Source organism: Gobius niger (assembly GCF_951799975.1).
Source record: "Gobius niger genome assembly, chromosome: 21".
In the NCBI taxonomy this organism is placed as follows: domain Eukaryota; kingdom Metazoa; phylum Chordata; class Actinopteri; order Gobiiformes; family Gobiidae; genus Gobius; species Gobius niger.
In genome coordinates, this window is record NC_136872.1 from 11,758,200 (window position 1) to 11,828,329 (window position 70,130).

Genomic DNA, 70,130 nt, shown 5'->3' on the forward strand with positions numbered 1-70,130 from the left:
AAATGAGAACAGGCCCAGTCTGTGCCCAGGTTTAATGTGGTTGATCATGTGTCTATTCCACACAAGTACTTCAGCCCGGACAGACTGGTTTGACTTGTACTATCCACATAAAACAAACAGAATCCAACTTCTTGGTTTCCCACACAAAAAAAATAAATGCTTTAACTAATAAAGACTAAACAAACATTATATTGACGTTAGTACTCACTGAGTCTGTTTCTGGAGATGGGAGACAAAGGCAACGTATCATATCGGACTGTTTGATACTGGATAATCTGGAAGAAACACATCAATAAACATATGAATTATTATCAGGACATAAGAGAAACAAAACCGAAAGTAGTTACAACAACAGGGGATAATCAATCAGGCGAGAGATAGCTAACTTTGTAAAGATGGTCAATTCAATGGACTTTTATATAATATGCAATATTTTGGACATACCAGAAAGAAAAGAAAAACGCTGAGTTAACAGAATGTGGCTCAAGTTACCACAGATACATTGGCAATGAAAATTAACAATGAACACATCAACTAAAATGCAAGGGATAAGTTCTCAGTTTAGAAAGGACAAGAAACTTGATAGATTGTTGCTTGTAAACTTTAACATTATAAAGTTGAAGTAGCACCTTTGCCCAGAGGCAATGCACTTTTCTTAACAGGACTATTTTTACCGCTCCAGCTGTCAGTGGGTGTCAGCGCGCATGGGGCACTCGCAGAGAGGGAAACTTGCAGGGTGACTTTGAGTCTCTGCCACAGCAGCCTGGCACAACACACTCGGGATCCCCTATTCAAGGCACCAGACCAAGGGAAAGCCTATATCAAGCCACTCCCAGAAACAAAACTTCCTTCATTGTAACTTCAAATAATTAGTTCACTGCTTACGCAACAAATAAGTTAAGGGAAGTAAACATCGTTTGTGTTGAGCTGAACTGCAACATCATTAAGTATGTTTACAGCCTAGTTAACTTTACTTTGTACAAAACTCATATAACATCGTTAAAAAGGAAACAAATAAGCGATGGCTTTGAGATTAATCAATATTTCTCTTATCGAGTTTACGTAAAGTAGTAGGTACGGATTATGACTGGCCTAATAATTGTAATCCAATAGAGCTTTAGTGAATTACGACTTAAATGTCTGGATCAGGTCACTCTAGACGTTAAGGCTGTCAGACAACAACAACAACGGTGGTAATGCAGGCCTGTACTTCAAATACTGTAATGTGGTTATGCTACTGTGTTGTTATACTTTGTGAATGAACAGTTTAAGTCAATCTGTGTGACGGTTAAGAGAGCATCAAGACGTTCAAACAACAAAGAGCTGAAGACAGAGTGTAAAAAAAAACACTGTGCTCTGTGTGCTAACATAATCCCTCCACTTCAGCCACAACACCAACTGCAGTAGTAACGCCACGGCCTATGGACTGTTCCTGCCACACAATAAACGGAACAACAAAGATTATTACAGCACAGAAAGCCCTCTATAAGCTTTGTGAGATTGATACAGAGTCAAAGCCGAAGTCCAAGTTACATTATCACAAGTGTGTCCAAGTTACATTATCACAACCTCCGTCACCTTATGCCATATTTATAGCAGAGAAACTTTGGAGCAAGTGAATGAGAGGCAGTCAGCCCTTCAAACTGGGGAAAATGCAGTAGAGTAACAAGCAAATGTTTCCTAAAACAATGCTAGCCATGAATTAATAAAGCCTTTTTCTAACTCATGGAGTGCCTCAGACTTTGTTTAGACGTTTCCCAGAATAACTTTAAACTGCATTTATTTGTATTCACTACACAGACAAACTTTGTAGATGTCTGCTTACTTATCAAAAACAAATCCCTCTCCAAGAGAAGCCACTGCATAAAATAAAACAAATACTACTGATAAAACAAGCACATACATGAAAGTAAAGTGTATATTGAGAGAACATGCAGTGATGTGTGTGATTCCACAGTTGTATTTGTTTACCAAACATATACACGATGAGGCATTTCTCTCCTGCTCACCGTTCTTAAGTGCTTCCTGAGGATGTACATGATGAAGCCCCATATTCTTGAAGTAACACCCAGAAAGGTGCGGATGCCAAGTAAACACTGCCGGGTCTTCAGCATGATGAAAAGCACCAAAGACCCCCACAACCACCGAACTCTGAAATCTCGTTAATGCAAAGTTCCTGGTTTCGGTAATTGAGAGGTCGTCTCCACAAACTTGCTCACGACTGACAGTTCAAAGCGGTTTTAGCCACAGTCGCCAAACTAGCAGTTCACTCAGAAGAGGCCAAGCAAACGTGCGAGTCCACCGCTCTGCACACTTGTGGCACGATTAGCATTAAACAATGTGGTTTCGCATGGGAGCTACAAAAGAGAAAGCTGGTCGTGGTTACAACGTTAGTGAATGCAACACGCCTGCTCTTGTATGACTGAGCACGTAGCTCCGACATTAGCTGTGTATAGGCAGCGTTTAGCCTGTAGCTGATCTGCCGCTAGCTCGACAGGGTGACCACCTTGAACCTTGGACAAAAATATCCAAGAAATGCTGCAAGACTCGTCGCTGTCGAGCCCTGCAGCAACGCTCCGTCGCTGTTTGGGGTGTCCAAGTTAAAAGTGTTTATCGAAGTTGCTCAAAGTCTAGCCGGTCCGGATAAAATCATTCTGTAGTCCAGTGGAAATCCGGAATGAACTGCGAGCCGCCATGTCATCCTGCCGTCACTTCCGCAAGAAGACCCTGGGCGCGCGCCGCACGTCCACGTGTGTTGAAAATATTAGGCGTGCACGCGCGCGGTGATTTATGACTTTTCGACTTATTACTTTATGAATTGACAAAGCCTTGTGTTACTTTCTTCTGTCATTGTTAATGTAATCTTACCAAAAATAGGTTGGATGATTTTATAAACATGACCTATTTGTGTCCCCAGATCTGAGGTAGATCTAGATGTTTTTATTGAAAGCAATTGTTGATTTATTCACATTTATACTCACTGTTGTTCATGTTTACTATTTGAGGGCTAAAGCAGAATGTGCCCCACACAAGCACCAGATCCTGTGGGAAAAAGCAGTTTGGAAATGAACATAATAGTGACTCTCCTGCTTCCACACCCACAGCTCCAGAACCTAATTAGAGATAATACAGACCTCGAAATTCATAGAGTAGAAATGTATTGTTTTCTGAAATAGCAATTAATCTCTTGTACACAGACACATACAAAACATAAGACCACAATACAAAACATGCAAACAAAAGGTCGACTGAATTCTGTAGTTCTTGGCTTTCAAATGAAGAATGGCATAACGTGCTGGTTTCCTCATGTGCAGCTTAAGGCAATCCAAGCTCAGATGTACAGGTAGTGCATTTTTTAACCACTAACCAACCATCCTACAATTAAATAGTGATATCTTGGCACACTGGTAACATTATAGACACTTTCATGAAGACTAAAAATTATAATGTGCCCTTAATATATACAGTACAACATTTACAGTAAGTATCTCCATCTTCTGTGATTAGTCCAAACGGGTCTAAACATCAAGATCATCATCTGGATCTTCCTGATCAAAGTCATCATTTGCGTCCGGCTCATACAGAATCCTTCCTATATTGGCACCCGAGTGAAGAATAGCTTTTTTCCTGTAAAAAATATTACAGCTCAGCACTAATCACATACTTACTAAAAAATATTTAAATATTTTCTTGAAGATGCCTTACTTTTCTTTGCTGAACATAAAGGGAAGTGAAAGTTTCTCTTTTGCTTCACGCTCTTTATCTGATAAGCGAAGGTTAAATGTCAGATTTGCAGTCGGATCTACCTGGATAATGAAAAGACACAATTAGGTTTCGACCGTCTCATGGATAGTAAATTCAATATTAAAGTGCAAACCTCGTGTTCTTCCTGCACAGTTTGTTGGGGCGCAGTGTTAGATGACTTAAGTAGCATGACTGTTAAATCTTCTTTAATGCTAAAAGTATGTTCCTGTTGAAAGATGCAAATACGAGTTTATATCCAAATAAAGAGCGGAGAAAATTGATTAATGACAATACAAAGAAGGCTTACATCCTGCAGCACTTTCCCCGACTTTGTACGCTTTGTTATTTTTGCCTGACAATTGTCTCCCATGATGCTCGGTGTAACAGTGATGAGCGAAGTGGCAAGATGACGCACACTTCCAACAGTGCCCTTTTGATGCATATCGGCATGAAGCAAACCTATGATCGCTCTCACAAAGCCGCCTAATGAACACACAGAGAAGAAAAGACAATAACAAATGAGATCGTTTACAGTTTTTCACATTATTTATATGAGTTACCTTTCTTAAGTTGATGAAGTGTAGAACACACAGTGGTAGTATGAACATGTCTCAAAACCCAGGAGAGGGAGTCGATCACAACTATTGGAGGCTTTTGGTGAGGTGTCAGTTTTAATACCCGTGTCAGGTCATTCAAGCTAAAGTCCAGAACTGTGAAAACTGCCTTTTTGGTCCAACCAAGGGGGTCTTCGTAGGCATTATGAATGTGCAACCTAATAATAAATAAGACAAAAGACCAAATTTACATTATAATTGCTCATTACTTATAGGGCTGCACAATATATTGGGTATGGCAATAAGCCACAATACACTCTTCCACAAAATCCCTTAAGTCTCCCATCTGACTGAGATCTACACGTCTGTGCAAGCACAGCCTAAAACAGAAAACGCTTGTAACTTAAAAACAGTGTTGGGTAGAATTATTTTAAATTGGATTTAGTTACTAAATACTTGCCTTAAAATGTATTTTGTAACGTATTCCTTTACTTTGTCTAATCAGAGTACAGTATTCTGAATACTTTGAATACTTTCACATAGTGATATTTATATGTGGCGTATAATTACAAAAATGAAGACTACGATTGTTGGAGCACCTGTTATGAACTCATTTAATTATGAACTCTGTAACTCTCTTGATAAATAGAGCAGCAGATACAGCATCATTTGACGCATGTGCAGTGTTTGTATGAGCTGTGGCATAAGGTGTTTTAAACAGGACAACATTAAACATTCTTTCTTAAAGGAGCTATACCTGATTGTACAAAGAAACATTTCCAATTGCTATTTTCTGGTCCAAACTCATCTCAAACTTTCCTAATGCATTTACAACCTCACGATTTGTCACAGGGACTGAGCTTAAACCAGGTTTCACAACTTTCAGGAGGAAAACTGTCACTTCACTGTAAAATATGCCGACTAGCCTGACATTTTATGACTGTTTAAAAGGCTTTAAAACCAGTATTTTTTGGATAAATATCTGCTTTTACCATATACTAAAGGACAAAACAAATGTTATTCCAATAACAAAAAATTGAAAAATCAAGGATGGGTCCTTTAATGTTGTGCAATATGGAGCTAAAATGTGATGATTGATACTGGGATGTATTCCCTTGATATTTGGAAAGTAATTGTATTCTAAATACTCTCAAATGAAAGTGTTACTTTACCAGAGTATTCTAAACACATGTATTTAGTTACTTCTCAACACATCAAGTTCAGTTTCACTTGTAATTTTCCTTATTGAGTTTTATTTTGGCCTTGTTTTGGCGCTGATAGTGATTATGAAGACTTGTTTAGACGCAATTTGCTGCAAAACAAATTAGTTTTACAACGATTTTTTGTTTGACTGGAACAGTTTTGAAGCGGTTTAATAGAATATAATGGGAGCTTTTTGTTCCCTATCGTGCAGCCCGCAGTACATGTCATCCACAGTATTTTGTGTTGATCACAAGAGTTTTCAGCACCTTTGAACTTCTTGAAATCCTTCTTTTAGCTCCTCTTCACTTGTTTCAAAACAAAATACGTGGACATCTTCGTCTCTACAGAAAAGGAAATAAAGCGCGTGCATCACTTATTAAAACATTTTCTTAATACGACTGATCTTTCACCTTTGTAGCGCAGCATTGATGAAGCTTTTCAGCAGGTGTCTTCCACAATAATTTGCAGTGTCTACAAATTGCAACAAAGCAGGATTATTTTCCTTTTCCCCTCGGCCACACGAACACGTCTAGGTCGGATCTCTCAAATATAAGGGGACCAGGCTACCTTGAATAAGAAGAAATCCTCCAGAATCACCTCCTTGCAACAGCTCAAGTAACATGTTATCGCCTTCACGTTGCACAACAACTAGCAAGTATCTGTGTTGGTGTTTCAGGTTTAGAGCCCGATTCAAAATCAGTTCCACAAATTATCAAATCGAATGGATTAAATGCCGCATAACAAGGCGAAAAGCGGGGAGACAATAATCCCAAAGCACTTTTCTGAGCAGAGCATGCTTCTTCTTTTGCTAGCATGTGTGTGGAGTTTTTAGCATTGCTTAGACTTCATTTCCCAGAGTTCCCTCTTTGTCATTGGGGGATGTAGTTGAAAGCTCCCACATACTCTATGGCTCACATATGAAGCTGCACTACATATCCCAGCATGCTCCGCGAAAAGCACTGCGCTGGCATCCTGGCGAGCCTTCGTTTCCTTCTGCCGCGCAGTGCGCACAGACAACACTGTACGGAATTAAAGTCAAAACTCCGCTCGTTTTGTGTGCGGATAGCGTTGAGTGGGAGAACTGCCGAGGAAGTTTTCTTCTGGGACCGATGTCCACCAACAGTCGTGCAGATCGAGCGTTTTTCATCACCTCAACTATAGTTTATTACCAATGGTTATATAAATGCTGTGACGACGGAGAAGTGCATCACGTTAAGCGGCAGAGGAATTAGTATTTGGTCACCGCTAATGTCTTCACGATGTCGGGGCTCTTGACGGAGCACATCGAGGGAAAATAGTTCAAAAGTGTTTCATCTTCGATCTTGGGTGTATCGCTGGCGTCTGTATTCGTCCGGTAAAGCAGACACTCAGGGGGAATTCGCAAAGAGACAGTCGGTGCTCCCGGCTGGAGCTCGACTCCTGCCAGCTTCTTTATATTCCGGGCCATTTGGGAATGACGACAATGCTTGACATAATGTCGGAACACCAAGGTATGTTAATTTACAAAAGTGAAATGACCGCACTTTTTTTGTTGTAAGGATCACGGTTTATGTTTCCAGAGTATTGCCCGGGGTCTCCTGCGATCTTAGCTAATGCTAAATGCTAACACTGGTGGCGCATGGTACATTTTTAGCCTACCTTAATTTGGTATCAAAGGTAATGCTATTCACAAACTTTCAACATCGACGATGCACGTACATTTGTGTTGAATTTGCTGAGATGTGATGCATATTGTGTCCATTAAAGTTGTCAGATGTGTGTGAGCGCGCCGAGCCTCCACGCTAATGAAGAACAAATAACACTTCAGTGAGGGCTACTTAAGCGCAGCCAATAAAGTCATAGTGAGTTCTTGTCAGCACAACTAAAACCTTGTAATGTGGGTTAAACCTACAATGTTCAATATGCCACTTTCAACACTTGTGTAACTTGAGTAGCCTCGTTTTCTGTAACGCACTTATCATTAGCTTATGACGGTCTGATTGTTAGCACACACTTCAGTATAAGGTTAGCTTTTGCATTAAGCGCGGAAAATGATTTTAATGAACAGGCGGTTTGTTTAAAAATACACGCTTTGCATCGCGGTAAAGCAGATGTAAAGGATGTATTTAACAAAAGATCAACAAATATCCAATAGTATTCACTTTGAATACAATGCTAACTTGTTAGCCTCTGTCAACTTAACAGTAGCACCAGTGCAAATATCACTCTTTGTCAAAACTATTGAAGATATGCATTTACTAGTGTCACTGCAGGCGATGCAAGCGGTTTCTAAAGGCAGGTTGTGGAGATTAAGATAACGTTGAATGCCGCAGCTCTAATACATCTGTTTTTTACTCAAACCCCGGACAATACTCTGATAGCAAATACATTATGGCGGACATTTGCGGTTCAGCTATAACCCTCTATGAAAACTGCTCTTTTAAGTTTCTTTCTTTTTGCAGATTCACTGTTGACGTGCAAAGCCGATTCTTTGGTAAGTCTTTTTTTTTCATTAACCTACCAGTTACTAGTAAGAGCTTGTGTTACTTGTATGAGCAACTGTTGAACCATCTATTATGTCTTTAGCCTCCAGAGAGAAAAAAGAGAACAGTAGAGGACTTCAACAAATTCTGCAGCTTTGTCTTGGCATATGCTGGTTACATCCCAAGTTCAAAAGAGGTAAACTGGCTACATCATTTTACTGAAAGAGTTGTATAATGTTTGTGATGTATAAAAGCATGATGATTCTTTAAATTGTTGTTTCAGGAAAGTTCATGGTCTCCGACGTCGTCCAGTTCTGCACACAGTTCTGGGTTATCTGCAGATGGTGGCGGGGGCAGCAGTTCAATGGGAAATCCATGGGCAGACGGCAGTTCTGACATCCACACTATCCATACCTTTGTCCGCAAGGCACGGGCCAACAAGGGCAAAAACATACGCCGCATGCACTCGGATAGCACTCTGTTGGACAAGATGCGCCTGAAAGACTCCTTGTTCGAGAACCAGGCCAGTTCTAAAGCGGAGCGCAAAAAAGAGAAAAAACTGAAAAAGCTGTCTCTCGGGTCCGCGATAACGGCGGCGGACAGCGGGAGCAGTGAAAGCGAAAAGAGGGCTCGCATAAAACGCAGCAAAAACTCCAAACAGCCGAAAGCCAAGAAGATGAAGAGTTCTGCGCAGAGTCCGACCGACATGGATGTACGAGCGGTGGGCGATGAGCTGAATGTACACCCGGGTTCCACGCCGGGCAGCCTGAGCAAAACGCGGCCGGACGAGTCCCTGAGGGAAGCGGAAGTGAGCTCCAGTGAGGGAGAGACCTGGATTGCAGATGAAGATATTATGGTTGAATCAGGTACTTACCCAAGTTCTGTACGCATCTAAAATACATGATGAAGTTGTATTGTACTGGGGTGACAGTGGCTTTGGAGGTTGAGTGGTTGTCCCTTAACTGCACAGTTGCAAGTAAGCAGGGGATACTGTCATCCTTAGGCAAGACACTTCACAATCCTTACTGTGCATGTGTGTGAATAAGAGGTGGAGGTCCAGATGTACCGCCACATTACCATCACCTTTCATCAGAGTGAATAATATGTATGTGTGTGAGCCCTTCAAGACTATTAACACTCTTTATTTTGTTGTCTCCCTCCAGGTGATGATTCTTGGGACTTGATCACTTGTTATTGCGGGAAACCGTTTGCTGGAAGGCCGATGATCGAATGCAACCAGTGCAGCATTTGGGTGCATTTGTCCTGTGCAAAGATCAAGAAGTCTAATGTTCCAGACATATTTTACTGCCATAAGTGCAGGGACTTGCGGCGATCAGGACACAAAAAAGACACTTAGAAGTGGTGAGGACAGGGGACATGTTTTCTCTGTCCTTGAGTTTTCATTTCTTTGATGCCTACACAGCCAAAACAGCCTGACTTAATGGCAGCGGAATTGTCAGTTTGTAGGATTTATTTTGACAATCGTTCTTATTTATCTTTTACTTTTTAGACCTGTTTTCTTTTGGTACTGTGTATACTGGACAGAAGTCGACTGACAGTGGAGATTAATTTGTTACCGATCAAATCCTACATTTACTAACTTGGTATATCATATGTCCAATGTATTTTTTTTTTCCACAATTTTGTTCTCTTTCACTCACTGTTTGTAATTTCATTATTCATTGGAGATATTGAGAAATCAGTGGGAATTTTCCTTTCACTTATTGTGTCAATTTCTGTTCAGCAGATGGTGACTTGAATCAGTGCAGTTACGATATGGTAGGGATTAGAAAATGATTATCTGGTTTCGATGCTAGACAGGCAGCTAGATTTGCTTTGATTGTATTTTGGAGGGTTAGGTTTGTGTTTTCTTAATTTCTTGGCACTAATGATCACTGAAAGTAATCTCCAGTTTATTGACTAATTCATTTTCAACTGCGATTGCATCTGACACATTTTCCGGCACCAATAAAAATCGACAGTATTGCACTTTTTTATAGCAACTCGATACCATTTCAAAAGCATACACTGGTGGCACTGGGGATTTGATCGAAATCGTTAAAAGGCTTGTAGCCATCTACGGTTTATTAGTGAGCGCTTATATTTTTCCCTTGCTGGATTATTCATCAAGCTTCAATTGCCCTCAATATTCTGTGCAGTTTTGTGTTGCAGTTATTTATTTGTGCTTTTGTTCTTTTGAAAGACATGAGGATGTAAAGTAGCTGAGGAGGCTTAACAGTTTGTGGGAGATTTGACAAAGAATGGCTGTAACAATTGTTTTCTTTCTTGTATCTTTTTGTTTTGTTTTGTGTGAGATAGACCTCTCATCTCACATTGAGAACAAAGTTATAATGTACAGAAAATAATTTGGCGCCATGTTGGTGGCAACATTGTTTATTATTTGATTTTACCATGTATGTTTGTGCTGGGAGAGATTTGAGAAGTCTCTAGTAGCAATTGCACTCTCAACTTGGATCCTCTGTACATACCCTGTTCTTTGACAATTGTACATATGTGAAAGTGAAGATAAACTACCCGAGCAAATTCTATATTTTCTGCAGTCTGATATTGCTTTCTTTTATTGTAGCCTGAGAAATAAATACTGGGAAGATGTATTCTTTGTTTTGTATCTATCAAAATCACACATAGCCACATCAAAGGGAATGCCTTTATTTGGGTGTCATGTTGGCTTTCTCCACTAGAGGGAGATTTACTATCAAAACTTGAGCAGGCACAAAAAGTTTGACACAGCAAACACCTGATATTAGTTCCCATTATATTGGTTGAGCTCTCAATACACTTCTTATCTGCAACAAAAAATACAAGTGAGTTAATAATACAGTCACACTATTGGCTTTCTTCATAAAACTTACCTTTAATTTTGTTGCAAAACCCTCAGATCTTAAATCGCCCAATTGAATCCAGTGGAATGACCTTTTTCCTACACACACAAAGACACAACATGATCTAATCACTTTCCTGTATGTTCTGATTTACGTTTGCATCTCTTTAGCACACTTCTATGCCTTCTTTCTTGCAGTCCAGCTGTGATTGGAGTTGGCAATGTGAACCAAGTGTTGGCCAAAATAAAACATGAATGAAATGTGGGCAAGGGTGGTAAAAGACCTGACCTATTCTGTATCCAGTATGTACCTTCTGCTCAACCAACAATTGGAAAAAAAAAAAAAAAGACAACAACTTGGAAGCACTCACCTCTTCTCGTTCTTTCCACGGATGTACACAAACTGGTTCTGGTGCTGGGTTGAGGACTGTTGTGTTGCAGCAAGGGGAGTCTCAATCTGTGTAGGGCTGTTTCTGACATTTTCAGCAGCATCGCCCACAGATAGATCCCCATCCAAGTTATCTGCTTGATGCAACAAAGGATCTTGCCAGTTGATCTCCTTGGAGAAAAATTGAAAAAGTAATGAGAATTTGCAACCCAGAAGCATGATATTATTGTAAGTAGCATAATGAGCCTACCCTTGTGTTTCTAGTCATCAGGGCAGCAGCATTTAATGAGTCTATTAACCAGTACAAACTCAGCAGTGATAGGACAACTCTGGGGCAAAGCATCTATGAAGAAAAAGAACATTAAGGCCCTGTCTCAAATTTAGATGATGCTTTGGATTTACACTTCAAAAATGTATAATTAAAGCACTAATTTACTGACATATTCAAAGCAGTTTTCTTTGTTACATATAGATAAATTGAATACAAGCAGAAGCATCATAAAGGCAGTCATCTACTCACATTTGCTTCTTCTGTTGATCTCTTCCGAGGATGCTGGCTGCAGGTCTCTGTCTTTTGAACTGGATGTTTGCGCATTTATGTAGTCCATGTATCAGGGGTGGGGGTTTTAATGACAGGGGCTGGCATGGCGGGCTGTTTAGACTATCCAGTATCTGACAAAGTGACACGCCAATCGCTGTGCACTTGCAGCCTGGCATTGTCCTGCTCAACGGGGTCAAAACCTCTCCTACACATTAAAGATTTTAAGCAATGACGACATGCCCGAACACAAACACAATGAGGGACTTACACGCCCTCGTCTGCAGCTCCTGTAGACGTGATGACAAGAGTTTAGATAGTATTAAGATAAGACTGGATGCTGAAGTTACATTGTTTCATGACAGAATCCAGCAGGTGATGAATGAAGTAAATCATGTGTATACTGTAGTTTAGTGGTTACCAAAGTGGGGGTCATGAGTACTGAGCTGGGGGTCCCGATTTTGAGATATAAAAAAGAATAATACTGACGCATAGAATTGTGAATTAAACAAAAATTGAAATTACACACTAACCCAGAACCTCCACTTCAGCTTCAGCCAAATCTTAAAGCTTCTCGACTGGAGTTTACAGCCTATAGACCAAGGGTAACGTCTCATTTGAAAGCTAAGACCTACAAAAAGAATCTAAACTTTTTCCTTGAGTTGGTACCGCGTTGCCATCACTTTTTGTAGTAGCTTTTTTGTAGCTTTTTCATCACTTTTTGTCACCTGTTTTGTTGCATTTTTGTTACTTTTTTCTGTTGCATTTTTGTTACTTTTTCTGTGCTTTTTCAATGTGTTTTTTGTTGCGTTTCCATTCTCGTTTACGTCTTGTTTTCATTGCTATTTTGACACCTTTTTTTTGTTGCTTCATATCATCTATGTCACTTGTTGATTGTTGATCATTTTGAGGGTCCTCCTGGCCAGAGAGGTTTGGTCCCCCTGGTCTATAGAGGGGACCAAATGTCACAACAAAGAGCTTTTGGCATCTACTGTGTAAGTTCTATCTCATGTCTCCCTCTTTATAATGAGATAATGGAAAGTGTATTACTCTTCTGTAATAGGGAGCAGCAGAACCACGGAAGGGGAGAGTCCATCCCTCAGTCAGTTGGACCTGGCAAGGGTTTAGCCTTCGCAATCTTCTCCCAGGACCGAAGGGGCCGTGAGTGGGTGCATGGGCTCTTCCTCTGAGATTACCCTGTCTGAGCGATGTCTCTGTAAACACCAAACACAACCGTTTTTTTTTACACAGTCCATTGATGAGAGATATAGTATAGTTTGAATTGGAGCACTGGCCTATGTATTGATATTGATGCCCCAGTATCAAATCTCTCGTGGTCCATTACCAGACCACACACACCCTGCATGTCTCCACGAAGCAAAACAGAGCGGCGACAGGGATGCAGGGATGAATAGATGGATGGAGAGATTGGGAGAGGATGGGGCGGGGGTCAGGGCGGCTTCAGGCATATGAGCCTTCACACACGTTTTCACTTTTCCTCTTATCCCGCCCTGTGTAATTGTTTCTATTTCAGGAAAGTGAGGCTCGCCAAACAGTGCCAGTGCTGATAGATCGAGCGTGTTTAAATAAACTATGGGAAGACTGGCAGTGGGTCAGCAGGGGTAGAGCCCGGATAGACTGATTAAAACGCATTACAATGAGTGCGAGTGAGTGTATTTTTATGATGCACAAACATGATGACAACAGCATGCACCGTATTAAACATGCTTACTGGGGAGAATGAAAGTGCACACAACGAAATCAGTGTAAGAAAAACTAAATCTGACAACTGCGTTCTGTGTGCACGTGCCCTACAAGACTTCCTTTACTCCCCACCCAAGTTCACTGCCCTATAAGTGCCAGACATTACAGTGGGCACCAAATATAGCCAAGTCGCTGCAGAGATAGGAGCACTCAAGTCTTCAGAGAGACTTTAGAGGAACAGAATCTAGAAGTATAAGCCTCCTCTTAGTTCACATCATTGTGTCAATCAATACAACTTTACAGAATATTCAGTCGTATCATAGTGGTAAAGTAGGTTGGCAAAGCATTTTATTAGCTCTATTTGACTGGGTTTAATTTAATAAAGAAAACAGACATACTTTTGGGAAGATAACAAAAAACCCATAACTCAAACTCTGATAGCACAAAGGAGTGTGATGCAGTGAAAATAAGGCTAAAAATAATCTATAAATTGAGAAATGTTTTTTTTTTTTCCACATTGATCACGTATGTGTTCACATGCCTGACTGTCCAAAAGCCACTTCTTCACAGAATGTCTGTGGAATGAGGTCAGGTTCCTCAGTTCTGTTGGGACCAAGTTCCAGGACTGTGCTGCGCGTACTGAGAAAACAGATTGTCCAAAGGAAGTTTTACAGTCTCCTCTGCTTGATTTGCGATGTGAAGTTGAACTGAGCATGGTCACAGTAGTCTGGTAAAGCTGACTAGACTTTGAAAACACTGAGGAGCAGCACCACCTCGTGACATCAGCAGGTGAGGGTCAACTTGTGTTTGGCAAAATTGTTGAAAAGTAGCTTTATAGCAAATACTGCAAAGTTGATTAATGTGGAAAAATACACAACAATACAGCTTAGGGCTCTTAAAGGTGCACTATGCAACTTTTTATGTGAAAAAAAAAGACTTGATACTTGCATGTATTTGACCTTTTAGTGACTCGGTGGCATTATGGGTGCAGCACGGCACCTTTGCTTTCCCTCACAGTGGCCTTTATGACACTCCAGAATCAGTTGTTTTTGAGTTTCTGGCCCGTTTCTGATGCAAACCCCTAAAAACAATTGCTCCTGGAGCATCATAGAGGCCACTCTAGGGAAAGCAAAGGTGCCTTCCTGGACCCACAACGCCACCGAGTCATTATGAGGTCAAATGCGCGCAAATACTACGATTTGATTAAAAAGTTGCATAGTGCAACTTTAAAGGAAACTGCAGATGTCCAGGATTACACAAGCACGAATTCAATAAAATACAATTCCATGTTAACTAAAATAGTCCTTAAAGGGTTATTTCAAGATAAAGACCTAAAAACATTTAGACAAAAACATGTGCCCTTCAGTGTTAATTTCGTCGACTAAAATATTTAGTCTTAATTTTAGTCAAAGTGATGTTTTTGGCGACTAAAATTGGACTAAAACTAAATTAAAAGTTTTTCATGAGACTAAAACTGTGACTAAAATGTCCAGATATTTTAGTCGACTAAAATAAGACTAAATAAAAATGAAAAGGAGAGACTAAAATCATCCAAACTTCTATTGAGCGTCTGAAAGAGCCTCAGATCATGTAAATTCTCTGCCAAAGGATCAGCTCTGAGCTTTGTTCATGTAAAGCAGCTCCATGAAGCAGAGGAACCAGATTAAACATGATTATAATGAATATTATCAATGCAAAGTCGACTAAATTAGTCTTAAATTTAGTCGACTAAAACTAGACTAAAATTGTAAAGATTTTTTTGACTAAATCTCGACTAAAATTAAATTACATTTTAGTCAAAAGACTAAGACTAAAACTAAATTAAAATATGTTGTCAAAATTAACACTGGTGCCCTTTAATTAACCTCTTACACCACCGACCCAAAAACTGACCTATGTGGATCGTTTATGTAACGTTATGATATATTTTGCACTTTTCTTACTTTTGTGTGGCTTTTTTTTTATCGCGTTGTCGTCACATTTTTTTGTTTATTTTTGTCGCCTTTTTTCAAGAAGCTTTTACATTTGGGTAAAGCCAAACTGGATAAAATGTGCTCGATTCAGGCGGGAGGGTGAGCGTTGATGCTGGTGTGGAGTTGGCGCCCTCTTGCGTTTGTCGCCTGAATTGCCTGTGCGTAATACACAACTGCAGCAGATTGATAAGTCTTTTTTATCTGTGCAGGAAAAAACGGAAGGAAACGCGTTGATAAGCCTTAGCAACAAATACGCTCAATGTCAAAAAAACATTATCCAACGCATGCAGTAAGTTGGTCAATCACTTTTCAGTAACAATAAAAAAAAAGAAAAAGAAAAAAGGAGCCCACGCTTGAAACTCGAGTCGACAGGGGACGTCTTTTTTGAGATCATCCAAGAAAGGGGAGGGAAATTGTTAAAAACGCTCGAGGGGGCGGAGTGAGAGTGCAACAGCGCTGGTGGCGAAGACAGGTTTGCTTTGGTCAAGACGACTCAGATGATCGCCTTTTTGTCTCGTGCTTTGGGATTTAACTCTCATCCCTCACCGAGTCCTTTATCGACATAACCTTTGGAGCATTGAGGAAACACCTGAAGGTAAATTACTTTTCTTGCCTCGCGTTATACTAAAGATCTGAAGCTTTAGAAGAGAAGTCAGTAACGTTGACCCCCCCTGTATAGGCGGTAAGTTCATGTGTGCAAAACGAAGTAGTGAAGTTTATTAGAACCATATGTGGAAGGACCATCGATGCCTTCCCTGCGCCCTGCACCCATCCCGCGTTCTCCAGAGCCAGGCCACACCCACTTTTCCTTCCTAAGGTCTTGACCACTTCATCATTGAAACAAAAAGACACATTTGCAAAACGCCCTGTTGTATCCATGCTGTCACTTGCATGGATCTAGGTCACGTCACATGATCATCACTTGGAAAAGGCAGATCTAAATTGCTTGTTGTAAAAGTGCTTTACTGTGGAATAAACAGGCTGTAAAGTCCCCCCACCCCACCCACTCCAGAATGTTTTACTCACTTGTGACAGCAACATCCACATGACGCTTTATGTTAACCTGTGACTGTTGTTGCCTTTGTACAGACCTGGCTCACTCTTCTTTCATTCTCTTTGTTGCCCCATAGACACCAGTTGCTTGGAGGAGGAAGTCTGACCCTTTACTTCCAAAATCTCATCCAACTTTTTTTTTTTTCCCACCATGTCAGGTCCTGGTAAGTGAATGATACCCTGAGAGTTGATATTGTATTGTTCCACATTTCCTATGGTGCCTTGTTATGCATACCAAACAACCGACACCATTTTGTCATTGTAACTAAAGTTTTTTTTCCACTTATAGCCTATCAGTAGTTTAAGTTTTCAAGTAACACGGTCTAAGCCAAGAACCCACTCGAGGACAAAAGCATAGATGAGACTGAACTTTGTAATGTTCATTGTGTCTACTCGTGTTACAGTGTCACTTTTAGGGTTCATTTTGTCAGACACTAGGGCTAGAGATGTTGAAATCTCTACCTTAACATGTGTCAGCCGTCAAATATGTTAAGGTTTCAACATCTCTAACCCTTTCTGACAAAATGAACCCTCAAAGTGATACCATGGACAAGACTGTCTCTTAAACAAACATTAAAGGCCCTGATTTTCAGGTTGGGTAATTAAATATGTTTTGTCCGCATTCAGCAGACATATATTGTAAAAGCAGACAGCAGTGAGGAAAAAAAACACACACACTGTGCATCTAATTAAAGCAATTGTATTGATCGTGCACTTGAAAGCTAACTGTTATTAGATTACCGTGACATGAAAGCTCCACTTTGCTTCCTGAAAGTTGTGAAACCGGCTTATATAAACTCATCCCTGTGAGGAATTGGAATTTAGAAAAGGGAATCTAGGAATTTAGTATGGACTGTCCCTGAATGCATCATGATTTGAGATCTGTACATGTACAGCTCGAGTAACACTAAATGGCTACCTTGTCCTTGTCCTGCCGTGGGGATTCCCAGAATGCCCCCTGAGCTACTACATACCTGACATGGTGTATCCCAGAACTAGTGAGGTACTGCATACTTTTACTGTAGTCATTTGAACACGCCTCCCTTTTCCTCCCTCTGCATGTGTGTTTGGTATGAAACGTTGAACGGTGAAAGCTGTCGTTGTCTGAACCGTGGGGGGCTTGTGTGCACTGAGCCCCTTTACTGTGTGCACTGAATGTCTATATATATACAGTGTGTCACGTAGACGGCCTGCCAAAAGCATGCCGCGTAAATTAGATTCCTGGTGGCACTAAAATGATTGTTACACAAGCTGCATATTTACGATGTCCTTATTTTGACCCTTTTTCATCATCAAAGTTTTCAGATTGGATTAAAAATGAAATGACTTTGAAACATTGAATAAATGTTAGCTTTTGTTTGGGTTTTGCTTTGGCGTCATGTAACCAAAACCAGTCTGGTCAGTTGTTCTGCTGTGTGTCAGAACAATAGTCTTTCCCTACGTCGGCAAATCCCGTGAAAGACTTGGCTGGTGACATTTTAATATCAGATTCAGAAAAGCAATTACGCAATGTTCCAAAATCCTCCTACTTTGCTATTTTACTGTGTTTGTTTTAATATTTAGCGAGTAATTATGCCACAATTTGCTTTGAAACAACAACTCATCAAACCTGTTGGTCTTAAAAGTACTTCTTGCAACTTCTTCAAATTCTTCTGAGATAAAATCACAGAATGTTCAGCCATTTGTCATTTCTAACCTTGTTGTTGAAAATCTAAAATGCAGGACAAAACTCTTAAAATTCCTTACAAGGTCCCAAATAATAATGACATGCTTAGACAAGTACTTTACATGCAATTTGAAAAGCAAATATTCCTAGAGGAAATGAAATGTTTGAGAATGCTGTGCAAACATGCAAATGAAGAAAAACACAAGTTCCTCTGTTTCCTGAAATTGATGTTTCTGATATGATTAGTGACGCTGACTTGTGAGGTCTGTTCCTGTAGTTCGAGCTAAGGATTAGAGGTGGGTTTTGAGGTCTTCAGTGACAGCTGGGTAACCTGGATGAGCCAAACGTACAATCGCATCCTAATGTGCTGGAACTAGCAACACAGAGCAGACATCTTTCAATGACCGTTTTACTGTACCATAGACTGAACCTCTCAGGAGGAATATGTAGTAAAATGTTATCTCTAATGTCAATGAATTAGCCTTTTTATTTCTATGCGTTAGCCTAGCACTATTCCTCTGATCCACCTTTGTTTCTATGGTAACAGTAACATCTTCAATTTGCCATAGTATCAACTAACAAACGTTTAGCTGAGCTGTTTGTTGTGGGGAAGTTTTCTGGCTCTGTGTTATTTGTTTGGTAAGTTTTGTGTTTGTTACTTTTTAACAGCAGGCAATGACCACTGCAACATAAACTTTCCAGTTAATTAAATGTGCCTTTCCCACTGTCACCTGAACACTTTACCTGTGTGCTCCAGTTTATAGTGTTGATACAGTAACATTATATTTAACCCTAACCATTGTGGAATGATTATGAATGAAATGACATCGAGGAACTGATTGAAAGTGTTGTTACATTTGCAGTGTACCCAAGTGTTCCTGGACAAAGTCCCTACCCAATGCCTGGCCAGTCTGTAGCACCTTACCCAGTCCCTGGGCCTGGATATGGAGATCCCAGCCACGCCCCGCCCCCAGTCGGCTTTAATATGGGCTACAACCAAGGCCCACCTCCAGTCATGTATCAGCCAGGACCTGGGGGACCAGCTCCCGGGCCGGAGTATGGAGGAGGGATCTCACCGGCTCCTGGAGAGCCTGCTGTGGCTGTGGGCGTCCCCCCTGGACTGGAGTACCTCACACAGGTAAGTTATAACTATCAGAGCCGTCTGAAGGTTTGTGGTTTTGGCTTTAGGCTTCAGTCGTTACTGTCATATTCTGGTTTCGGTGATTTGATTGTTGAAATTTTATCTATAAGGTGTATGGCAGTATAGCATAACAAAAATACAAATGCAAGTCAATGCTGTTATGTGAGCCAAGGTTAAATATTAACTCTTGTGTTTTTGTGGAAATTACTGCTCATTTGAGTAAACATTACCAGAGTTTGTTGCTTCTTGTCCATTCTTCGTATCGCCATGATGACTGCTGTTCGTTTGCATTGCAAATAAAGCATGTGGCCTATTTTCCAGTGGAATATATGAAACCTTATTGTATGATAGCAAATAACTTTGATAAAATATTATCCTGTGTTTTCAGATTGACCAAATCCTCATTCACCAAAAAGTGGAGCTTTTAGAAGGTAAAGACTATGATTTGGGAAGTCACAAAAAGAGAACATGGCAATCATATTTTTAGATTTAAAGGTGTCTGTCCCTGTTTTTTCCCATATCTACTTCATTTGTCAACATTTTTCTTTGTTCTCTGTCACCCAGCTTTTATTGGCTTCGAGACCAATAACCAGTATGAGATAAAGAACAGCTTGGGCCAGAAGATCTACAAGGCCAAAGAGAAGAACGACTGCTGCACCAGGAACTGCTGTGGCTCTTTGCGCAGCTTTGACATGAAAATTAAAGACAACCAAGATAGAGAGGTGATCCGCCTCATCCGACCCTTCCGCTGTGTGTCCTGCTGGTGCCCCTGCTGCCTGCAAGAGGTCTGTGCAACAAGTCAAACAACATTATCAATAGCCCACTAATACACGGATCAACAAAGGCAGTGCAAATATTAGTCTGGTTCATTACTAATATGAATCACTCTCTGATACTCTCTCTGAACTATGAGTCACTTAATAATTCAGTATCAAAGTGTGGCTCTAGTCCAGCAATTTTCCTTGAAATTTACATAGCACATACGTATCTTTATTAGCGCACATAGAGCCTCCTGTTTCATCACTCTGGGTCCAACAGGGCTTTAGCCTTTTTCACTCTAATGGGATTTTGCTGATTTTAACCTGCTTTTGAGCTGACTACAAGGCTCTTTTTAAACATCTGATCGCAAAGAAATGTTTGATATGCTCTGGATTTTCTTTAGTAATGCTTTACTGACTAATCTTCATTTTGCTGGGAGAAATGGTGAGCTACAGTATATACAGTATACTGTTATTTCAGCAGGAGATTCAGATACACTATGTTAACGATTATTATGCAAATTGTATTTCAGAGGTAAAATAAATAAATCAAATATACTCCGGTATTGTGCCTCAGGGCTCTTTGAATCACTGACATCAATCTCAGACAGTTGTGTTAATATGTAGTCAGGTAAACCCAGTTAAGGGAAAAGCTACTGAAAAAGGGCGTTCACCATTATTAAGCGGACCACCATTTTCAAGCTATAAGGAAAAGAAAAAGTGTCTCTGCTGATGAAAAACATGAAATAGTTGAAAACCTTCGATATTTCAGGAAAGATCAAGCGTAATCAGCATACTGTTAAGAGATTTGTGGCTGATTCAGAGCACACACGGTTTTGTGCAGATAAAGGCACAATGAGGACGGTTTCTGCCAGACAAATACATCAGATTAAGAGAACAGGTATTTGAAGCTGCTGGTGCCTCTGGAGTCTCCCGCACATCTAGGTGTAGGACCCTCCAGAGGCTTGTAGTTGTGCATAAACCATCTATCCGGCGTCCCCTAAATTGACAAGCAGAAATGGCTGCAGGTGGCCCTGAAATACGTACAGCATGACATGGTGCATGAAGATGATTTTGTTAGAGAAAGCACAGTTCTTCTTTTTGTACCATGGAAGAAAGTGGTCAGCCAGAAACTCACACACATATTTTTCAGTGGTCATTTTCACATCTTCAGGGAGCCTAAATTGGCCGACCACTCTCTCCCCATGAATCCAGGCCAAAACGTGACTCCACCACCTCCTTGCTGACGTCACAGCCTTGTTGGGACATGGTGGCCATTCACCAACCATCCACTGCTCCATCCATGTGACCATCCAGGGTTACACGGCCTCATCAGTGAACAAGACTGTTTGAAAATGAGTCTTGTATGTATTTCTGAGCCCACCTCAGCAGCTTGTCAGCATTCAATTAACAGTTTAGGGGAGGCCGGATAGAAGGTTTATGCACAACTGCAGCCTCTGAAGGGTATTTGTCTGGCAGAAACCGTCCTCGTTGTGCCTTTATCTGCACAAACCCGAGTGTGCTCTGAATCAGCCACAAATCTCTTAACAGTACGATGATTATGCTTAATCTTTCATGAAATATCTAAGGTTTTCATACCATGTCCAAGGCATTCAACTATTTCACGCTTTTCATCAGCAGAGAGATAATTTTTCTTTCCCATATTGCCAGACAATGATGGTCTGCTTAAAAATGTGGAACATCCTTTTTCAGTAGTTTTTCCCTTAACTGGGCTTAACCTGAAAACTAATCATCCCAGGCGTCTGAGATTGATGACAGTGATTCAAAGAGCCCCGAGACACAATATCATCCATGATTTTCATTGAATTTGATTTTTTTCACCTTTTATGGCACTGAAATACAATTTGCATTATAATTCTTAACATAGTGTAAAGTTGCAGTTTTTGCTGCAACTTTATCTGAACAATAACAGGTCAACACTTTGGACCCAGAAGTAGATGGTGTGTATTATTGTGTGTGATGTGACTTAACAAACATATAGAAAAGGGGCATTCAAACCTGTTCACATCACTGTAATATTTACAAGCTGTATCCTTCACATTGTTCGTGCCTTTGCTGCCATAGAGCTGTGCCCATTTGTTTGTCCAGTCCTTTGTCCTTTCGATCATTATTTTGTGGTCCATATTATTCATTCTTTAGCAAAACAAATATTGGGCTTAAATGCTGACACATTTTCCCTTCAATACTTTTCTTACATCGACTTTTGACTGCATTACTTTGAGCAGCCATGGAGTGTTTTCAAGTGCTTTGCCCTATCACCTCACAGAGCACTTTGTCCTCCTTTTAATCTTGCTCGTTACAATGCGTTCCCAAGGGCTGCCTCATCTCCACTCCCCAGTCACTCTACGGTTGTGTTTACTGCACTGACAAGACCCATGTGAGATTCATTTACCTTTGTTATGCCTCGCCACAACGAAGCAGTCAGCCCGTCACTTCACCTCCTCATTCCTGACATACCATGTGACCTGTAACTCGTGGGGATTTATTTATAGTTGTCAGCATCCAGAGGTTTTTGGAATATTTCTAATTCCGGACTGTTTGCCTCAAAAGTCAGATTGAAGGGGTATTTAGGGGTTAATGCTTTTGGTATTTAAAAAACAAGTTCTACCATACCGTTCTAACATCTTGCATTAGTGAGATTCTTTTATTTAGGGCTCAGGCTCTTGCATTCAAATCCCTTGATCTAACTTGTACATAAAGAATTATGCACACGCCACTATTATAGGTTTGGTAAATATTACTTAAACCACCAAACTGTATGTTGTTTACAGATGGAAGTCCAAGCCCCACCTGGCACCACAATAGGCTACGTCAAACAAGACTGGCACCCTTGCCTGCCCAAGTTTTCCATTCAGGGCCCCAACAAGGAGACCGTGCTAAAGCTAGAGGGGCCCTGCTTTGCCTGCAATTGCTGTGGAGACGTGAACTTTGAGGTAGTTATATATACAGTAGTAGTTACAAATGAAATATATTTACAAACAGATATTCAGTTTTTGCTTTTGGCGGCCAGTTGAAAGGAAAAGATGGCGACAACACCATCGGTCGCATCAGTAAGCAATGGAGCGGCCTCTTAAAGGAAGTCTTCACTGACACGGACAACTTTGGTATCCAGTTTCCTTTAGACTTGGATGTAAAGATGAAGGCTGTGCTGATGGGAGCCTGCTTCCTCATTGTAAGTCGATAGTTTAATCAAATACCTCTAAATACTATGCGCGTGATCCACTAAATGTGTTTTTTTCTACTATCCTAACAGGATTTTATGTTCTTCGAGAAGGTTGGTGAGGCAAACCAGCGCAGCACTGTATTTTCATAAAGCCAGCAAAGACGACAACATAAGAGCAAGGACTTGGACTTGGACTTTCCTTCCACTTTTTTCTCTCATAGATTCCCGCCAAAGCAAATCTTTTTCAACAATCACAATGACAATAATCCCATGAACAGGGCTACAATTTTACTGTGCTAAATAATATAACTCGTATCACTGTGGAAATGTTTTATAATTGTGTTAAAACCTGTACCTTTTAATCGATGGATCGTTTTTAATCCATTTTTTCCAGTTTTCTATGGACCCACATCACTTTTACAGCGGGTCTTTGGGCTGTTTTAGATATTATTTTTGCTACAGTAACTATTCAGATTTATATTTCCGACATCTGTGCCTCTGCATTCAGCTTAACTTGCTGTTCTTCCAAAGACATAACTACTATTGTTTTGTGCCTACAGAAACGGATGCAATGTTGTTTGTTTTATGCCATGGATGTTTAAAAGCTTAACCCACATCAGCATTTCATATAATGCTATAATTCCAGTGCCTCTCTGTTATTTTATGCGATATAGTGCAATATTGTCTTGTGATGCTGAACCTGTATTAACCACATGTGTCAAACTAACGTCAAAGCAGGCTCTATATGTACGTTTTTATAAACATGCAAAAGTGAGCAGAGTTTGAGGAAGTTATGTCTAGGAGTGCACTTGCTACTGTGTTCAACAAAAACCTTTTTCTCTTTCTAAAAGTGCACGTCGCCTAATGTAAATGCTCACAGGGGTTTTACCGCATTTTAGTGGTTGCCGTAGAGACTGAACTTCAACCGTCCAAAGAGATGAGTGCTAGAGCCAGTATAAATAGGAAATGAGTGTGAAGTGTAAAAACAGAAGTTGTGGTTTATGGCATTGTTTTGCTGAACTCGCTTGACCTATTGACTGACAGTTTGTTTCAGGAAAATTGAGTGCATTGAAAAAAATAATTCCAGATGAAAGTGGGCCAGTGTTGTGTATTTTATTAACCATACTAACAATTCCAAATGCAGCTGTTTGACTCAGTGAAATGGGTGTGCCACTTGAGCTTTTAAACACAAACTCCAGTCCTCGCTCTTCTGCCTGAATAACATGTATCGCACCATTGCCACTTAAACACTTGTACCTCTGAACCAAACTTAAATCAGCCAAAGTGTGATATTCTTGTTCATATACTTCTGATATATGTTTATAACCAGCATTTACAGTCCGTTCTTTTGTGTCAAACTGTAATGTAACTGTAATAAGATTGTATATGTTATCTAAAGACTCTGTAGTGTAGAAATAAAGGAATAGCTTTGTCAAAAGTCCCATTGTTGTGTGTTTCACTCCTGCAGTGACACTGTTGGAAAACTTTGGGGATTGCCCTGGGAAACCTAAAGCATGAGCAACATCTGGTTTCACTTGGAAAGAGAACCACAGGCTACTCATGCTTCCTTCTTTTACAGTTCATAACTCCGTTCAATGCTAAAATCGAGTCATTTATATGACTACGCAATCAATAACTTCCAGTGTGTTATTTTAATGTATAGTTTATACTTTATTTGTCGGAAAAGTAGGCCAGTCTGTTGGAATCTTTTGAAATGAATGATTATGGCTCCACCTACTGGGGGAAGACAGAAAGGCACAGGGAGAAGCATGTCTGTACTTGTCCAAATGGCTTTTCACTAGCAAGGACCACGCCACAACAAAGTGCAATTAAGATTTTATTTACAAGGTTATAGTGTAGAGTGAAACTGGGCGAGACTGTGGGTGGGGGCTCCGTCTCGTATGAACCCAGCTATTCGGGACCCCCCTTCTAAGCAGGAGAATCATTGCTGAGATGGAACAGACATGAAGGGAGGGAGGGTGGGGTCGACAGTTTCACACAAACTGAGATGACGAGGCTTGGCTTGGCATATAATAGCTCAATAAATATTGACTCCATTTAAGTGTATTCATGTTCCCAATTTTTTTTTTTTATTGAACCCATCTATTACAATATATACAGGTGTAAAAAGTGCTGGATATATCACATTAAAATGTAGAAACAGGTTTTCATTTCAATTCAAACATTTTTACATCTTCATTGTCCCATTTGTACATTCACATTTGTTTTGTTTCCGTCAGACCTCAAGTCTTTATCCTTTTTGTTTATTTGCAAACTCTATTCTGTCTTCCTGGCAGAGTACCCTCTCAGCCCTTGTCGGTGCAGTACTTGTTTCACTCTGGATGATGACAAACTGGTGATCAGATTCAGCATCTTCACCAGGTCTTTTGCATTTGTTCTTGGGTTAATATTCATATTTTAGACCACAGCACGGTGTTCCACCGAGCTCACACCAAGCGGAAAAGAGCGTCGCTCAGCTTGCTCTACTTCCTTCGTCAGCCCCCCTTGTGCAGGAGCACGGGGAGGTGAGTTTGAGACGCAGCTTTTGCGCATGAGCCAATTACGCACAGGTGTCAGATCTTGTTCTGTGGTTGGTGGTTCTCTCAAATTGTTTAAAGGTATAGTAATCTTAGTGTATGTAAACTTCTGACTGTGTAAAAAGTAATAGAAAAAAAATGTGTACAGAATCCCATCTCTCTATTCTTCTGGAATTTGACAAATAGGTCAATTAAAATATATGGTTTCATGTCAGACAGTGAGAAAAAAACGTGTCTTTTTATGAAGTGTATGTAAACATGTGTAAAATGCTATTAAAACCGACAGGCATAACATTGACACCACCTGCCAATAAATCGGGTGATGAAGCCAAATTTTAACCATGTATGCAGCAATAGTTCACCTAATATGTTTAAATGGTCACATTTACATAGCACGTGTCCACATACTTTAGGCACTCAAAGCGCTTTACATCAAGGAACCACTCACCCATTCACATGCGAACACTGGACAGACACAATGACACTCATGTGTAGAGTGGATCCTTCATCTTCTTTTTATGGTTCCATTTATTGTAGGCTGCAGATTTTATTTTTACTAGGCCATCTTATTTTTTATGATGTATTGTATTGTATTGATTTAAAAGTGCATTATATATATAAAAAAGTTGGATTAGATTGATAGTATTCACTATAGATGTAATCAATGTCCCTTTCTGTCATCTAAAGAAACCAATTGTCTGATTTGGAGACCATGCAAACCCCACATTGAAAAGGCCTGGCCTGGTTTATGGCCCCTTTCCTCACCATCAATGAAGAAATAATAGTATTCATTTGAGCAGTACAATGAATGAGCAAAATGTAATTCCAAAACAAAAAACCTATTTGGAAAACATGAATTAAGGAACTTTTAGAAGTGAAAATAATTTCTTCATCTCAACAATGCCCCACTGTCCTGATTCATGATCGGGCGCAGACTTCTCCTCTCTCTTGTGCCACTCACCCAAGATCAATGACTGTCATTCAGTGAAAGGGCCCGTTTTCTAGGTTCTGCAAACTCCCTTGTTGCTTGTACTTCCTTTTGCTTTTCAGATTCAGAAAAACAATGAAAATAGTTACAGTTACATAACGTTGAAAGGTTCCTAACTTGGATGCTATTTTACAATGATTGTTTTGGTTTTACATGTCATGTTTCATAGTCGACTGCTTCATATAATTTAATGAAATCACGGAATATTCAGACGTTTCTAATTTCTAACCTGGTTAAAAATCTAAAATGCAGGACAAAACTCTTAAAATTCCTAACAAGGTCCCAAATAATAATGAGATGCTTAGACATGTACTTAACATGCCATTTGAAAAGCAAATATCCCCTGAGGAAATGAATTGTTACATTGTGCAAAACAAAGACAAACACAAGTTCCTCTGTTTCCTCAAACAGTGAGGTCTGCTCCTGTCGTTGGAGGTAAGGACAGAGGTGGATTATGAGGTCTTCAGTGTGTTGTGACAAGTTTGGTTAAAGTTAAGCCAGGTAACTAAGTTAACGCCATGCCTGCTATGTGACCGGTTTCTTCTTGTACCCCAGACGGGCCATCTCCATCTCACAAAAGATCCTGGGCATGGTCGTTTCGCACCTAAAAGACAATAGGCCCGCATGGCCCATCTTATAAAGCATGACAAAGGATCTCACTTTCCCTCCACCGCCAGTCTGATTTCATTCCCAGGCAAAGCGCCTCTTGGCCGCTTGCATTTACATCTCCAAATGTATCACCATGTCTTTGTTATGTTGTACCGCCTTTCGATGTATGTGTAGATAAAATCAGCTACGAAACCTTGCTCCGCAGATTTACGCACAGATCCTCCTGTGCGCACAATCTCCGCATGCGTAATAAACTTCACATGTTGACTAGACAAACTTCTCTTAAGCTTTATTGAGTAAGCTTTATCCCAGCTGTATTAACTGACAGCTGGGATGAGCCCAACACACAATCGCATCCTAATGAGCTGGAACTAGCAACACAGAGCAGACATCTTTCAATGACCGCTTTACTGTACCACATACTGAACCTCTCAGGAGTAATATTTAGTAAAATGTTATCTCTAATGGCAATGAGTCAGCCTACCATTGTTACTCTGATCCACCTTTGCTCTGTCTCTTCTGTTCTACTTCAATTGTGTGCTTGCCCTTAGGCTGCGCTATTGCATATCTCTCGGAAGCGCCAGCTTCCCGCCCTGAGAGGATCAAAGAACTGACCGCTCCAATCATACCTGGGGTCCCACTCACCCCTGACCCCTATAAAAGGGGGACTCTCCCTTCAATCGTCTCCTTTTTCTCTCAGCTTTGCTCTGAACTGGATTCAACTTCAAGACTTGACGAAGAATGACTCACCGCACTCCTTCGCTTGAAACCCCGTCGCCCTCCGGCGTCAAGCAGCGGGTTTGCGGGTCCTGCACGGCGCCGCTCCTCGCGGGGGATCAGCACGCTAGCTGCTTCCTCTGCCTGGGCCGGCGCCACTCTGCAGATGACGGTTCCTGTGCCGCTTGCATCGCGCTCCCTCGGGAGGAGCGCGAGCGTCGCCGTGCCTTTTTGGCCCCTGCCTCCCAAGAGTTATCCGATCAGGAATCGGATACTTCGAGCGGGGATTTCCCGGCTCCAGCCTCCCCGGTGCGGGAGCGGAGCCCGCCGCCGGTCTCCCCGGCGCGGGAGCGGAGCCCGCCGCCTCCGCCTGTCCCGAGAAGGGACTGGGCTGCGGACGATGAAGATGATCAGCAGCGCTTGTTTGATGAGGACGCACTCTCTCTGTTCTCAGAGGAGATGCAGCCGCGGGAGCGTTACCCCATGGATCGTCTCCCGGGCCTCATCACTTCAGCTGCGGCTCGTATGGAGCTGACGATGCCTCCGCAGCCCCCAGCTCCAGCGTCGGATCTGTTCCGGGACCTGTTTGGCAACACCCGCGGCAGGCAGCGACCGGTGGTCGTGGCCCCTCGCGTGGATTCCCTCCTCCACTACGCTATGCGTGACTGGGGCAGTCCGTACTCTGCCCGCACTCCGGCACTAGCGTACGGTGTGTGCGCCACGGTGGAAGGATGGGGCCAGCCGAAGAGCGTCCCCGCCATCGAGGACGGGATTAGAATGTCCCTTCTCCCGTCCTCTTCTCTCTGGCCCGGCGGTAGAGTGGACCTTCCCTCAGAGCGGGACAGGTTCACAGCTTCCATTCTTAACCGCTGTTACGCTAACGCTGCACAGGTCGTGGCGTTAGCTAACAATATGGCCCTGCTCACCGCCTCTCTGGACAAGCTCATCCGCGGTCGTGACCAGCTGTCCCGCGAAGAGTTCGAGGAGGCGGAGACCACCATGGCGGCCTTCGCCCGCATGTCACAGGCTCTTGCCCTCGACGGTGGCCGGACCATGTGCGCAGCGCAGGTCGGCTGCCGCCATCTTTGGCTGGGCTTGTCCACGCTGAAGGAGGCGGACAAACGCAGTCTCCTGAGCTTGCCGCTCGACCAGTCCTCCCTCTTCGGTCCTGGCATCCAGGCTATGGTGGACCGCCTGGAGACCGCCGCCAAAGCCTCCGCTCAACTGGCCCATCATTTCCGTCCCCAGCGTGACCATGGCTCCGTTTCACGCCGGCGCTCCGAACGAGGAGGAAGAGGCGGCAGATCTCCCCCTCGTCGAGGCCCCGCGTCCTCCTCACGTGCAGCTCCTCGACGCCCCCAGGTTCCGGATCGTCGGCGCAGCGATGATCCCAGCCCGAGACGTGACCGCCGTCCTGCTCCGGGCTTCAGGGGAGGAAGAGGGGGATATAAGAATGTGAATAAAGGCCGTTCGGCCCGTTACTTCATAAAAGAGCCTACTTCGTGTTCCTTCCTTGCTGAAGGCGCCACAAGTCTGCCTATTGCCACTCGGAGTGGGAATAGGGTTACCGTCAGCAGGGCTCAGGGGGCCCCGCTGAACGCTCCTTGCCGCTCAGCTCCGCTGCCTGTCAAGGACGCGTGTGAAACGCGCTCTGACTCTTGCACTCGGGCTGCGGCTGGAGCTATCCCTCGTGTCACCGCGGCTGTCGCTACCGCGAGCGCACTGTCTCACATGAGTGAATGTGGGCATACTGCTGCTCTGACAGCGAGACCCAGCTGTGATGCGCTGTTCCTCGACAGTGATTGGTCGACTGTACGTAAGACAGCGAACGTGGAAGAAAGAGGGGGCTCGAGCACAATAAGGCCTGTGATTGGCTCTCATACGTCTGCTCAGTGCTCGTCTCCGCGCTCCCGCTCTCTGCCGCGGAGGAGCGGGAGAGGAAAAAGGCGGTATGACATTATGTCAGGCACGTTAGCTCCCCATGATGTTGCAGCTCGTCAGCATGCTTCTCTAAAAGCCTCGGGGCAGCGGTGTAAGTCTATGTGTAGACCCTCTTCCCTTACACTCCCCACGCGCTCTCTAATCCCCGCTAAGAAGCGTAGATCTGAGCGCGTTCTTTTCTCGGCCGATGAGTCCGCTCTCTCCCGGGAGCGTCAGCCCTTTCGGGCAGGGCCCCCCACGCTGCGGCTCACCGCCGAGAGCGGAGCCTGTGGGCGGGCCCGTTTACCCGCTCTCACTCAGTGTCGTGGTACGGCCCCTGACAGAGTTTTACCAGGTCTGGAAAGACACAGGGCTCCTCAGAGCGCCCTGGCTGGACAGAGCGCTCAGAAGGGGATACGCTCTACAATTCTCTCGGAGACCTCCAGGCTTTCGCGGTATCCTCAAGACAAGGTTACGCAGCGCAGCCGAGACAGCGGCGCTCACAAGAGAAGTGGTTTCTCTGCTACAGCGCGGCGCCATAGCAGAGGTGGAGCCGCTCAGTGCGAGGATGGGGTTTTACTCCCCGTATTTCCTCGTTCCCAAAAAGAGCGGCGGTGTGCGGCCCATTCTGGACCTACGGGTTCTCAATCACTACATTGTGAAGAGGCCTTTCCGCATGCTCACGGTGCAGCAGCTGCTGCAATGCGTCAGGCCCGGAGACTGGATGACTTCAGTGGACCTAATGGACGCATACTTCCACATCCCCATTGTCCCAGCGCACAGGAAGTTTCTCCGGTTCGCAGTCGGGGACAAATGCTACGAGTATTGCCGCCTCTCATTTGGCTACTCCCTCGCCCCACGCACCTTCTCGAAGTGTGTGGAGGTAGCGTTGGAGCCGCTTCGCCGTCAGGGTCTCAGAATCCTGACTTACATCGACGATTGGCTTATTCTGGCCTCCTCCCCACAGGAGGCCGAAGCCCACACGGCCGCTGTGCTGAGGCACATTTCTCGGCTGGGGCTGGTTGTCAATCGGGAGAAAAGTCGACTGGCTCCGACCCAGGAATTGGTCTATCTGGGTTTGCGCTTGGATTCCAAGGGCATGAGGGCCTCCCTCTCCCTGGAAAGGCAGTCGGTGATTCTGGATCTGGGTCTACGGGTGTTGGATGGTCCGCGGATTGTACCACGGCGAATCCGCTCCCTGCTCGGCATGATGGCATCAGCCCACCCGGTGGTTCAACTGGGTCTGCTGCATATGAGAGGCCTTCAACGCTGGTTTTCACGCCTCGAGTCCCGCCGTGTGAGGGACTTGACGCGGGTGCGGTTGTCCCCCGCCGCAAGGTCCGACGTAGAATTCTGGTTGGACCCCGAGCGCCTCCATCGAGGGGTCCAAATGGGCTACGTGCTCCATTACACGGAGGTGTTCACAGACGCCTCCCTGACCGGCTGGGGCGGAGTACTGGGCCATCTCACGGCGAGCGGTGTTTGGCCCCCGTCTCCGAGACACATCAACCTCCTAGAGATGGAGGCAGTGCAGAAAGTCCTCCTACACTTTGCCACCCATCTGCAGGGTCGCCACGTGTTAGTTCGGTCGGACAACACCACAGTGGTGGCCTACCTGAACAGGCAGGGGGGGACCAGGTCCCCCGCTCTCCACAGGCTGGCAGCGGAGGTGCTCAACTGGGCGAGCATCCGCCTGGCCTCTCTGAAAGCGCGCCACATTCCCGGATCTCGCAATGTCGGCGCGGACAGGATGTCCAGAGGGGGCGCCCTACGGGACGAATGGGGCCTGGCACCGGAGGTCGCGGCGGAGGTGTGGCTCCGGTTCGGCAGACCAGTGGCCGACCTTTTCGCCAATGCAGAGAACGCACAGTGCCCACTCTGGTTCTCGCTCAGGTCAACAGACGGGCCTCCTCTCGGCGTGGATGCCATGGCCCATCGACCATGGCCGTCCGGCCTGCTTTACGCGTTTCCGCCCCTGCGCCTCATTGCGCCTCTTCTTCACAGAGTGAGGACAGAGGGCACATTCATCCTGCTCATAGCCCCAGACAGTCCGAGTGCCAGGTGGTACCCCGACGTGGTATCAATGGCACAAGGGGATCCGTGGCCCCTCCCAGACAGACCGGACGCTCTGACTCAGGCAGGGGGGGCCCTCCTGTCCCGTCCGGTACTGGGGAGCAGACTGATGGTCTGGAGGCTGAACGGGGGAAGTTGCTAAACCTTGGCCTCCCCTCTTCAGTTGTTGCCACAATTCAGGGTGCTCGGGCCCCGTCTACGACCAGGGCTTACAGGGTCCGTTGGCGTCTTTTCTCTGATTGGTGCTCAGAGAGGGACCTGGACCCTACATCCTGTTCTATACAGGATGTACTGAGTTTTCTCCAGGGTCTGCTGGAGAGAGGCAGGGCCGCCGCAACCCTAGGGGTTTTTGCGGCAGCCATCGTTACCGGGCATGTGGGGTTCGGAGTCCACACAGCTCGCAGTCACCCCTTGGTGAAGCGGTTTCTTCAGGGCGTTCGTAGGCTTAGACCGCCCGTGCGCCGGTCGGTTCCGACCTGGGACCTTCAGACAGTACTGGAGGGCCTCTCAGGGCCCCCGTTTGAACCCATTCGCCAGGCAGGGATGGACTGTCTGTCCTACAAGACTGCGATCCTCTTAGCGCTAACGTCGGCTAAGAGGATGGGTGATCTCTGTGCACTCTCTGTGCACTCTTCCTGCATGTCACTCCCTGAGGGTGATGGGTTGATGGAACTCTGGCCCAACCCGGCTTTTCAACCGAAGGTCATTACGTCCGCCTTCAGGTCCAGGGTGATCAGAATTAGGCCCTTCTTCCCCCCTCCACACGCGTCGGCGGAGGATGAGCGGCGAAACCGCCTTTGCCCGATCAGAGCGGTACGCCACTATCTTGAGCGGACTGCCAGCTTCAGACGCTCAGATCAATTGTTTGTGGGCTTTGGGGTCAGGAACAAGGGTGCTCCACTGTCCTCCCAAAGATTGGCCCACTGGATATGCCTTGCCATCCGCGCTGCATATAAGGCACAAGGACTCCCTCCGCCAGCAGTGGTCAGAGCACACTCCACACGTGGGGTTGCAGCTTCTACGGCACTGCTCCATGGCGCTTCGATTGAGGAGGTCTGCATGGCAGCCTCTTGGTCGTCCTCTTCAACGTTTGTGCAGTCATATCTGCAGGACGTTGCTACTGGTTCAGTTGCCCACGCAGTTTTGGGTGATGGACGGTCATGAATTCCCCCCCCTCAACCCTATGGTGGTTTGGGAGGGAATGACCTGGATTGGTTTGGCCTTCTTGGTGCTCTTGCGCTCTTGGTAGAGACGCTTCTGAGCTCCTGTTTTTCCTGCATGGTTGGTTCAGTGCCAGGCGCTCTTGGGAGAGGCGGCCTGGCCGAACTGGACCATATCTTTTCCTCGGGTGCCAGCGCTCTTGGGAGAGGCGGCTTCGGACACCCTTGTTGTCAGGGGTGAGTCTGCACTAGCGCTCTTGGGAGAGGCGGCTCGTGCAGGCGTCCCCTGATTGTCTTTTTCCGGGGTGAGGCGCTCTGGCGTTGTTAACGGCTATCGGCTGCCCCTCACCCTGCCCGTGAGCCCCTGCTACCTAGGGAGCGTTGAGCCGCTCCCTGGGATGCATAGAGTTGCCATGGGCCTGCTCCAATCATGCGAGACCATGCCTGCTGGGAGTACATTGGTCGGCCACGGCTGCGCGTTGCTTTATGCAATAGCGCAGCCTAAGGGCAAGCACACAATTGAAGTAGAAATCTAAGTTACCTATGTAACTATAGTTCTACGAAATGTGTGCGCCGCCCTTAGCTACGGGCCCAGCAGGCACGACCTCTCTTCGATGGCTGAGTTCAAAGGAGACGATTGAAGGGAGAGTCCCCCTTTTATAGGGGTCAGGGGTGAGTGGGACCCCAGGTATGATTGGAGCGGTCAGTTCTTTGATCCTCTCAGGGCGGGAAGCTGGCGCTTCCGAGAGATATGCAATAGCGCAGCCTAAGGGCGGCGCACACATTTCGTAGAACTATAGTTACATAGGTAACTTAGATTTACGCAACATCTTCCATTCGCTGTAGTATTAACTAACAAACTTTTCGCTAAACTTTTTGTTGTGGGGAAGTTTTCTGGCTCTGTGTTACTTGTTTGCTAAGTTTTGTGTTAGTTACTTTTTACCAGTCAAAATCAGGCAATGACCACTGCAATATAAACTTTCTAGTTGTTAATTAAATGTGCCTTTCCCACTGAACACTTTACCTGTGTGCTCCAGTTTAACCTTAACCCATGTCTTCAGGAATGATTATGAATAAAATTACCTTGATGAACTGATTGAAAGTGTTGTTACATTTGCAGTTTACCCTGTTCACAAAGTTCCTGCCCAATGCTTGGCCAATCCGTAGCACCTCACCCAGTCCCTGGACCTGGATATGGAGATGCCAGCCACGCCCAGCCCCCAGCAGGCTTTAACATGGGCTACAACCAAAGTCAACTCCAGTCATGTATCAGCCAGCACCCTTGGAACCACCCGCCGAGTATGGAGAAGGGATCTCGCTGACCCCTGGAGGGCCGGCTGTGGCTGTGGGCGTCCCCCCTGGACTGGAGTACCTCACACAGGTAGGTTATAACTATCAGAGCCGCCTGAAAGTCTGGGGTTTTGGCCTTAGGTTTGAGTAATTACTGTCATATTCTGGCTTCAGTGATTTGATAATATAACATATATTAACATGAATTATCCTGTGTTTTCAGATTGACCAAATCCTAGTTCACCAAAAAATCTAGCTTTTAGAAGGTAAAACTATGATTTGGGCAGTCACAGTTTGGCAAGCATATTTTAAGATTTAAAGGTGCCTATCCTTGGCTTTTCATGTATCAACATTTTTCTGTGTTCAGCTATAACTGGGTTCGAGACCAATAACCAGTATGAGATAAAGAACAGCTTGGGCCAGGAGATCTATAAGGCCGAAGAGGAGAATGACTGCTGCACCAGGAACTTCTGTGGCTCTTTGCGCAGGTTCGACATGACAATTAAAGACAACCAAGACAGAGAGGTGATCCGCCTCATCCGACCCTTCCGCTGTATGTCCTGCTGTTGCCCCTGCTGCCTGCAAGAGGTCTGTGTAACAACATCATCAACAGCCCACTAATACTCAGATCAACCAAGGCAGTGCAAATATTAGTTTGGCTCATTACTAATAATCACTCTCAGATACTCCATGATAGTGAATTTTTGAACTGGCTCATTGTTCAAACTGTAGCTCCATTCTGGGAATGTTCTTCAGAGCAATTTTCCTTTGTACACTCTTGAATTTACATAGCACATACATGTCTTTATTAGCACACACAGAGCCTGTGTTTTTTGTGTTTTTTTTTATTACAACAGAAAGTATACATTGGTAAAAATATGCCAGGGGGTATGCTACAATCCTACGATTATAGCATTTCAAACATATTGTATTTCGAAAAAATATTGACAGTTTTCAAAGCCTTTTTGTTATCTTCCAAAATCTTCATATAAAAGATCGTTTCACTATAGAAATGCCTCATGTTTCATGAACACATTTGTTGAGTGATGATGTTATCGCACTTCATCCACTGCCGGGTCCGACGGCAGTTCAGCCATATTCAGTGGGCGTTACTGATATTAACCTGCTGTAAAGGTGACTCTTTTAAACATTTGATTGCAAAGAAATATTACATTTGCTTAGTAATGCTTGACTATGGAGACCATAAAGTTCCCTAAAGGGAGAAAAAAAAAAGTTGTATGCCGCGGGGCTGAATTATTATTATTTATTTATTTTTCGCACAACGCACACAACATGCACCAGAACCAGGGCACTGACATTGCATGGCAGGACCTAGCCCAATGAAGGCAGAACAGCTGTTTTAGCACGGCACTAATGGTAACAAACTGTATGTTGTTTACAGATGGAAGTCCAAGCCCCACCTGGCACCACAATAGGCTACGTCAAACAAGACTGGCACGTTTACCTGCCCAAGTTTTCCATTCAGGGCCCCAACAAGGAGACCCTGCTAAGGCTAGAGGGGCCCTGCTGTGCCTGCAGTTGCTTTGGAGACGTGAACTTCGAGGTAATGTTTTTATATAGGAGTTACAACTGAAATATATTTAAAACAGATTTTCAGTTTTTGCTTTTGTCGGCCAGTTGAAAGGAAAAGATGGCGACGACTCCATCGGTCGCATCAGTAAGCAGTGGAGCGGCCTCGTAAAGGAAGCTTTCACTGACACGGACAACTTTGGTATCCAGTTTCCTTTAGACTTGGATGTAAAGATGAAGGCTGTGCTGATGGGAGCCTGCTTCCTCATTGTAAGTCGATAGTTTAATCAAATACCTCTAACTACTTTGCGCATGATCCACTAAATGTGTTTTTTTCTTCTATCTTAACAGGATTTTATGTTCTTTGAGGAGACTGGTGGGGGAAACCAGAACAACACTGTATTTTCATAAAGCCAGCAAAGACGACAACATAGGAGCAAGGACTTTCCTTCCTTCCACTTATATTTCTTATAGATTCCCACCAATTTTTACAGTGCTAAATATAACTCGCGTCACTGTAGAAAGTTTTACAAATGTGTTAAAACCTTTACCTTTAATCAATAATCATTTTTAATCACATTACTTTACTGAAGCTCTCTGGGCTGTTCTAGATATTAATTTTGCAACAGTATTTTTATTTCCGACATCTGTGTGTCTGCATTTAGCAGAACATCACTGAACGCCTGTGGAAATCCACTAACCTCGAGGTGCACAGGCTCTGTCTCAGGGATCTTGTGTCGTCATACAATGTGATGGTTGATAATCTGACTATATCCGTCAGCTGGTAACATTGAATAAGAAAAGTGTTGTTTGACACGATTCATTTGTGTGTCCTGCTGCTCCAGTTACCCCTGTGTTTTGTGAAGCTGACAGCAAAGACTTTTTGAGATTTTTATACTAACAAAATAAAGATGATTAAAGGACAAAATCTCCAGCATGTGGTCCTCAATTATAACTGTGACGCTGATATTTCGGCCCTGGTGATCAGATGAAGCCATCCTCTTGTTCATCTGACGTCCTTGCGGCTCTTCCAAAAAGTGTTTGAGGTAATTGCCCAGAAAGAAAATCCCAATTCGAGATTTGTATATTGTCTCAGCTCTTTCTCCTAGACCATTCTGAGCAATGTTCAAGACCAAAGATTGCTCCTGTTTCTTGTTTTTGTTTCTTGAGCAACAAACTCAAGAAAAAACATGAAATAAGGAACTTTTAGAAGTGAAAATAATTTCTTTAGTTGCATTGAGATAAAAAAAGGCATCAACCATTTGGGGGGAAAAAGAAGATAGTAGGTTAATGCATTTGTTAATTGCACAAATTCTGTACTGGCATACTGGCAGATTGATAAAGAGTGTATTTCAAATACACTAATAATAATTAGTGTACAAAAGTGATGTTATATACTTTAAAAGTATTTTTCAAATATTCAATTCAAAGTACATACTTTAAATAAATAAGTACAATTAAAAAAGTATAATTAAAAAGAAACTTTGCTTAAGTATACCTTTAAAACAATGTGTTTCATTTTAATTTACTTATATTAAGTACACTTCATTGAAATACATTTTAAATGTAGTAACAAGTGTACTAACAACATATTGAAGTATACTTAATTTTCACCTGGTGTACCACAGACTGAACCTCTCAGGAGTAATATTTAGTAAAATTATTATCTCTAATGTCAATGAGTCAGCCTATACCATAATTACTCTGATCCACCTTTGCTCTGTCTCTACTGTTACGAAACATCTTCCATTTGCCACAGTATCAACTAACAAACATTTAGCTGAACCTTTTGTTGGGGAAAAGTTAACTGGCTCTGGGTTGCTTGTTTGGTAAGTTTTGTGTTTGTTACTTTGTAGCTGTCAACAGCAGGCAATGACCACTGCAAAAACTATATAAGTAACGTTATATCTAACCCTAACACTTGTCTTAGGAATGATTATAAATGAAATGATGAACTGATTGAAAGTGTTGTTACATTTGCAGTTTACCCAAGTATTCCTGGACAAAGTCCCTGCCCAATGCCTGACCAGTCTGTAGCACCTTAGCCAGTCCCTGGGCCTGGATGTGGAGATTACAGCCACGCCCCGCCCCCAGCAGGCTTTAACATGGGCTACAACCAAAGCCCACCTCCAGTCATGTATCAGCCAGGACCTGTGGGACCAGATGCCAAGTATGGAGAAGGGTTCTCGCTAACCCCTGGAGGGCCGGCTGTGGCTGTGGGCGTCCCCCCTGGACTGGAGTACCTCACACAGGTAAGTTATAACTATCAGAGCCGCCTGAAAGTCTGGGGTTTTGGCTTTAGGCTTCAGTCGTTACTATTCTGGCTTCAGTGATTTGATAATATAATATATATTATAATGAATTATCCTGTGTTTTCAGATTGACCAAATCCTCATTCACCAAAAAATTGAGCTTTTAGAAGGTAAAACTATTTGGGTAATCACATTTTCTCAGCAAATATATTGCAACATTTTTCTGTGTTGTCTGTCCACACCCAGCTTTGATTGGCTTCGAGACCAATAACCGATATGAGATAAAAAACAGCTTGGGCCAGGAGATCTACCGGGCCAAAGAGGAGAATGACTGCTGCACCAGGAACTGCTGTGGCTCTTTGCGCAGCTTTGACATGACAATTAAAGACAACCAAGATAGAGAGGTGATCCGCCTCATCCGACCCTGCCGCTGTATGTCCTGCTGTTGCCCCTGCTGCCTGCAAGAGGTCTGTGTAACAACATCATCAATAGCCCACTAATACACATATCAAGGCAATCGCATGATTATACAATTTGAAATATATTGTATTTCGAACAAATATAGAGTTTCTGCAGCATCGACATGACAATGTTTTGAGTTTTCAAAGCTTTATTGTTATCAGAGAAAGAGAGTAAAGGAGAGTATCACTATATTAATGTGCAAATGATGTCATCGCTCCACTTAAGCATCCAATGGTACATTAGAAAAGGGCAATTTAACCTGCTGTGACACTTCTGATCGCAAAGAAATATTACATTTACTCTAGAATTTCTCTAGCTTTTCTGCTTTTCCCATACACAATGATGGCTTATTTAAAATACAAAAATATCTTAATTTTGCCTGGAGAAATGGTGAGATATATGATTCTAATTAAAAGCAAAACTGTTTTTGGCCTTTAATCTGTTGTTATTTCGGCAGGAGATTCAGATAAAGTTGTGTTTTTTATTGTGTTTATCTATGAAACATTTTGGACCTGGAAGGAGCTTATTGTGTGTGATGTCACACTTTACAAACATGTTGAAAAGGGGCGGTCAAACCTGTTCATATCACATTAGCTACAAGCTGTGTTCTTCATGCTGTTCGTGTATTTGCTGCCGTAGAGCCTTTAAGCACGCATTTGCGTGTTCTTTCAATCTTTATTTTGTGGTCCATATTACTCATTCTTCAGCAAAACATTGATACTTTTCTTACATCAACTTTTGACTGCATTACTTTGAGCAGCCATGGAGTGTGTTCAAGTGCTTTGCCCTATCACCTCACAGAGCACTTTGTCCTCATTTTTATCTTGCTCGTTACAATGCGTTCTCAAGGTCTGCCTCATCTCCACTCCCCAGTCTCTCTTCGGTTGATTTTTACCGCGCTGACAAGACCCATGTGAGATTCATTTACCTTTGTTATGCCTCGCCACAACGAAGCAGTCAGTCCGTCACTTCATCTCCTCATTCTCCTCATTCCCGCCGTACCATGTGACCTGTAACTCATGGGGATTCATTTATAGTTGTCAGCATCCAGAGGTTTTTGGAATATTTCTAATTCTGGACTGTTTGCCTCAAAAGTCAGATTTAGGGCTCAGGCTCTTCAAATCCCTTGAACTATCCTGTACATAAAGAATTATGCACACGCCGCTATTTTAGGTTTGGTAAATATTACTTAAACCATCAAATGTTTTAGCATGACACTAATGGTAACAAACTGTATGTTGTTTACAGATGGAAGTCCAAGCCCCACCTGGCACCACAATAGGCTACATCACACAAGACTGGCACGTTTACCTGCCCAAGTTTTCCATTCAGGGCCCCAACAAGGAGACCCTGCTAAAGCTAGAGGGGCCCTGCTGTGCCTGCAGTTGCTGTGGAGACGTGACCTTCGAGGTAATGTTATATATACAGTAGTAGTAGTAGTAACAGATATTCAGTTTTTGCTTTTGTCGGCCAGTTGAAAGGAAAAGATGGCGACAACTCCATCGGTCGCATCAGTAAGCAGTGGAGCGGCCTCGTAAAGGAAGCTTTCACTGACACGGACAACTTTGGTATCCAGTTTCCTTTAGACTTGGATGTAAAGATGAAGGCTGTGCTGATGGGAGCCTGCTTCCTCATTGTAAGTCGATAGTTTAATCAAATACCTCTAAATACTGTGCGCGTGATCCACTAAATGTGTTTTTTTTTCTTCTATCTTAACAGGATTTTATGTTCTTTGAGGCGGATGGTCAGGGAAACCAGTTCTGCACTGTATTTTCATAAAGCCAGCAAAGACGACAACCTAAGAGCAAGGACTTTTGGGATTTTTCCTTCCACTTTCATTTCTTATAGATTCCCGCCAAAGCAAATCTTTTCTAACAATCACAGCGACAATAATCCCATGAACAGGGCCCCAATTTTGCTGTGCTACATAATATAACTCGTATCACTGTGAAAATGTTTTGTAAATGTAATAAAACCTTTACCTATCTGAGTATATCCGTCAACTGATAACATTGATAAGAAAAATGTTGTGTGACACATTTCACTTGTATGTCCTGCTGCTCCAGTTACCCTGTGTTTTGTGAAGCTGACAGCAATGCCTTTTTGAGATTTTTTTATTAACAAAATACATTTTTATGTGAAAGACACACACTAAGTGACACACAATCATGAAGTGAAATGAAATGTATACATGATTTTGATTTTTGTGTGTGCAAGTGCATAAGTGCAAAAGTACCAGTCGTAGATTGTTATTGAGAGGACTTCTGCATCCTGTGAGTGACGCTGCTCGCAACAACACCTGACCGCGACGCTAGGGGTGACATTGCTGTAGTACCTCCATATAGGGGCGGCAGAACAAGCTAGTTTTCCATAAGAAATCATTGCACTTTACACACTCTCTAAAGCCTGGTGCACATTTTTTGAAAACTTTCTACAGCTTGATATTCCTCCTGTGATAACGCTTGGTTTGTTACAATTAAAGGAACCAGGCAGGTTTTCGTGAGGTACATTTTAGAGAATCTCGTATACTATTGAGGGCCGTACAGGTGCGGGCACATCAACTGAACTACGGGCCCCACACAGGCAAGTTTATTTATACCGAAATGTGTCTACAGAGAAGATCCTGCCCCTTGTACCCTTTTTAGGAACAAGCTGGATGGGAGCTGGGTAGGAGTCTGTAAATCTGTAAATCCTTACCAACTTGGTCATTATGATAAACAGGGAGGAGTGAGTAGAAGCTGTCTATTTTTTACAGTGTATGTTTCAGTGTTAATTTTGACAACATATTTTAATTTAGTCTTAGTCTTTTGTCGAAAATGTAATTCGATTTTTGTCTAGTTTTAGTCCAAAAAATATCTTCAATTTTAGTCTAGTTTTGTCGACTAAAATTGCAAGTAAATTTAGTCGACTAAATTTAAGACGAATTTAGTCGACTTTGCATTTATAATATGTATTATAATCATGTTTAATCTTGTTCCTCTGCTTCATGGAGCTGCTTTACATGAACAAAGCTGAGAGCTTATCATTTGGCAGTGAATTTACATGATCCGAGGCTCTTTCAGACGGTCAATAGAAGTCTAGTTTGTATAGTCTTATTTTAGTCGACTAAAATATCTGGACATTTTAGTCATAGTTTTAGTCTCATGAAAAACTTTAAATTTAGTTTTAGTCCAATTTTAGTCGTCAAAAATAACACTTTGACTAAAATTAAGACTAAATATTTTAGTCGACGAAATTAACACTGGTATGTTCTGGTCTCACCAGGCTAAGGAAGTGTATCTGTTGGAATCCTTTGAAATTAATGGTTACGGCTCCACCTACTGGGGAACACAGAAATGCACAGGGTGAAGCATGTCTGTACATGCTTTTTCATGTTCCAAAAGGAAAGTCATACATTTTGTGAGTAATTCACAGTATGTGCTAACCAAAAAGTGTAATGAAAATAAACTTCAACAAACTACTTGCGTACTTGCAACAAATAAGTACATCACAGTGCGGTCATTTGCAGAGTAGCTAATTTTGTTGAAGAGAGTTGAATTGGCACAAAAAATACTTTTGTATGTGATCCACTGTAGATGGATTATGGATAATTGTGTCTAAAACAAACAATTAATTGCCCTTGTGTTTTGTGATAAATCATTTTATTCAAATCCAACTATTAAAAATATATACAGGTGTAAAAAGGTGCTGGATAAATCATATTAAAATATAATATGACCAATTTTGCTACATATACATGTAGCAAATTGGTCATTTTTACATCTTCATTGTCCCATTTGTACATTCACAGTGGTGAGGCCTGCACCTGTTCCGAGTCAGTGAAGTCAGAGTTGTGTGGAAACAGTCTGGATACTTCAGATCAAGCGTCTTTGCCGAGTTAGCCATCCAAAAAGGAAAAACAAGCCTGCACTATTCACACCCGTCTTTCTGCACTGTTCTGAGGCCGATCGCGGTCGCTGGGGCCCATCCTGTCCTCCCGGGACCATCGGATCAGGTAACGGCTGGCCATCTGCAGGTTCCACTGGTATTTGGTCAGGATCTTCAAACACTCCTCTCTGGAGCACAGGCTGAGCGAGTAGAGCTGCTCAAACTGAAGTACATGAGGAGAAAGCAGAACAAGACTGCATTAGCCTTATGTTGAGAATAGATAATGAGTTTACTACAGTTACTAAAGGGCAGCATTTACAGACACATCTGTAAAGGTTTTATTTTCAGCTGTGCATTTTTGTTATTCTCATTTTGAAGCTTTTACAGGATATTTCACTTAATGTGCAATAGACACACAGTATAATGTGTTTCATGTTAAAATTCAAAATAGAAATGAATGTATTTTTTGGCAATACAATAACTGGAGTTGTATTTGTGTTGCTGCCAGTCAGTCCATGTGCACATTCATCAAGTATTCTGTCCCTCTGGTTTTTGATATTCTATAGTTTTTATTTCTGATGCATTTCTTCGTTTGCCCACAAGGTGTCGGTATTATCCCTTAGTTTTCTGGGGTCTTCTTCGTTTATTGTGTGTGCGCTACACTGCCCCCGGTGGTCTTTTATTGTAAGCAGCAGGCATAAAGTAGTGTGAGAAAAATGTCCGAAGCTGTTGACGTCCTACAGTCTCCTACATCTTTGGGAAGCTATACATGCCATAATCTGTAAGTAGCAATGTGTAACTTCGTTTTTCTTATGTTGTGTTACGTTTTTGATTACTTATAAGGTTATTTCAACTAACAAGAAAACACGTTTTTGTATTAGACAAGCTTTGTTGCTAGCTTTCTTATGTTACACAATAATTGTAACTGTATTTTTGTCGCTGTATTTACAGTTTTACAAAGCCAAAATGAGAGGAAAACTGGTCTTCAGTAAAGAACCTCAGAAGAAACACTGTGTCCTGTTGTTCCTGGAGCCATCTTCTCCTAGGCTATGTTTAAGCTCGCTGCATAGGTTGAGTAACCTCACGCTCAACTGAGGGCAGAAGAGTAAAAAGATTATCTACCTATCAAGCAACCAAGATGTCTCAGCATGAAGCTACACCACCTATCTCCCAGGTGGTCCAGCCGGAGTGCCACTCACGTTCTTCACGACATTCGTCGTGCTGCAGTCAAGCTGCGGCACGAGCCCGAGCAGACGCAGAAGCCGCCCGCACAAGAGCACAGTACGCCAAACGCCAGATCGATATGGAGATTGAGAAGGCACGCATCGAGGCAACACTAAACGCTCTGAAGAAGGAGGGTGAGGCTGAAGCAGCGCTTGCTGCAGCTAATGTCCTGGAAGCGGCAGCTGACGAGGAGCACCACGCCATCGACCTCACTAAGCACGGCATCTCCCCCAAGACGCCTCCTTCCGTCAGACGTGCTCAAGACTATGTGAATGCTCACTTCAACCACAGTTTGCGAGTTAACGAAGAAGAAAAGACTGACGCAGAACAACTGGTCTGTCATTACGACTCTCACCATCAACAACAGAGCAAAACACCAGTTGCTTCCTTTGCGGGTGAGAATCCCACTGATTGTGTAGACAGGAAGCAGTCAAAGTCCCCTCCTACACACATAAAATTGGACATGTCACCCCAGCCCAGACGTTCAGTGACTCCACAGACTGAACTGTCAGACCTAGCAACCTACCTAGCACGCCGCGATCTGCTGACGGCAGGATTCAAGGTTTTCGACAACCGTCCTGAGTCTTACTTGTCCTGGAAGTCCATCTTCTGCAACGCCATAGAAGGCCTCAACCTCAGGCCCGACGAAGAGCTCGACCTCCTCACCAAGTGGCTCGGCGGGGAGTCACTTCAACACGCTCTGAGGATCAGGGCAGTCCATGTGAACAACCCACAAGCAGGCCTCCAACGTTTGTGGCAGCGTCTAGACAAGAGTTATGGCTCTCCAGAGGTAGTCGAAGCGTCACTTTTCCAACGTTTACAGACTTTTCCAAAGATATCCAATAAAGACGCTCACCTACTACAGGAGCTTGCAGATCTTCTGCTAGAGTTACAGTATGCACAAAGCGAAAGTTATCTGCCAGGCCTTAGCTTTCTTGACACCCCAAGGGGGATAAACCCGATAGTTGAAAAGCTCCCTTACGGACTCCAGGAGTCATGGGTGAAACAAGGGACAAAATACAAAAGAGACAATGGTGCAGTTTACCCACCTTTCTCATATTTTGTTCAGTTTGTAAATGACTATGCTGAAATGAAAACAGATCCTAGCTTTATGTTACAAAGTTCAAACATAGTAGCTCCAAGAGTCGACAAGCCACTAGTAAAACCAACCAAATACAGAATTCCGGTTGAAGTGAACAAAACCGAAATCGGTCAAACAAACGGCACATCTCAATCATCTGTTCTCAATCCGGACAAGCAATGTCCTATTCACCACAAGCCCCATTCACTCGCTAAATGCAGGGGATTTAGGTCAAAAACACTGGACGAAAGAAAAGGTATTCTCAAAGAACACGCTATTTGTTATAAGTGTTGTTCTTCCACAAGTCACAGAGCCAAAGACTGTAAAGCCATTGTCCAATGCTCAGAATGTAATAGTGATGCGCACGTGTCTGCCATGCACGCTGGTCCACCTCCATGGACACCTAAAGATACTACCCCTCTGCCTCAGAGTCACGGCGGGGAGTCCGATTCCCCAAGCCCTGTAACCACAAGCAGTTGTACAAAAGTGTGTGGCCAAGGCCTAAAAGGTAAATCCTGCTCTAAGATTTGCTTAGTCAACGTGTATCCCCGCACATCCCCTGAAGAGAAAAGGAGGATGTACGCCATGTTAGACGATCAAAGCAATTCATCCTTAGCCAGGTCTGCCTTCTTTGACATGTTTAATGTGAAAGGTACCGTATTCGCATACACCATGAAAACATGCGCTGGTTTATCAGAGACTGGAGGACGCAGAGCTAGCGACTTTGTTATTGAGGATGTGAATGGAAAAGTGTCCATGTTGCTGCCCATACTAACAGAATGTGATCAGATTCCAGATAACAGGGATGAGATTCCCACCCCTGAGGCTGCGTCGGCTCACCCTCATCTACAGGCAATTGCTTCGGAGATTCCTCCTCTGGACCCATCAGCAGACATTCTTCTCCTCTTGGGCAGAGACATCATCCAGGCTCACAAGGTCCGCAGTCAGGTGAATGGTCCAAACAGTGCGCCTTATGCTCAACACCTTGATTTGGGATGGGTAGTTATAGGGGATGTCTGCCTCTCAGGTGCTCACAAATCCACTGTGAACTCTTTTAAGACAAACATTCTTACCAACGGGCGCCCTACCTTCCTCACCCCCTGTGAAAACAACATCTATATCAAAGGCAAATACACAGAAAGCTGCCCTACACTTGGAAAGACACAAGCTGAATTGGGCAGACACATTTTCCAGCAAACAGCAGATGATGACAAAATGGCACTCTCAGCAGAAGATGCTTTGTTCTTGGACATTATGCACAAAGACTTTGCAAAAGATGATGAGAATAATTGGATAGCTCCGCTCCCATTCCGCACCCCCAGACAGCGTTTGCCCAACAACAGGGACCAGGCCCTCAGTCGTTTAATGTCGCTCCGCAAAACGCTAAAAAGGAAACCTGAAATGAGAGAGCATTATGTTGAGTTTTTGGATAAAATCTTTCAAAAGGGCCATGCTGAACCAGCTCCTGCTCTCACTCCAGAACAAGAATGTTGGTATCTCCCTAGTTTTGGAGTTTACCACCCCCAAAAGCCAGGAAAAATTAGGGTAGTCTTTGATTCGAGTGCACAATGCAACAATGTTTCTCTCAATGATGTGCTACTAAAAGGGCCAGATCTCAATAACACTCTTGTGGGAGTTCTGATGCGTTTCAGGTCTGACCCATATGCAGCCATGGCAGACGTGGAGCAAATGTTTCACAACTTTCTTGTCAGAGAGGACCACCGCAATTATCTTCGCTTCTTGTGGTTCAAAAACCATGATCTGGACGGAGAAGTGCAGGAATTCAGGATGAGAGTACACGTATTTGGGAACTGCCCCTCCCCATCAGTGGCTATCTATGGACTGAAACGGTCTGCAATGGAGGGAGAAAGGGAATACGGCAGTGATGCAAGAGAGTTCATTGAACGTCACTTTTATGTAGATGATGGACTAAAATCATTCTCTTCCACAGACGAGGCCATTAATGTTCTCTGTAGGGCTCAGAAGATGCTGGCTCAGTGCAACATACGCTTGCATAAAATCTCATCCAACTGTCCTATCATCACAAGTGCCTTTCCAAGTGAGGACCTTGCAACGGACATGCAGGGCCTTGACCTCGGGCAGACTTCCCCACCCATGCAGCGCAGCTTAGGCCTGGGCTGGGACCTGTCCACAGACCTGTTCAAGTTTCAGGTAACAGTCAATGATAAGCCCTTCACTAAACGGGGAGTACTGTCAGTCATTAATAGTGTGTACGACCCGCTTGGCTTTGCTGTCCCAGTCATTGTAGAAGGCAGGGCCATACTGAGAGATATTTCCACTAACATTTGTGAATGGGACACCGAACTGCCTAAAGACAAATTACAACAGTGGCAACAATGGAAAGGCTCCCTCAAACATCTACAACAACTTGAAATCCCCAGAATGTACACATCAATACCACTGTCTGCAGCACCAATTAAGGGGATCCATGTCTTTTGTGATGCCTCCACTAAGGCAGTGGGCGCTGTTGCTTACCTCAAACTCACAGATGGGGATGGACACAGTGAAGTAGGATTCATTCTCGGCAAAGCACGGCTCGCCCCTAAACCAGACATCACCATACCCAGACTTGAACTCTGCGGAGCAGTCCTGGCTGTTGAGGTGGCCGAGTTAGTCCTGGAGGAGCTAGACATCTCAGTTGAACAGGTGAGCTTCTACACAGACTCTAAAGTAGTGCTCGGTTACATCTTTAACAAAAAGAGACGCTTTCATGTTTATGTGCACAACAGAGTGGAACGTATTAGGCGCTCTACACAAGCTCACCAGTGGCATTACGTGCCCACTCACTTAAATCCTGCCGATCATGCCACACGGGCATTACCTGCTGAGCAGCTCTCTAACTCCACATGGCTCAGTGGACCCACGTTCCTTACCAAATCAGAAAAAGGGAAATCACAGGCAGAGTCGTTTGATCTTGTAGACCCAGACACTGACAATGAACTGCGACCTGAAGTCACTACTTGTGCCACCATTCTCTCAAAGGATAAACTCAATAGTGCCAGATTTGAAAAGTTTTCAAGTTGGAATGTACTACTTAAAGCTATGTCCAAACTCCAACACATTGCTCAGTCATTTAAGCAGAACACAGAGAGCTCCTGTCATGGCTGGCACAACTGTAATGAACATTTAACTGAAAAGCAACTCAATCAAGCTCAGACCACTATCATTCACACCGTACAAAGAGAAGTCTATGCAGAGGACATAAGACAAGTTGAAAAAGGTGCACCCCTAAAAAACTCATGCCCACTTAGCAAACTGAACCCATTTATCGACACAAATGGAATCCTCAGAGTGGGTGGGAGACTAAAACGAGCACAGTTGACATCAGATGAAACAAATCCCATACTCATCCCTGGAAAGCACCACATTGCCCAACTCATCATAAGGCACTTCCACATGAAAGTATGCCACCAGGGAAGACATTTTACGGAAGGGGCAGTCAGAGCTGCAGGTTTTTGGATTGTGGGAGGTAAAAGAACAATAAGCAGAGTGATATTCAACTGTGTCACATGCCGCAAACTAAGGGGCAGACAACAGGAGCAGATCATGGCTGAGCTACCAGAAGACAGGCTGTCCACAGACCCTCCTTTCACACATGTAGGCCTTGATGTGTTCGGTCCCTGGCCTGTCACAGTCAGAAAAACGCGTGGTGGACAATCAGATGCAAAACGATGGGCAGTCATATTTACATGTATGAGCACACGCGCCATTCACATTGAAATTATAGAATCAATGGACACGTCGTCGTTCATCAACGCACTGCGTCGTTTCTTCGCCATTAGGGGTGCAGTCAAACTTCTTAGATCTGATTGTGGGACAAATTTTGTGAGTGCCTGCAAAGAACTGCAAATAGACAAACAAGGCTGTAACAACAGCAAACTACACAGCTTTCTCAAAGACTCTGGCTGCAAATGGCATTTTAACCCCCCACATGCGTCACATATGGCTGGCTCCTGGGAGCGCATGATTGGGGTCACACGCAAAATCCTTGACGCAATGCTTTTAGAACATAGAAATGCAAAACTTACTCATGAGATATTAGTGACATTAATGGCTGAAGTCACTGCAATAGTAAATGCTCGACCACTGACAGCAGTTTCTACAGATCCGGAAAATCCTGTCATTCTTACCCCTGCCATGTTGCTCACGCAAAAAGTTGCGACCCCGCCAGTCCCACCGGGCCAGTTTGAAAGCAGTGATCTTTTCAGAGCTCAATGGAAGCGTGTACAATACCTCTCCGATGTCTTCTGGAGCCGATGGAAAAAAGAATACATCTCAGGACTTCAGAACCGACGCAAATGGAAAACAGTAAAACCAAATCTACAAACAGGAGATGTTGTTCTGCTAAAGGAGACACTTGAACATAGGAACAACTGGCCACTTGGACTCATCACCAAAACCTTCCCAAGTGCGGACGGACTTGTCAGGAAAATAGAGGTGAAGATTTTCCGCAAGGGTGAACTCAGAGTCTACACCAGACCTATTAGTGAGGTTGTGTTGTTGGTATCTAAGGACAGTACTTAAAATCCAGTACTTTGTTTCGTTGCCTTTATCTGTATTTACATGTTTGATATGGGTGACATTCTACCAATGTCAGGCGGGGAGTATTCTGTCCCTCTGGTTTTTGATATTCTATAGTTTTTATTTCTGATGCATTTCTTCGTTTGCCCACAAGGTGTCGGTATTATCCCTTAGTTTTCTGGGGTCTTCTTCGTTTATTGTGTGTGCGCTACACTGCCCCCGGTGGTCTTTTATTGTAAGCAGCAGGCATAAAGTAGTGTGAGAAAAATGTCCGAAGCTGTTGACGTCCTACAGTCTCCTACATCTTTGGGAAGCTATACATGCCATAATCTGTAAGTAGCAATGTGTAACTTCGTTTTTCTTATGTTGTGTTACGTTTTTGATTACTTATAAGGTTATTTCAACTAACAAGAAAACACGTTTTTGTATTAGACAAGCTTTGTTGCTAGCTTTCTTATGTTACACAATAATTGTAACTGTATTTTTGTCGCTGTATTTACAGTTTTACAAAGCCAAAATGAGAGGAAAACTGGTCTTCAGTAAAGAACCTCAGAAGAAACACTGTGTCCTGTTGTTCCTGGAGCCATCTTCTCCTAGGCTATGTTTAAGCTCGCTGCATAGGTTGAGTAACCTCACGCTCAACTGAGGGCAGAAGATCAAGTGTCAAATTATTAACTCAGAGCTTTACTTTCAGCTGCTGCTGTGCTCTCATTGGATTCCAGTCACATCTCTGCAGGGCATTATGGACCTCTTCTGTGGTCACTCCATGAACAGCTTCCATCACCTGTTTGTAACAAAACGTTCATTATTTTATCCGACAAATAAAATGTAAAATGCACATTGCCATCTTGTACCTGTGAGATGAGCGTGTCCTTGGTGCTGTAGATGTGTGGGGCCTTATCCCTGTCCCGATCCCTGGGCCGCTCCCTCTCTCTGCTGTCACACTCGTCCAGCTGAGGGGTGGAGCGAGCCATGTGGGCCATTTTCGCCAGGTTACCCATGACAGGCTGAGAGGGAGGCTGCTGCGGTGGAGGGGACATAACGCCCGGGGGAGGAGGAGGGTGCCAGGCGGTGCCCTGTGGCATCTGCGGTATAATGGGGCGTCTCTGGGATTTTAACCGCTTGAAATTTGGTGGAGGGGGGCGTGGAGGTGGGATAATGCTGGCCTCGCTGAATCTGCGTGGGTCCTGGTTGGTCACCACGCTCCGAGCGGGCATGACCGGGGGCATGAGTTTGCCGTGCTGATCCACTCGGACCACCCCCGCGGTCTGATCTCTGGGACGGCCTCCACTAAGGACTGACTCTAAACTCACGGATATGCCTGTGGACAGAGAATCTGCGTTTAGAATTCTATAGAAATGGAAATGCAACTACATGAATGTAAAAATGTAACGTAAAACTATTATCGAAGTAATCAAGATTTTTTTTTTGCTGATTCTGCATTATTCAATTTTCTATTGCTCATACCTGCCATTTTCTGTAGATTTGAACCTTCCTTTTCCCTCCCAGGCCCGGATCTCCATCCACCACTGCAGATGACAACACAACTTAGGATTCATTACACTCACATTTACATTCAATGTGAGGGGTAAACTGTTACTTGCCTGTCTGTGCCATCCGGTGTGCCCCAGCTTTGCTCAACTTTGAGGTCTCCATGTCCTCTATGCTGCAGGCTTCCCTTCAAAGGTGGCGAGATGAAGGCGGTGCCAGGGACAGGGACAGGGACTGGGACAGGGATCGGGGCGGAGCTTGCAGCAGCGGATGTGACAGTGGGTGGAGCCACAGGCATGATGAGACCGGAGGGAAACCAGCCCATACTCAGTGTCCGCTGGTTCTGACCTTTCCATTCGTTCATATCCAGACTATAAAAACATGTAGGAAAAAATGTTTGATACATAAAACAATTTAATTTAAAATGCTATTAAAACAGATAGGCAAAACATTGACACCACCTGCCAATAAATAGGGTGATAAAGCCAAACTTTGTATGCAACAATAGTTCACCTAATCAGTTTAAATGGTAAATAAATGGTCACATTTACAGTATATAGTGCCTTTCTACCTGCTTTAGGGACTCACAGCGCTTTACATCAAGAAACCACTCACCCATTCACACACTCATTCACACACCAATGTACGTGAACACAGGAGGCAAGGTGGGTGAAGTGTCTTGCCTAAGGATACAACGACAGAATAGTGCACCTGCAGGATTTGAACCGCCGACCCTCCAATCACAAGACGAGCCACTCTACTATCTGCTAGTTTAGTGTATTTAGTTAAGTGTGCTTTTATGGAATCAACTCTGAAGACAAAATGTTCACATGCTGCTAAATGTATTCCACCCATGTGTAGAATGGATCCTTCATCTTTTTTTCATTGTTCCATTTATTGTACTGATTTTATTTCGATATCTGAATTTTTATGATGTGTACTGCACTTTGGTCAACTGTGTTGATTTTAAAGTGCATGATAAATAAAGCTGGATTGGATTGATAGTATCCGCTATAGATGTAATAAATGTCCTTTATCTACAAGACAATACATTTTCTCACCCAGTCATCTTGACTCATCCTTTAAACAGTGCCTCAGGGCAGCCTTTCAGGAGCAGTGGGCAACTGCAGTGTTTATTGTTATTTTTGGCAGGGACAGTGCATGTTAATGAACAAGTCACACTGGATTGTAGCTAATTTCTGTCGTTCCCAATGCACACTCTGAAACACACTCTCATTCATCCTGACGTATTGTACATGTTTTTAGAGGTAGGGGAAACCGGAGTACCCGGAGGAAACCTATGCAGACACGTGGAGAACATGCACACTCCACACAGAAAGGCCCCGTCCAGGTGGGAATCAAACCCGTGCAACACCAGGGCTGTGACTCACAGTTTGAACCAGGTTACTGGTCACCATTACCATTATTACAGGAGGCTTTAGCTTAATGTGCATGTTTTTGGGTGATGGGGTAATGATGAACGCAGGCCTGGGTTATGTCCCCTCTTCTCACCATGAATGTAGAAATAATAGTATTCATTTGAGCAGTACAATGAATGAGCAAAATTCCAAAACAAAAAACATATTTAAAAACATGAATTAAGGAACTTTTAGAGCTGAAAATAGTTTCTTTAGATGCGCTGACATCAAAAAGGCATCAACGATTTAAGTCCTTTGTGGAATGCAGAGAATCTAAAGATGGTTTAAGCCTCAGTTTCATCTCAACAATGCCCCACTGTCCTGATTCAAGATCGTGCGTAACCTTCTCTCTCGTGTGTCACTCACCCATGATCAATGACCGTCACCAAGTCATTCGGTGAAAGAGCCAGTTTTCTAGGTTCAGCAAACTCCCTTGTTGCTTGTACTTCCATTGGTTTAGACTGTGAATAAACACAACTGTTAATTCATTATCACCAAATGTTGTGTGTATCTTTTTTTTCTCAGACTGACCTCTGCCACCAACGAGCAAAGCTGAGTAAAATTGGGTCGGTCGGCAGGATTGACGGCCCAGCATTTCCTCATAACAACGTACATCTCTTGCGGGCAATCAGCTGGTTTGTCTAACCTCTCTCCCTCTCGTTCCACACGCCACAGAATCTACACCACAGAAAGTAAATATCAAACATAGCCTCAGTCTTAGTCAAACTCCAGAGAAAAGACTTTTGGGTGTGGATGCACATTCCTAACGTGAACATGCTTAACGGCACAAACACTAACACAAGAGTCATAGAGGTGAGAAATGTAACAGCGATCTGGCAAGCGTGTACCTGTCTGCCTGACAGGCCGTACCACGGCTCCTCGCAAAAAGTGAACATCTCCCACAAAGTGACGCCAAACATCCACACATCCGAGGAGTGAGAGAAGGAGCCCACGCGCAAACTCTCTGGAGCGCACCTACGAATATAAACAGAGGTACGTTATGGTAAAAAAAAATAGATCCAAATAAATATTCTAGTATAATATATGTCAAAATGTTACTGTAATAGGATAAAGCATGAAATATTAATGATAAAAAGATCATTATTTTTGAAATTGCAAGTGCATTACGCAGCTTTTTATGTGGATTTTTTTTTTTTGACACTGTATGAGTGGCTGTATGAGTGGGTAGCATGACTTTTTAGAACACGGTGGTCTCCATAATGCTCCAGAATCAGTTGTTTTGTAGGTTTTCTGGTGAGGGGTCCGTCAGCAGTGAAAACCTTCTAAACAATTGATCCTGGAGCGTCCTAGAGACTATGAGATGGAAAGTAAAGGTGCCATGCTGACCACTCACACAGCCGCTGGGTCACTTCAAGGTCAAATACACACTAAAATCAACCTTTATTTTCACATAAAAAGTTGCATGATGCACCTTTAATGAATTAAACTTTGATTCATTTTCATGAGTCATCTAAATCTTTTTTCAGCCCTTGTCAAGAGTACTGGAATCTTTTACTAGACATGTGCGAGAATGAAGAGTTTGTGAATGTTATTGAATTCACTGTCCTTGCGCATGTTATGTCTAAACGTTGTAATCTTTATGACATTTCAAGATGTCCTTCTCACCATGCAAACGGGATCCGCCTGTGTGCCGACATCACGTAATGGTCTGCCTCCTGGTTCAAGCCCCTCATCAGGCCGAAGTCCCCAATTTTAACCATTTCTCTCGACGAAAGCAACACGTTTCTTGCAGCCAGATCCCTGTGGATAAATCTCCGGCTTTCTAGATACTCCATACCATCTGCGATCTGTGTCGCGAACAGCCAAAGTCGCAGAAGAGGGTATTGATATTGGCGAACCCGTAAGGTGTCGTACAGTGAGCCCAAAACAGCTAGCTCAGTAACCTACAGAGAATCAACATTTAGTACACTTTAACAATACAGGACATTCTAAATAGAAAAGGTACAGTACCATTTTCAAAGGCTGCGTGAGAACTACTCCATACAGTCGGATAATATTGGGGTGGTCTAAAGACTGCATAGTGGACACCTCTTGGAGAAAGTCGGATAGTGTGTCTGCCTGAGCAGATCTGCTGGTTTTAAGAGATTTTACTGCCACTGGTAACTGAAAAGAGGAATAAATAATGATTGCCTTTGAAGTTGGATGCGAAGATGAGCATGTGAAAACGTCTCTTACCACTTTCCCAGACAGTGTGTGCCAATGGCCCCTACGCACCACCCCGAAGGAGCCCGAGCCCAGTTTCTCCCCCATTACCAGCTCACTGTCCTGGATAAGAGAGGGCAGCATCCGACTACTGGAGGACTCCGGGTTTGGAGTTGCAGGCCCCTCTCCCTTACGAGCACCAAACACATGAGGCAACAGTCAATTCCATCAGTTGTTGATTGACTTATGCGTATGAATATTCTTTACTATTACAAACTATTTTAACTACCTTAGTCCGAGGGCGTGCATTTGCTTTATGACGTTTTAGGGCGTCCCATAATCGTCTTTGTGCTATATGAAAAGCAAAACTAAAGTGAATACAACCTTATGCATCATTTGGAATCTGGCAAAACAAACCACTCAAAGCTGTGAACATAATGTCTGTAATGTGCCATCATTACTCTCAGACTGTCTATCAACGATGCTGAATCTGTGTCGAGACTGAACTGAAATAACGAGATAAAGAACTGACCAGGTTTGCTGATGCCGATGTGCTCCAGGTCTCCCTCCTTGACGTAGGTGAAGTGCTCGATGCGGGTGATGTTGAGGCCATCCCGGACCCGGAGGTAGAACTTCTCCAACTGCACCTCGGACAGGAGCTGGTACAGCCACTGAGTGTCCTGGTCCATCAGCATGAAGCCAGGCCCTCCCCTTGCCTTTGGGGAACGGACAGGGTTAGGTTGAAGCAACAAGCAAGATTGCAGCATTCTACTTTTGCAGTGCGCTGTCAAATAAAAAGAAAATAACAATTAACAGCTTAACCACGCTTTCTACGTCTGGAGACACAGCCCAATAGCTGCAACACCAAACAAGTATCCCTGTACATCTAATTGAAAAAGGTTCCTCCCCCTCAGCTTTGTTAGGTTTCCACGGCAACCCACAAAAAGCCCTTAGTGTTTTGGCTCCAATGGGGTATCTCACATCATTCATCATTTGGCGCCAACTTCTAATAACTTCACTGACATAACATATACATGATAATTAAAGTTTAAAAGCCAAAAAAAAAAAAAAAACACTTTAAAATTGAACAATGTAGTGTAGGAGTAAAGTAAAATAAAGGTTACAAAGGAATTCCAGCTACAAAAGACATAAGTGGGTGCTCCATCCCAGTGGGTCACAAAGTGGGGGGGTACCAAAGGAAGTGAGTCGGGGGTATCACGAGGAATTCAAAACAACATTACTGTACATCTTAGAGCATGGGTCCTGGGTTGTTTACATTATTATTTTGGGGGTAAAGAACAATTTGGGAACCCCTGCAGCTGCTCTATCCACCACTCAAAAGAAGCGTTGTGCTCCAGGGAAAGTACAGACTGAAACACCTTGCGGTAGAAGGATTCTCTCATTGGTTAAGGCCACCAGTTGAACCGGATTTTGTCCACACAGTATTTATGCAACTGCGAGTGTCACAGAGCAAAAAACGCTGCCGACGACTTCAAAACCACTTGGAAGGTACTTTAAGTAGAATTGTAGTTTGAAATCGAAAGAAAATCTGTCATGTTTGGAAGTTTGTATGTTGTCGTGAATCACATGCCAAAAAACAAGCTTATCAGTCCATGCCTGACTCAAAGAAGACCTTCAGCAATCCCAGTCAGCCGACCTGGGAAAAATTAACACCCAGCACAAGCACATGTCATTGTCAGCGAACCAATCCCACATTCCTAATCACATAATTGAGTTTTTTTCAGACTCAATAAGGAGTGCAATACGGTGCACGTCCAGGCTTGCAATGGTTTTTCAGACAACTCCCAATATCAGGTAGTCTAGTATTCCCAATCCCATATTGAGAAAGCATGAGGGGGACTGATATTATAAACACTGACGGTGGGGGCTGATAGAGACCCTGTGTGTACATTCTGATCAATCTTTAACCCAAGCCAGCTACTGAAAATACTCCCTCAGTCCAAAGGCATGTGGGGCTTTCAATCACTCTGCAGTGCAAATGTGTTGTCTGCATAAAGGCAAGGCTTTTCGATCAACCTACAGCTTCAAACGGGCAGTTCTGTTTGCTCCGGTCAACACTCCCCACAGCTGTAAAGGTTTGTTTATGGTTTCACATGCAATCAAATCACAGGTAGTTCCTTTATGCCACAATAATGCAATTGCGTTTCTTATATCTGCAAACCAAACTAAGACTTTTGAAAATATAGGCTATTAAGTAAAAAGACAAGTCTATATTACTTTACAGTCATAATAAATACTCCCTGTATATAGAGACTTGTTTAGGTGATCTTATCTTAAAATGCAGGATGAAACCAAGCAGCTATTGTGCAACAGTCTACAATACAGTAATTACAGACATATAATATTCTTGCTTACTGTTGAATCATGTTATGTTGGTGTAGACAGAAACAGAAATAAAAAACAGTTGGCCAAATAGAAAAATTGCTTTACATGTGAAAGATCCATACACCTCCATAGAGCTACAAAATAATATGGGCAACAATATAGGCTATAACTTACAATAGGGCACATAGTTTTACACTTTATGGCATTTTACCAGGTTGGCCACACTCATTTACTTCCCCACACATACATTATAGCCCATCCGAGGAGTTTAGAAAGGGAAAATGCTCACTTACCGCCTAATCAAAACAAGGTAGTCCCTTGTCAACTGTCTTCTTCAACTACACAGCAGTAGTGACGAGCCATCCATACTGGCCGCTGCGTAAAGATTGCCACTGGTTTCGACCCAACTCTGATAAATCCTGAGTAATCCCCTTTAAGGAACAAACCGTGTAGCGTAAAAAAAAAAATATTCAAATTAATTCAATTTTCCTCGGTGACAAAGCACATCCGTGAACTACCTGTGTTTTCGATTGACTCGTGCGTCACTCCGCCCTTTTGCAGTTTCAAGAACGTGCGCACTGACCACGCCTCTTCCTGACTGCACCTGAGCCCCCCTCAAAGTTACCCCTCTCAAAGGTGGATCCTCGCATGCGTCCGGAGATAAGCTGCGTTCACAAACTTGAGGAAACGTTCATAGAAAGCAAAATGAGGAGCTTAATCCTTTACAGTCTCCATCCTGATGAGCCAGTCACATTTACCACAAAGGTTTTCTTGAAATTGGCTATTATTTTTATGATAATGATAATCTAGCACAGAAAACATCTACTGTAATAAATTCTCACTGTTAATTAGGCCTACTTCTACAACAATTATTTTACTCTATATTGCACCTAATAACTATTTTAACACAACAAAACAGTCAAGGAGGCGAGATGCAAGAAAACAATCTTTTGCAAAATGTCCAACAATTAATTTCAAACTGCTTTGCATTGAATTATTGGATTGGAAAATCACAGGCAATATTAAACACAAAACAACAACAACAAAATGTGGGTCAAACTCAGTCACTCATTAGTCATCTGATGAATACATAATCCTGCTAATTTAATGTCATATATAGGCTTTAACGAAACTTGCCAAGAGCCATGACTGAGTCAAGTAGAGAAACTGAAATGGCCTGTGACTCCTGTGCCTCACAGTTGTTGTTGCCAGGCAGGTTTGACAACATGATTTCTGCCCTATCACCGGCTGTAAATTTGAATGGAAAGCAAGCAAGCTCAGTGTAGGGCCTGCTGCCTGCTCTTTGCACTTCCTCCTACAGTATCTCTCTCCACTTTGCTCCACCCAGCCTGCCTGAATTACTCAGCAAACACAATGGCTTTGTGTGGAGCACTTGAGCCAAAGCTTGTTCTGACTGGGGACGCCTTACAGATCTTTTTACATGTCTTTCATGTGCCTGAATCAAGGATTCAATAAGATTTTGTCTTTATTCATTGTACATATGAAATATCTGCAATTACAACTTGTATTTGTAGCATTGAAATCCACAGAATGCAAGATTCATATTCTTAATCTACAAAATTAGTGAATGACCATTTATTTTTTAATATTCAGACTTAAAATTTGAAATGTAATTATAGTATTTTTTTATCATATCAAACAAATAGAAGTCTACGCACAATAAAGCATTAAACAATCCATACAGGCAGCACTTCAAACACAATCAATCTGACACAAAGTTTGAGACCTGAACCGGATGATAGTGTGATTCAGCCCGGGCGGATGGTTACACAATGGTATTATTTTCAGTATTTGTCAAACAGCACATTTGAGTGCGTGGGGAGGTGGATGTTTCTTAAGTCTTAAGACTTCTGTGTTACTGTGACTGAAGTGTCAGATTTCTGTGTGGGAAGCTGTGTCTTCTGACTGTGACAGACACGTCGAACTACAGGTGGGCAGATAGGCCATAAATCACTGCATTGTTAAAGCTTCAAATGAGACAAACAGGAGCAGAGAGATGACAAATATATGTCAAATACCTTAATAATTAATGTAAATGTAGCTGCCAGGGGTGGGGCCTGTGCCAAAAGCCATTTTATTTCTGTTGAAAACAGTGGTTTTCCAACTTTCCACTGCAAAACACAAGAAAGTAGCCTATTTGACTCCAAGTATTTCCAAGTAGTTTCCAATTTCCAAACCTGGTCTATAACAGGCTTATAAACGGGGGATAAACTTGGCCAAACTTGGCCTCCTTTTACACAAGGGCACAAAAAGGACAAAGATGAAAAAATAAAAATGACTCTAAATCAAAAACTAACAGCAAGTGCACAAAAGCCTGCGTATATAGGTCCACCACCTGAAGCAGCCTGTGTTCCACTATGGCACCCACACCACAGTTTATGAGAACCACAGGTCTCATACAGGCTCATGTAGGTTTTATAGTCTACACGTATTATACATGTCTTGGTAACATGTTCGTCCATCTTCTTTCACTAAATCTGGGGTCTGGTTGCGGAGGCAGGAGTTGACTTTCCGATCCACGCACACACTTCCTCCAGCTCTCTTCCAGCTGAGAGGCGTAGTCCCTCCAGCGTGTCCTAGGTCATCCCCAGGGCCTCCTCCCTATGGGACGTGCCAAAACAGAGCAGATACCTGAGCCACTTCAACTATTGAGCTCCTCTCCATATGAAGGAGCAGCGGCTCTACTCCTGTCTCGTCCCAGGTAGCACCCTTAAGGGTGCTGTTCCGGCTAATTTCCACATAGACCGATGAGGGCAGCAAATCCAGGTAAAGTAAGTGACGCGCTGACTGTGCACTTCCATACAAATCCGAAGAGTCCAATGTACAAAAATACAGCTGCTTTATTAGGTTCAAAATAGTGTCAAGTTTCAATAATTCATTATAAAATCCAAATCATTACTTCCATAAACAAGGGCTAAAAACACACACAGTGAAGCGGTCAACAAACTGTGTGCTCTTCTGGATTGCCAACACCTGTGTGACTAAGGTGTGGCTCCCCATATGTAGAGCATCACCACAGCACCTCCTAGTGGTGACACATGGCTCCAACACTCCAGCCCCTATAATTGTTCTTAAGCAACAACCGGAAAAAACAATTATACAAATAAGAAATTAAGGAGCCATGTCTCAGTAATACAACAGTTTTCAAACATTAAGTGAATACATGTTCTTACTCCAAGTATAATAACATTCACATTTAGCAGTAAGGTCGCAACATTAAAAGTGAAAGGCGCAACTTACTGCTCCCAAGCTTTGTCACCTGTTCTGTCAATGTGCAGTGCCACATGATGAAATTTACCACAAATTTCACAGGTTGGTACATTATCACAATCTCTCCTCAAGTGCCCAGCACCAAGGCAGCCAAAACATAGCCCCTTGTTCTTTAGAAATTCAAGTTTTTCCTTTTGACCTTTTCTTTTAAACTGCAGACACTCGACAAGCAGATGATCCTCTAAACAGAAAACACAAGTATTTTCATTTTCTGCTGCACCTCTGTCCTGTGCAAGCAGAGGTGAAACTGCGGTACCAAAACAAGTCCCTCTGGCAGTGTTGGGCTGGGACCTGGTCCTACTCACAACTCTAGTCCCACCAGACCCAGAAGATGATTCCTGAATACTGCCAAATAAAGGATCAGACAAAATCTTAACATGTTTCTCCAGGAATCCAACAAGATCTTTAAATGTGGCCCGTTGGTTTGTTGAGTCCATTGTATCATATGCAACACTTCTCCAGCGCTCTCTGAGTTTATATGGTAATTTGGCCAAAACTGCTCTCATATTTGTCGGAACATCCAGGTCCTTTAAATAGTCCAAGTCCATCATAACGTTACAGCATGCACGTAGAAAAAGTGCATAGGACTGCAGAGCATCCACATCCTCTGACTTTATAGTTGGCCAACAGAAGATCTTCTCCATATATGCACAGGCAATTCTGATCTCATCTCCAAAATGCTCCTGTAATAATTGTTTAGCACGTTCAAAGCCGCTCTCTGGTTCCATATGTAAGCAGCTACGCACAAGTTCTTTCGGGAGCCCAGAGGTGAATTGCTCTAAATAATACAAACAGTCCCCTTTTGTGGCCCTTGCCTCTACGCCATGTTTAAATGCTCTGCAGAAAGAAAGATACTGTAAAGGGTCACCATCAAAAATTGGCACATCTCTAGCTGGTAAAGACAGTAGCAATTGCTGCCTCACCAGAGAGGCAGTGATTTCATTTTGCCTCTCAAGTAAACTGCAAATATCTTGACTGTTTTGACTAGAGGGCATCATTTTAGCTTTAGTTTGTGCCAGCCGACTCTCAGGTACAATTGTAGGGAGCGTACTAAAGCTTTGGCGCAAAACAGGAGGAGACCAATTTATTTTTTCATGAAGCTCATTTCTTATTGGTTGGAATTCTTCAGCGTTTGGGTCAAGATCTTTGGTTACTTTCTTAACTTGTTGACTTTCAAAGTAACAGTTCATGACATTAGCAGATACTCTGGACCCATCTTCATAAGCTTCAAAGACTGCTATTTTGGCAGCAGTGGCAGCTAATTTGGCATACATTTCCAATTGCTCTTTTTTCCTTTTTAACTGCAGTTCTTGCTCTTCTATTGTATGTTTTTCCTTTAAAATCCTTGCTTCTTCAAGCAGCGCAGCTCTCTCAGCTTCTGCCTGAATTCTTGCAGAAGACGCTGTACTGCAGTGACTACATGTGCTCTTATTGCTGGACCGGTTACTCACATTAGATGCACTGTCGTCAGCATCAATTTCATCAAGGTTTACAATATTTTTATCATCAGAAACTACTAAATCGGACCCCGCTAAAACTGCTTTGACATCAGAAATGACCATATCATTGAACAACATTTTAGCTTTAAACCATATGTCATGTTTCTCCTTTTCAATATCAGGCAACATTTCCATCAATGCATTCTGAACAGATGTTACATCTTCACATAAAACCAAAAATGTGTCAAAAACACTCTTCATCTCTGAAGGTTGGCTGTTCTTTTCAATAAGCTCTTGTATGCATTTTCTCAAATTGGCCGCCTGATTTAACTTAGATTTTCTGTTGTTTTGTAACCTTTCAAGCTTCTCTGAATATGCTTTGGCAGTCAATTTGATGGCCCTTTTTTCCTTAGGTCGAACAGTCTGCTCCTGTGCACCTTCGGCATGCATAGTGTTCCTTTGCACTGGTTGCATTATGTCTTTGTCTTCTTCATGCTCATTCATAGTTGCCATAGTTCTATGAGAAACTTTGCTCCGCTGTATACAAAGTCAGTGAGGGGCAAGTAGGGCAACAATGGCCTACCTCCCAGACGCTGAGCTTTCCTGGCTTGAACCACAGTAGAGCAAGATCCTTCGTTCTCTCTGCAACCACCAAACAGCCGGCCACACCCGTGTGCCTCCCTCCAGCAGCAGGATGATTGAAGACAGGCACCAGGTAACTCCTCTGCTCCTCTAAATCCAATGACCCACAGAAGGTACATGCGGCAGCCACTTAGAATGTCCAAAGCGAGTTTGATGACTTATGTTCCGGCTAATTTCCACATAGACCGATGAGGGCAGCAAATCCAGGTAAAGTAAGTGACGCGCTGACTGTGCACTTCCATACAAATCCGAAGAGTCCAATGTACAAAAATACAGCTGCTTTATTAGGTTCAAAATAGTGTCAAGTTTCAATAATTCATTATAAAATCCAAATCATTACTTCCATAAACAAGGGCTAAAAACACACACAGTGAAGCGGTCAACAAACTGTGTGCTCTTCTGGATTGCCAACACCTGTGTGACTAAGGTGTGGCTCCCCATATGTAGAGCATCACCACAGCACCTCCTAGTGGTGACACATGGCTCCAACAGGTGCCCCCAGTCACCCTGCGAAATAATTGTGTTTTACAGCTTGTATCTTTTCTTTTTGGTCATGACTCATGTCTCATGACCCACATCTCATGACAATAGGTCCTGGTCAGATCAGGAGGTTATTGCATAAAATTATTATTATTTCACTACATTAATGACGGCTTATTCTGTAAGACAATACTTTCACACTGCAGGATTGTAGGTTATTCTGCCCATCATCAATGTGTCTTCGTAGTTGAATGTGATGAGACTCCTTCTCTCTCTCTCTCTCTCTCTCTCTCTCTCCCTCCCTCGCTCTCTCTCCCTCCCTCGCTCTCTCTCTCTCTCTCTCTCCCTCCCTCGCTCTCTCTCTCTCTAGAAAACCAGCAATAGCGCCCTCTGCTGACCTTAGGGTGAAACTGGCCCAGGCGTTTACGTCATCGATGAGCGACAGTATTTTGTTTAGCTGCTGCAATGTGCTGAAACTGTCTTGATCACAGGTCTAATTCTTTACTATCAAACGCGTGTGTAACTCGCTCAATGTTACATTACAATCGAGTATAATAGCGTTTCCTAAAACGTACAAATCGTGTACAATTTAAATATTTCCTGGTGACATGTTTTGGTTGTACCTGATGTGACATTATGCCCAAAGTCTTTGACATAACTTTCCCAGCTGAAAGTAAAACTCTGCCTGAAGGATTTTGGTCAGCTGTGGATGTGTGGATAAAGAAACCTCATGTTATCAACAAGCGCTTGTGTGGCGTTAAGGAGACAGAAAGTCGAAATGTGGACAGAGAAGCTTTGGGCTTGTTTGCAAATGGACTTTCAGATAAAGCACTTGACTTCGTAAGCAGTGGACACACGGATACGCACGAAAATGGCAAAGAGTGGAGCTACAATGTCAGGACTTTCATTCCTAAAGTTAACTGCTATGGATCAAAGCTACACAAAGAGGCCATACTCAAATGCAAAGGTAAGCCAATGGCAAAAAAAATACATATATAGATGTTGTATATATTTGTTTCTATTTGTCCTCCTTCCTAGACCCTCCACAAGTGACATTTCTTCCATTTGAGGAGGATGAAGATGGGCGTGTGTCTTATAAAGAGAGCAACATTCATCAATTCAGACTCACTTTTCAGGATAGTGAGACATGGTGGGTTCAAAATGCATTGATGTCAACAAATAATGCATCACCTGTTCTGTGCAACAGCCATAGTCTAATAATGTGTGCAGGTTCTTGGAGTTCCATGGTTTGTCCACAGATGAGTGGTTTTCTGATGGCGTTGCCTACCCAAAGCTGCACTGGCTGAGGTCCGATCTGCTGCCCAAACTCGTGCGATGGGCCACTGAATGTACAACCAGCGAGTTCAAAAGCACCCTGTCTCTGCTGCCTCTGGAAAAGTACAGCGTCAAGTACCAGCAGCTTAAAGACAAGTATAAGGCCTTGGTTAAGGTGGGCACATTGTTATTATTAAAGGAGCGCATGCATTTTAAATTGTTAGGTGTGGTCCAAATGAGATGACTTTGTAATATTATGTTCAAGATCGATCAAAAAGTTCTATAATTAGATACACTGCACACAAAAGTCTGCTTTTACAATATTCCAAAGGACTAAACAAAATGTGGTCGATGAGTAGAAAAAAATCAGGCATTATGGTCCTTGGTTTTAGTGTGTGTGTTTTGTAATATGCTTTGGTCCTTTCTTGCAGGTTTGGCCAGAAGTGACAGACCCGGAGAAGTTTGTTTATGAAGATGTTGCTATTGCTACGTATCTTTTGGTGCGTAAATGCTTCATACAATTATGATTTCTTAACTTTCTTAAGTTAAATGGTGGGGCAAATATCTTATTTCTAACTTTGATATAGTTACGGTATTTTGTTATACATTACAGTATAACGCTTTTGCTTTTTATTTCTATCTCATTAACTGCAATGTAATAACAGAATTGTAACATTTTGTTGTTGCATGTTACTATACGGCAGTGCTTAATTTGTAAATTAGTATTTTCAGGAACACTTTTGGTCTGATGTGATGGATTGGGGGAACAGGCCAAAACATTTGCTGAAACACTCTCATTAGACACCATTATATCAGACAATTTCTTTGCCGGATCCTCCTAAATGTTTCCCGGATCCTTTACCCTGAAAATCTTTTTATTGGGGGAATGCGTTCCCCCAAACGGTGGATCAAATTAATCACTGCTATACGGCAAAGTGCTCCAAGGTTTTCGACGGGGCTTTAAAAAGCATTTAAAGTGGAACGGGCCTCTCTCTTTGGAGTTTGCGTGTTCTCTCTAGGTTTCCTTCGGGTGTTGGCCTTTACAGTTAAATAAAAGTGCAATGCAATACTATTCCCATCCTATTACCATGCTATCACTGTGCTCTGTAATAGTACAGTAAAGTGTCTTCCCCTTTGTTGCTATTTTGTTATATTTATAGTCAATTAACAGCAACCACAGATCATCGATTTCCTCATGTTTTGTGCATCTTCATTTAGGTAAAAGTAGGTCAAGGGGCTGAACAAGCTTGATCAATCAGTTCGAGTGTGTTAAATGTCTTGAATCCTGCAAATCGATTTGTCCGTGTCGTGTCATGGTCCCAGGTGTCACAGTGTAGGCGTGAACAGAACAAATGAGGGTTTACTGTGTTTTGCAGGTGCTGTGGTCCGAAGAGAGGAGAGAGAAAGACCTCAGCGACCCCCAGTCCTTTGTGGACCTTGGCTGCGGAAATGGTCTCCTGGTGCACATATTGATCAATGAAGGGGTGAGCTGCAGAAGCACAATATTTGACCAGCAAAACATCAACCAGACTCTGCAGCACTTTCTGAAATGCAACATATTCTTATCATTACAGCATGCATCATAGAACATCTTTACTTTTGTTATAAAAAACGATTCCGACACTTAATTTTAAGTCGATTATACATTGTCTGTTATGCTGTCTTGTATTGCAGCACCCGGGAAAGGGCATCGATGTTCGGAGGAGAAAGATCTGGGACATGTACGGCCCCCAGACTGTGCTAGAGGTGAGCGAGGGTAGGACAAAGGAGCCATTTCAACCACACTTAGGTTTTTAATTAGCGTTATTACCTCTTCACGTAACAAGGGGAATCCTCTTTGTGTCAGCCCACTCACTGCCACTACTTTCTTACACCAGAATATGAGGGGATGGGTTTTTTTATTCATCAAAATTTTACATATATTAGAGAATTGGTCGCTATTAGAGACAGTGCTACAGCCACAGTCCCTTTCGCTGCAAAGTTAGCATGTTCTTCTCCCCGTGTCTGCATAGGTTTCCTCCAGGGGCTCCAGTTTCCCCCACTTAAAACATGTACAATTGGGTCCCACCTGGATGCCAAGGAGACTCTGAATCTCAATGAGGATTTGGTTTACTATGAGCTTAAATACACTGCCCAGCCCCAAAAGAAAATTCAATTAGCTTCAGTGATGTCAAAAGGTTCTGTGTCGCATTCATTTTTCACCAAGATCTCGTATGGATGATGGGAGAGTGTGACCGCTGCGCAAAGCCTTCTCTAGCACATCCCAGTGATTCTGATCTTGGCCTCTGTGGTGTCCAATCCATGTGTGAAAATGATGTTGCATACTCCCTGAACCACTCTTTTACAATGTGAGCCCGATGAATCCTGGCATTTTCATTTTGGGATATGCCTGTGCCATTGATGGAACAACCTGGTCATTTTGGATGTTCAGGTCGTCGGCTGATCTCATTCTTTAGGCTCATAGTGTTGCTGAACCTAGACCTGCCCAAGTGCAGCAGCCCCAGATCATAACAAGTTAAGTCCAGGTGGTCATGTTTTTTTGTAATTCAGCTAGTCACAAGTTTGACACAATGATACACTATTACAACTGTTCAAATTGTGAATACTTTATGTCATATTCAGTTGTTGATCAATAATGGCTGATCTAGTTCAAGTTTGTGTGTGAGGCAGTGAATAGCAATAGAAACACCTTAAAAAAAAAAAAAAAAAAAGCGATCGAGTGATGCTAAATTTAGCCTAATTCATGTAAACACACAATTAGAGAAAACCACAGTTGGAGCGGCTCTTTCCTGTCTGCCTCTTGGCCAGAGCGGGGCATTTCACAACAAGCTGCTGACTGCTTCCATTTCACATCATCTATTATTGACTGATCACTGTGAGAGCGGATGTGGCTGGGCAATCTCTCTGAACCACTAAGTCCAAAACCTTTACACAGAGCTGGATGATTGGAGGAGAAAACACTTGTTATGTGTGATTGGGGTGGTTTGTCTTTGGACAGGCTTTACTCCGAAGTCTGCAACCAGTTAAAAGGGGGAAAAAAATCTACCAAAGTTTGTGATCAGACATTTAGATCAACACATTTGACAAATTCATTATCATTATAGCATTCAATTTACCATGTGATATTCCCTATATGCTTGTCTCTTTTTAAATTCCCTGTTTAGCCTCTCACTACAGTATCCAATGCTGTTCGAAAATTGATTTAGATTCAAATCAAGCCCCTTTGCATCTTCCCCCCCATTCCCCCCCGCTCTCAGGATCTTGCATATTATTTCTATCTTTTTTTTTAATGCTATTTCAGGAAAAGGCAATTACTCCCAGTGAGTCCTTCTTATTCCCCGACGCGGACTGGCTGATTGGGAACCACTCGGACGAGCTCACACCATGGATCCCCGTCATCGCTGCCAGGCCGGTCATCAAGACACACAATCTCTCTCAGAACCTCAAGTGCCAGCTGCTCTTTTCTCGCTGGAATTACATTATGAGCTTGGGGAGCATGTGTGAAAAGATGCCCGCTGCTCGTGTGTCGTTTGAATTGCTGTGTGTGTGTAATTCAGGCGTTGAGCAGCTGGTGGCAACGTTGAGCCGAACTCCCCCTTCCTTCTGCGTTTATGCTTTTATGTAATAGAGAATAGTGGGTTTCAAATTCTGCTTTTGGGGGAAGTTTTTTGCAGTTTTGCCTCGAGAGCTAGTTTTACTCCTCTTTTAGTTCTGGTCCTGAATCAAAACTTATTTATCTTTTAGTTTTGCCTTGTTCAGCCTGTGTTTTGTCCTGCCTTGACCTTTATCTGTAACATCATGTTTATAGTATGACAGATCATGACATATTTAAATACATATATCAAGATTTAGCAAAAGAGTTCTTGTGTTTTCTGTGCAAAGAAGTTGTTGCTGGATTGATGTTTCTTCTTTTTTCTTCCTGAACATGATATACAAGCAATAAGATGCTTTAAAGCAACAGTAAAAGGTCATAATAAGAGCCTTTCCATGACTTAATGCTCACTAAAATGACTCCCATTCCAGGTCGTCTTACTGCTGCCGCTTCTTCGTCCTCCCTTGTTGTTTCTTCGACTTTTATGGAAAATACCAGAGGCGCCAGTGCAAGAAGTCGCAGTACAAGGAGTATATCGACTTCGTCTGCGAGGTCAGCCAAGTGAGCGGCTTCAGCACGGAGGAGGACTGTCTGAGAATACCCTCCACCAAACGGGTAACGGTTCCACAGCCCTCCCCCCTCCCCGTCCCTGCAGCATCTGGCCACGGCTAATTTAACACACTTTCGGCTCACTGTTGGTTTTAGAAACGCATAAAGCAGCCGCTCTCCTGAACATGCGTTACGTAATGATAAGTTGCTGATGTTTTTATGGCAGACATAATCGTGTATTTGAAAACTCGAGGCAGAGCACAAGGATTTGTTTTATTAACGGCCCAGTTTAGTTTATTTCTTTTCAAAACCGTTAAAAACACCCCCATTGTATCTTTGACTGCGTATTAAAACAGATGGTCATAATATTATCATCACAGACGGGGATGTGATGTGGTCTGTCTGTTATATGTGCTGCACAATTTGAGATAGATTGATCCCTTGACTATTGCGATAATGATATTATTGCTTTTGCATATCTTTAACCTCTTAGAGCAAATTTTCTCCAGTTCGCCTTTACCCAAATCTTAAAGCTTCTGGACTGGAGCTTGCAGTCTATAGGCCAGAGTAATGCCTGATTTGAAAGCTTAGACCTACAAAACTGATCCAAGATTTCTCCTCGTGTTGTTGTCACTTTTTCGTTGTGTTTTTGACTCTTTTGTTTCTTTTTTTCACGTTTTTGTCGCATTTTCTTCCTTGTTTACGTCTCACTTTGTCGCTGTTTTCAAGGAGCTTTTAGATTTGGGGAACGCTGAATGGCAGAAAATGTGCTCAGTTCAGGTGGGGGTTAAAAGGTTAAGTCAGATGGAAGACTTTATTAAAGGGATGTTTCATGATTTTTGACATAGGGCCTCATTTCCTAGTTATCCAGAGTGTTTCTGGAGATGTCTGTAGTTTTTTAGTTCTTGCAGTCCGTATATTTGAAAAGTTTAGTGGTGCTAGGCTAATGCTAGGCTAATGCATGTCTATGGTAACAAGTAGCCTGCATTAAAAACCTCTTCAAAATTATGGGGTCGTCCTCCAAACGTTGCTATATCTGATTTGTAGAAAGCTCCTTTGTGAATTCCACGTGTAGTAATGCCGGCCGCAGGTAAACAAACTACTGTAGATCCGGTAACCGAGCAGATCACTCCGCCGATCACGCCAGGAAGCTGATGCTGCTCAAATAAAAGTTATTTTAAATGCAAAATGGTTATATTTCAAAAATTATGCAGTCAACACAGACATTTATATCTGTAGTCTGGTGTTATAGGTAATTTGCCTCAGGTGCACTGTGCTTGGGTCAGACTGTTTTTAATGCAGGCTACTAGTTACCATAGACATGCACTAGCCTAGCACCACTAAATATTTCAAATATAAGGACAGCATAAATAAAAACTAACAAAAAATCTCCAGAAATCAACAACACTCTGGATAACTAGGAAAGGAGGCTCTATGTCAGAAATCCTGAAAAATCCCTTTAAAGTTGGGAAGCATTCGTGTAATATGGATATTGCAATATATAGTATTTAAATTGTAAAAGTTCAAAGCAAAAAAATCATCTACAAATGAATACAGTTTTCTTAAAATAAGTAAATTTGTCCTTGGTTTGAACAACTAATTTAAAGAAAGATCTGTTTTTTTAGACTTAAATAAGAAAAGATTTTTTTTTCTTAATTGAAGTGTAAATAACCTCATGGACAGATTTCTTGAAATTAGTCAAATCCAGGACAAATTACCTTATTTCAAGAAAAGTATATTTATTTCTAGATTACTTTGTGCAGTGTGATCTGATGGAGCGGAGGGGTTGGTGTCGCCGAATGTACGTCAGGAAACGAAGCCTCTATTAGCGACACTTTCCATTGATCGTATGGCCTTGTTAATCACCCTGGCTGAATGCAAAATAGACAGAGCTCGGATAAAACTAAACGTACGTCTGGTTTCTCTGACGAGCCCAGCTGTGCTTCACTGCCTTTTCCCACCTGAGCCTCATTTGGACGCGA

The 70,130-nt window shown here is 43.1% G+C and overlaps 6 protein-coding genes and 1 pseudogene across 8 annotated transcripts in view; 4 read left to right on the plus strand and 3 right to left on the minus strand.

Annotated features, from left to right (window-relative positions):
- The window catches only part of ctdnep1a (CTD nuclear envelope phosphatase 1a), a 5,871-nt gene extending 3,165 nt beyond the window's left edge, over nt 1-2,706 (minus strand). The window contains exons 1-2 of the mRNA XM_079580699.1: nt 2,010-2,706; nt 209-275 (exon numbers count right to left, since the gene is read on the minus strand). Of these exons, the coding sequence (XP_079436825.1) occupies nt 209-275; nt 2,010-2,114 (172 nt within the window). The 5' untranslated portion in view covers nt 2,115-2,706. The remainder of the gene's footprint in view (nt 1-208; nt 276-2,009) is intronic.
- Nucleotides 2,707-3,439: 733 nt separating this feature from the next.
- elp5 (elongator acetyltransferase complex subunit 5) lies at nt 3,440-6,310 on the minus strand. 2 transcript variants are annotated; one of them, XM_079579849.1, is made up of 8 exons: nt 6,069-6,306; nt 5,912-5,972; nt 5,768-5,842; nt 4,305-4,516; nt 4,052-4,227; nt 3,878-3,970; nt 3,706-3,806; nt 3,440-3,627 (listed from the first exon to the last, which is right to left on the minus strand). In XM_079579849.1, the coding sequence occupies exons 1-8, from the start codon at nt 6,121-6,123 to the stop codon at nt 3,519-3,521; spliced, it is 882 nt and encodes a 293-aa protein (XP_079435975.1). In that variant the 5' UTR covers nt 6,124-6,306; the 3' UTR covers nt 3,440-3,518. The 2 variants fall into 2 exon arrangements, with proteins under 2 accessions (XP_079435975.1, XP_079435976.1); XM_079579850.1 differs by having other exon boundaries at nt 3,443-3,627; nt 3,706-3,763; nt 6,069-6,310.
- A 181-nt stretch (nt 6,311-6,491) lies between these two features.
- Nucleotides 6,492-10,494, plus strand: phf23b (PHD finger protein 23b). Its single transcript, XM_079579848.1, has 5 exons — nt 6,492-6,991; nt 7,943-7,974; nt 8,067-8,159; nt 8,247-8,829; nt 9,127-10,494. Exons 1-5 carry the CDS (start codon nt 6,955-6,957, stop codon nt 9,318-9,320), a joined length of 939 nt encoding a protein of 312 aa, XP_079435974.1. The 5' UTR covers nt 6,492-6,954; the 3' UTR covers nt 9,321-10,494.
- Nucleotides 10,495-15,814: 5,320 nt separating this feature from the next.
- On the plus strand, nt 15,815-23,942 carry LOC306980369 (phospholipid scramblase 2-like). The gene is made up of 8 exons (XM_079579724.1): nt 15,815-16,003; nt 16,539-16,625; nt 18,991-19,265; nt 19,657-19,699; nt 19,833-20,053; nt 22,819-22,980; nt 23,058-23,219; nt 23,301-23,942. Exons 2-8 carry the CDS (start codon nt 16,613-16,615, stop codon nt 23,358-23,360), a joined length of 936 nt encoding a protein of 311 aa, XP_079435850.1. The 5' UTR covers nt 15,815-16,003; nt 16,539-16,612; the 3' UTR covers nt 23,361-23,942.
- A 10,534-nt stretch (nt 23,943-34,476) lies between these two features.
- Nucleotides 34,477-40,604, plus strand: LOC306980370 (phospholipid scramblase 1-like; annotated as a pseudogene). The gene is made up of 6 exons (XR_013794309.1): nt 34,477-34,595; nt 34,728-34,770; nt 34,872-35,092; nt 35,907-36,068; nt 40,223-40,384; nt 40,468-40,604. The product of XR_013794309.1 is annotated as a phospholipid scramblase 1-like (transcript).
- A 1,883-nt stretch (nt 40,605-42,487) lies between these two features.
- tnk1 (tyrosine kinase, non-receptor, 1) lies at nt 42,488-57,337 on the minus strand. The gene is made up of 14 exons (XM_079580538.1): nt 57,174-57,337; nt 55,067-55,250; nt 54,824-54,885; nt 54,568-54,723; nt 54,343-54,495; nt 53,998-54,275; nt 53,220-53,346; nt 52,903-53,049; nt 52,738-52,832; nt 51,067-51,324; nt 50,930-50,991; nt 50,317-50,783; nt 50,151-50,246; nt 42,488-42,838 (listed from the first exon to the last, which is right to left on the minus strand). Exons 2-14 carry the CDS (start codon nt 55,227-55,229, stop codon nt 42,662-42,664), a joined length of 2,241 nt encoding a protein of 746 aa, XP_079436664.1. The 5' UTR covers nt 55,230-55,250; nt 57,174-57,337; the 3' UTR covers nt 42,488-42,661.
- Nucleotides 57,338-63,315: 5,978 nt separating this feature from the next.
- Nucleotides 63,316-70,130, plus strand: part of trmt44 (tRNA methyltransferase 44 homolog) — a 14,634-nt gene continuing 7,819 nt past the window's right edge. Inside the window, exons 1-8 of the mRNA XM_079580678.1 lie at nt 63,316-63,699; nt 63,771-63,882; nt 63,963-64,182; nt 64,439-64,507; nt 65,384-65,491; nt 65,682-65,753; nt 67,309-67,415; nt 68,031-68,214. Of these exons, the coding sequence (XP_079436804.1) occupies nt 63,369-63,699; nt 63,771-63,882; nt 63,963-64,182; nt 64,439-64,507; nt 65,384-65,491; nt 65,682-65,753; nt 67,309-67,415; nt 68,031-68,214 (1,203 nt within the window). The 5' untranslated portion in view covers nt 63,316-63,368. The remainder of the gene's footprint in view (nt 63,700-63,770; nt 63,883-63,962; nt 64,183-64,438; nt 64,508-65,383; nt 65,492-65,681; nt 65,754-67,308; nt 67,416-68,030; nt 68,215-70,130) is intronic.

Bases quoted from the DNA above. Each gene is read 5' to 3' on its own strand.
- elp5 (XM_079579849.1), bottom strand. From the start codon at position 6,123: ATGTTACTTGAGCTGTTGCAAGGAGGTGATTCTGGAGGATTTCTTCTT. The intron at 4,517-5,767 runs GTGCTGAAAACT...ATTTATTATTAG, and splicing joins GGATTTCAAGAAGTTCAAAG to GTTGCACATTCATAATGCCT. The intron at 3,971-4,051 runs GTAAGCCTTCTT...ATCTTTCAACAG, and splicing joins CGGGGAAAGTGCTGCAGGAT to GAACATACTTTTAGCATTAA.
- phf23b (XM_079579848.1), top strand. From the start codon at position 6,955: ATGACGACAATGCTTGACATAATGTCGGAACACCAAG. The intron at 6,992-7,942 runs GTATGTTAATTT...TTCTTTTTGCAG, and splicing joins CATAATGTCGGAACACCAAG to ATTCACTGTTGACGTGCAAA. The intron at 7,975-8,066 runs GTAAGTCTTTTT...TTATGTCTTTAG, and splicing joins CGTGCAAAGCCGATTCTTTG to CCTCCAGAGAGAAAAAAGAG.
- LOC306980369 (XM_079579724.1), top strand. The intron at 19,700-19,832 runs GTAAAGACTATG...TCTGTCACCCAG, and splicing joins AAAAGTGGAGCTTTTAGAAG to CTTTTATTGGCTTCGAGACC. The intron at 23,220-23,300 runs GTAAGTCGATAG...CTATCCTAACAG, and splicing joins TGGGAGCCTGCTTCCTCATT to GATTTTATGTTCTTCGAGAA.
- tnk1 (XM_079580538.1), bottom strand. From the start codon at position 55,229: ATGCTGATGGACCAGGACACTCAGTGGCTGTACCAGCTCCTGTCCGAG. The intron at 53,050-53,219 runs GTACACGCTTGC...TCTGTGGTGTAG, and splicing joins ACGGCCTGTCAGGCAGACAG to ATTCTGTGGCGTGTGGAACG. The intron at 52,833-52,902 runs GTCAGTCTGAGA...GTTTATTCACAG, and splicing joins TTTGCTCGTTGGTGGCAGAG to TCTAAACCAATGGAAGTACA.